The sequence below is a fragment of the Rosa rugosa genome, chromosome 3, assembly GCF_958449725.1.
Source record: "Rosa rugosa chromosome 3, drRosRugo1.1, whole genome shotgun sequence".
Taxonomy (NCBI): Eukaryota; Viridiplantae; Streptophyta; class Magnoliopsida; order Rosales; family Rosaceae; genus Rosa; species Rosa rugosa.
In genome coordinates, this window is record NC_084822.1 from 17201083 (window position 1) to 17251939 (window position 50857).

The window sequence follows — 50857 nt, forward strand, 5'->3', positions numbered from 1 at the left end:
TAATGCTGCTTGTTTTGAATAAATGAAGCAAGGCTACATCAAAAGTAACAACACCAAGTATAGTCAGCAACAACAGACTCTCCTAAAGATCAAAGTGAACTAGGTTCGATATGAGGACAGTGTGGCAGACTTGCTCACTAAGTCATTGCCTAAATTTCATTTTCGAGAAACATGTTGGTAGCATCGTTTGTGGAAGTTATCCGAACTCCCATGACTGTTGTCATTAGGAGGAGAAGCAGACATTAGGGGGAGATGTATTTGTATGGTCTCAAAATGTGAAGCGTGTGTTGTGCTCTTTTTCCCCTTCGACTGAGGTTATTTTTGTCCCACAGAGTTTTTGTTACTCGGCAAGGTTTTTAATGAGGCAACGAGAGGAGCATCATGTTTGGGCGACATAAGGGGGAGTGTTCAAGTAAATCCAGAGTATGTGTCTAGCCCAAACTCTAGGTTACTTGACCTAGTTATAATAGGGTTTTGAATTAAAGATATTCTCGGAGATATTCATAGATATCGGATTAATTGTACGATTATCTTTCCTTGTACAACTATAATTCTAAGTCTTGTAATCCTCTATATAAAGAGGCCCCTATTATCAATGAAAGTACGACTCCATTATCTCCCAATTCAATTTTCCTTAAACATGAATAAATTTTTTGTTGTAGGTTATGTAAATTTATTAGAATTAGGCTACTTTTTCTGCCTTGTTCTTTGGAAGAAAAGTTTGATGAGAGGCTACTTGTTCTCCCTTATTCTTGGTAACATACATTGGGTTCACCCGTGTTAGGACCCACAACCCATTTTCATGGTCAGTGTTGTTCTACAGGCCGTGTATATCTAGTCTTACCATGTGAGCGGAAACCCACATTTAGTTTGACATTATGAGTCTTTTTTTTTTGTTTTTTTTTTTTTCAGGGAGGTTCTAGTTGTTGGACCTCTAAATTTGATATTTGGATCTCTCCTACTTATTAAACCTCCAATTCACTTTTTTGAATACTTAAAACACTAAGTACACCTCCTTAATTTTACCAAAACATCCTTAAACAATTAAATCTGTATCTTCAACAATTTGTTTTTTTTTCTTATCTCTATCAATTCATTCATGATGAATTTTGTGAGTAAGCTGCCTACATTTTTTGTATACTTTCAGTGACAGAATCAGAAAGTGATTTTTGGAGGATCCGAACAAGTAGACAGTTACAAAGATTTTTCTATTAATCCAGATCATAGTTTTTTTTTTTTTTTTTTTTTTTGCAATATGGATGGTTCTAGAAAAGACTTTGATTCTCAAATAAATAATATATTTATACATCGATTAAATTTAATTAAAAACTTGGATCTTAATTTTTTTTTTTTTTTTTGAAGAATATCATGTCGATATATTAATACTCAGGCCAGAAAGGACCATTACATATCCTCCCTCTACCATCTCTGGGTAGATAAAGAGTTTGTGAAAAATCACAGCGATACATAGATTAGGTCTGATAATTTGACGGTACCCATGCTCACTTATTCAAGCAAGCCTACAGACTATGAAAAAACATAGTAAATAAGCAAGCCCAAAAACTTATAGTTACCCTAAAACAAAGGAAATAGTGAAAGTAAACAAAGCTGCTAACATAGAGTTGGGCCAAAGTCAAAACAACCTAGCCCAAATAAGTAGTCTAGCAGCCCCAAGAAAGAAACCAACTCCGGCCCAACAAAGGGTGGCTTGACCCACGCCCAGCCCATCTCCAGCCTCAACTGTGCGATCGCCACAACCCGGAACTTGATGCCGCCGCTGCAAAAACTGACGCCAGCCCCGTCGCTGCCACCTACCGCCAGAACTTGCCGCCTCAACGCCCCGCCGAAAACCTCGCTGCCACAAAACCCTCAGCAAAATCCCAACAAGTCACGCCGAAACAACTGCACCAAAATATTCAATAAAGTTAGTTTAAGGAAATTTCAAATTCAGATTGTTTTGAATTTACTTTTGTATTAAATAATGAGGCAATGTATATAAATTAATTATCTTTACTTAATTGTTTTGGGTAAATTATAAAGTCATATAGGTAATATAATGAATTTAAAAAAAAAATTGAATGTTATATTAATAGGAAAGGTAAGAAGAGTATTTGTTTTTTTTTTTTCCTCTTTTCTCTCTTTATCCTTATTTGTCTTTCCATTTGTCAACAATCTATTGATAATTAAAAAAAGATAGAGGTCCAAATATCAAATTTAGAGGTCTAGCTAGAACCTCCCTTTTTTTAAACTCGGAATCTAAACAATTTCTATTTTCTGAGGATAAATTGGAAATCGACTCTATTTTCTGAGTCTTTCGCGGAGCTACAATGCTCATGTCTCAGAAATTAAAATGTTGATACAGCTTAGAGGAATTAAAACCGTACACTACATACTCCATGAATCAAAGTCATAGTTTTACCTCGATTAAAAGGAGCTTAAAATACTAGCTCATGAATGGTGACACACTTGGTACTTTGTTTCTCAGGTTGACATTCAATTTTTATTACTAATCATGATTGAATATACGAGATCGACATAGGATCGTATCTGACGCCTTCAGCAATCAGCAGCCTAGGCCTGACCACAGAAGTTAGCGCACTGTGCGCTTAGTCGTGGATGGAAAGTTATATAATCATCAATTTAATTAGTTCCTCAGTTTCAGGGTCGTCTAATTACATATAAGTGCCAAGTTGCAACGAACAGAACATTAAACATGCTATATATATAGTTAACAATCAATCGTCAGTTCCTCAATATTAGGGTCGTCTTACTAATCATTAAGTGTGCCAATCCTAAGCTGTTTCTTATGTGTACGTACAGCAAGTGACATTAACTGGCTGTACTTTCTTCACCTTTGCAAGGGTGTTCCCACTTCCCACTGATTTATTACAAGAAAATGACTTGAGAAATTAAAGAGAAGACCAATCCCCTAAGTTGTATTCTGTTTTTCTCATCCAAAAAAAATGACCGATAATTTATTATGTTCTTTTTTCTAGTTTGTAAAAGTATCGCGAATTCTTATAATACTTCTTATTTTACTGAAGTTTGCCTGAGTACTTCTTGCTTAAAAATACTCATGAATGGTGTGACAAACTTGGTACTTTAAGAATTCGCGATAGTTTTACACCATTTTGGATGGAGTTACTCTAACACATTATTAGACAAGTCAGTGGCGGAGCCAGAATTTAATCTCAAGTGGAGCACTCGGATGTTTTAAAAAAAAAAATTAAAACATAAACTCTATACCAAAATTTTAATAATATTAAAATATTAGAATAAGATTCCAGTATATTCATTTTTTTTAAATTACATATTTTATTAATCAAATATTTTTAAATTTTAAAAAAATTTTCATGATGGGATATAAATTATTTTTTACTTTTAAAATTAAAAGGAAGTATAGTGTTACAAACAAATAAAAAGTATGAAATAATAAACACAAACGTTTCAGACCAAAAAAAAAAAAAAAGGAAAAACACTTAAGTCAGTTAATGTTGACAACATGATTGGTCGACATATAAAATGATCAAGTTTAACCGCTGCGCCATATAAGGCGGCAATAACATCAAGAAACTCTTACCAACTTATACGTTGTTAAGTACCGAAATTTAAAAAAAAAATAAAAAGCCTTGTGAGGCACGTGACCCACTGGGCCCCAACGTGGCTCCGCCCCTGAGACAAGTTTGACAATATACTGGAGCTGTTGTTGCATCCGATGTATATGAAGCAATCGATTATTAGGAGCAGATCGACATATAATTAAATTTAATGTATTAATTTATGCGAAAGAACCATTGTTAGATTAAATATAAATATTAGATGACTTCACAAAATGTTATAGATATAATTATATGAACATAAAATAAAGAATTGTAATTTGATAAATGGATCATGAACCACAACCTGAATGATCACTCAATCCAAGCCTAATTCTTCTGCGTTTCTCTCATGTGGTATTCTCTTATGGGACAAGAAAACTATATTACCTATATCAAAGAGTACAGGGACCTAAGCCTTATATAGAGGCTTGGATATTCTGTATCCTCCCATAAAAGAAACATAATCATATTCCAATTAAACCTCTATTAAAACATATCCATTTTGACTGACTAAATTAATAGCCAAGTCATATATTAGATTTCCTACACTTTAATTATTCAGAATCCACATAAATAAAGTCTCTAGGAGTTAGATTCTCAATGATTCTCTAATTGCTTATTCTGCAAATAATAACAAGTTGTTGTACCGAACGTGAACTTAGGATATATAGTCCAAATATTCTTACAAACAAATCTTTTGAATGCCCATCATGTTCATTGCAATTGAAAGTGATAAAGGGGAAATAGAAAATTAGCTTGGACAGATGTTAACCGGCTCCGGGGGGCCTCTGAAGTTCTGTATATGTAATACAGAATAGTATATATACGTGTTTTGCTTTTATGAACGCCAAGGGAAGTAGCCTACGGAGGCCCAACCAAGGTTCGAGTCTCCCTCCTATTTTTTTTCTTTTTTCTTTTTCTTTTTTCAATCAATTAACTGACTTAAGTCAATGTCAATCCTTAGGCCCAAATCGAACCCAGCTTGATCACCCATTCAGTTTTTTTTTTTCCTTTTCAATCACTTATGTTTAACTAGTTTTCATTTCCGAAAATTATGTAGGACTAAGTATTTATATACTTTTGTTTTGTTATTAATTTCATATCTACTTCTATTCAAAATACATGATTTTATATTATTATTTGGCATAATATATATATATATATATAGGCCCGATCAAGAGAGGACGTCTGCACTTTCGCTAAAGTGAGGACGACGGCGCTGCAGCCCAGCTCAGGCCTCGACGGCGGCGCGAATCGGGCCGGATGGAGGCCGGAAGCATCCCAGCCGGCTTCTGGACAGCGATCGAGGTCGGAGGAGGTCGAGGTTGCAGGTTTCTGGGCAGCAACCTCACCTGCAACTGCAACCTCACCTGCAGCGCTGCAACCTCGTCGCCGGAGACTCCACCCGACTACAGACTGGTCCGTCCGACCCCTGGCCTCCCTCCGGCAACTGGCGCCCCACCGTAGTGGCCTGAGTTGGGCTGCAGCGCCGTCATCCGCACTTTAGCGAAAGTGCGGACGTCCTCTCTCGATCCGCTCTATATATATATATATATATATATATATATATATATATACAGTCCGGCTACACTAAGGACGTCCTTAGTTTTTCTTAGGTACGGATTTCCGGTTTTCACCCACTTTCCGATCAAATTTTCACATCTTAACCGTTCAGTTTTTAGGTCCTAATGTATAGATCACCTCTGAAAAATTTCAGCCAAATTGGTGATCATTAAGGCATTCAAAACTGCAAATTACAACAATGTAAACGAACGGTTCCGGTTCGACAGATTCGGTTCGTTCGTGTAAATTGCAGTTTTGGACGCCTTAACGATCACCAAATTGACTGAAATTTTGCAGAGGTGATCCATACATTAGGACCTAAAAACTGAACGGTTAAGATGTGAAAATGTGATCGGAAAGTGGGTGAAAACAGTAAATCCGTTCCATAAGAAAAACTAAGGACATCCTTACCTGAGAAAAATCCTATATATATATATATATATATATATATATATATATAGGAGACTACATTTTAATTCTTCGCCTCAGGCTGTTAGAATCTCAGGACCGGCCCTGAAAGCTAGGACTTTTCTATATATTGATTTTTCAGATATTTGACATAACATACTGTAGTATAAAGTGAAGCTGTCTCTTCTCTACGAATTCTGAGCGAGATTACAATTGAGGCCAGTGCATGGTGGTGAATTTACTGAAGGTTCTGCTTGGATGGTACTGCACATAGCTAAACATTTTCTCCCGGTCATCTGTTAACATCTGATGATCTGAAAGAAGAAAGGAGCAAAATGGCCGGGAATGATAAAGGCAGGGGGTTAATACAGCTGATTTTCTTTCCTCACAGTCCGGCCTCCTCCGTCACGGATGTGACGTATTCATCACCCGCCATGTCATCAACCGTTGACCACGTCATCACAGAAGGTAGCGCATTGCGTGGCAAGTGGCAACAACTCGTATTTTTTCATATAAGGAGAGATGAGTTGGCAACGGTGTGAGAACCGAGAATCAGCAACACAGCAAATTAATTAATTAATTGATCACTAGCAACTAGAGAGCCCATCATTAGAGTAACAATTAACAACCCCATTGTCCCAAACCCAGCAGAGGTGAGGATTAATTAAGGAGGACATTCACCAAACCTACTCAATGTCAACTTTCTTTTTTGTCCTTATTATTTTTTTTTTTATTAACGGAAAAGAAGACCAAGAAGCTTAACAACTTTACACCAAAGAAAAAAATTTACACTATTATAAAAGGAGGAATATCAAGCATACTGGAAAGTCATAAGAGCTAGCTAGCTCCGTGATCTCTCTCTCTCTCGGCGCTCTCTTCATGTGCCGTGATTGAATAATCTCTGCTAGTTTAACAAGCTTCATCGATCTCTACGGCCTTGAGTCTGCCTCTTGAAAATGATTAACCCTGTGGATAGTGTATCAATTGATTTACGGTTAGTTACTTCCTTTAACTATATATTAAGGCCTTACTCTTTAGTATACACACGTGTGTGTTGTTGGATTTGTATTTGCACACGCTGTACTACCTTGAATTAGGTCTATTACAAAGACATGCGTTTTCCCTTATAAAGTGTTGATAGAGGTTCCAAATTTGATTTCAAAGAATAACAACAATATATGTTTTGCGTTACATAGCTTAGCTACAGTTGGATGTCGAGATATTACTCAGCAGGCTATTTCTGCAAAAGAGAAATTTGAAATCATTGATTCTAGTTTTAAATTAATAAGATGAGCGTGTGTGTGTACTGTTTTGTTGTGTTCTTTCAGTATTCTCGATCCGAAATTAGCCAAGGAAGAAGATGGAGAACATAAAAGAAGGACATCAGTGGGCGAAAAGCTCAATGCACGTCATCACAAGGCAAAGCATTGGTGGAATACATTCTTTCTCATATCATCTGCATTTGCCATCTTCAACGATCCTATCTTCTGTTACCTGAATGCCATTGACGATGAAAATAAGTGCATCACTACGGACAACTCTTTGGCCAGAAACTATATTTACTCTCGAACAGTCACAGATGTTTTCTACCTAATCGACTTTCTTATTTCTAAGTGTGGTTGTTGTTGTTGTTGTTGTTGTTGTTGTGGTGGTAGAAGGAAGAGATCATGTCGGTCTTGCTTTCCTAACCTATTATCCACCCTATCTCGCATCTACGTTTTTCTTCCCATTGCGCAGGTACGTATACAAGCACAGCCTTACCATCCTGTCAATTTTTTACCCTTTTACAAGAATCAACAAAATCGTTGGTAATCAAATAGTAAATTCCAGTGACATATTTCAGATCAGGACAGATCGAAATGTTATACTATTTAATATTTGTTACACCACAAATTTTTTTTAATGTTGGCGATGTATATGTGTCCAGATCCTCGTGACCCGCATGAAAGACCACCAAGATCCGAATTCTAGTAACTTTCTTTTTCTCACTTCCCTCCAATATACTTTACGGATTTATTATATCTACGGATCGTTAGAGCGGCGTCCTATCATAGACATAACCCGGGCTGAAAGATGGCTTAGACCTATATTGGGTTTTGTTCCCTTTATCCTTGCTTCACATGTAAGTTCTCATGGAGTCTTAATTAGAGATTCCCATTATATTTATGTTCTTATTTTGTTCTATGTAATCTGATTAATAATTTTGTTGGGGATGCTGTAGCTATTTGGAGCCTTCTGGTACCTTCTTGCTACTCAAAGACAGATTCATTGTTGGGTTTCAACGCGTAATCAAATCAATCCTATTGTCAGTCCCAATAAAACAATCATTTATATAACGAGTTCAAGTTCTATGGGATATGTGGCCTGTAGCGCTCAACATAACCTCACATATCCTACTGGGCATAATATCTCGCTCTGGGATGACTTATGCCCGGTCAAAGACGCTGATCCAAAGATCTTTGATTTTGGTATATATTTGTACGCTCTTCAATCTGATGTGGCCAGTTCATCAAATCATCTCTTAGAAAGGGTGTTCCAATCTTTCTGGTGGGCCTTACGAAATCTGAGGTTAGCATATACACGACTGCACACATCATTTGTTTTTTCAATTTTTTTTTTCAGACAAGATATAGATTGACTCTGTCTTTCGGTTTTCTTTTTTCAGTTCTTTTGGTTCAAACCTAACCAGCAGTATGGATATGTTAGAAATTTTCTTCTCTATTTTGATATCTATAAGTGGCATGGCGCTGTTTTTAGTATATCTCAATGCAAGAGTGCAGGTTTGTGTTGGACATTCTTAATACATATACATTATATTTCAAGTTTACTGAACTGATGAATAATCATAATAAACTATTTTTATGTTATGGAAACACATATACACAGGAGTCCCAAGAAAGATCAAATAAGCTTTTGCTGCAAGAGAAAAAACAATTAATGAAACCAGATATTGATTTGTGGTTATCGAAAAACAACCTCTCTAAGGATATGGAAACAGTTGTGACCAAAAAGAAAAAGAAAAATTTGAAGACATTGATCATGGAAAACATTCACAAACTTGAAGAAAACAGTGATCTTGATGTGCAAAATATCCTCTCTGTTCTTCCAATAAAAGATAAACAAACCATCATGTGCGTTCTTTTCTTAGCCGCACTGAAAAAGGCAAGTATTTCCTCTTCTCTATCTCAACTCACAAAGTGTGTTATAAGTACTTGTAATATGTATTATTTTTTTGTGTGGTTATTCTTACTTAATATATGAAAAATTCTATAGTGCATACATGTATGTCATACTCATATTTACGTATGTAACAATAAATTTGTTGCTATTGTAGTAACGTGAGTTCTTTTTTTTTGAAAAGAACGTGAGTTCTTTTTTGTGTAATCTTAGTTCTATTAGAGGTAATTATTACACCTACATCCTCATTACAAGTTTGTGAACGAATTTGTTTTCAAAATTGTAACTTGGTTCTATAATACGTAAATAATATAAAAGAAATGTGGTAAATACGTTGTTCATGTAGTAAATTTGGTTCAATTAAATTATAATATTATTTCGGTTAGATGTAAAATGAGTGTATGATAGACATCATAATATACATTATATACAACCCCCTTAATATACTTAATTAATATTTGCAGGTGCCAGTGTTTCAAACCATCGATGAAAAGGTGTTAAAAGCAATTTGTCGGCATCTTGTGCCAGTGACCTACGCTGAAGATAGTTATATTGTTCAAGAGGGGAAGCCACTCGGGAAGATGCTCTTATTCACTCAAGGCAGCGCAGTCACTTACTCCCATGGCGGAACTAGCAGTGGTTCTTCAAGCAACAAGTGGCTTAAAAAGGGAGATTTTTATGGCGATGAACTCTTAAATTGGGCGTTCAAATCTCCTTTATATCTTGATTTACCCATCTCGAATAGGAATGTCATCGCACAAGAAAAAGTTGAAGCATTTGCTATTAGAGCCAGCGACTTAAAGAGTATTTTCTTTAAATTCTGGTGGTTTTTTAGCAGAGAGGTAAATGCTTCTCAATTGGAGCAATGGGAGCATCTCGCAGCTTCTTCCATACAGGCAACCTGGCGCAATCGTCAAGCAAGGATCCGTTTGGTAACTTCTTACATACAACCCACAAGCTGGCTTCGTCGTCGTGTGAAGAGTACAAGCCCAACTAATTGGAACAGATTTGTCGTAAATTAGTGCAAAGATTACCTTCCTCCGTTGAAGTCCAATAAATGTTTTCTTATGAATAAGTTAGTTCTCTTGTTTAATAAATCAGTGTAAGTTTAACTATTTGTACAATGAATTCGAGATATTATCATATACCCATTCTATTTTAGTTCTTTATTGGATGTCCATACAACTTATTTTACTGTGTTGGTTGAGTTTTCTTTGTCAGATGATGCGCAAAATTATCAATTAACTTAAAAGGACACGGTAAGAAATAGCCAAATAGTTAATAGTTAATGCTTAAATTTCTCTATATATCACAGCAATATGATGAATGACCGATGACATAAAAATTGAGCTCATGACTCATAAAATTTATGACGCTTAAAAGGAGAAAATATTGGGACAGCTACGTGGACAAAAAACTCCATTCCAGATTCACGTGGGAAATTCCAGGGCGTCACAACCTCAAGCTCAAGGTGTAAATAAATTCTTGGGTTGATGAATTCAACCCTAGTAAATGACCCCCACAAATCGTCCAGGACCACCTAGAAGTTAACATATGCAAGGAGCAATAAGTCCAAAACAAAGTCGAAGAAGGCCCAACTCTAGTGAACAACTCAAAACAAGAGGTCCAAAGACTTTTTATGGAGGTGTTAGGCTCTATAAGACCTGAGTGAGATCAAAGCTAAACCGTAGGCCCAGAAGACCCCCGTCAAGCCGCTATCTCTAGTGGGCACGCTTAAGCTCTGCCAGTTGGTAGTCAGGAGCATACTTGAGGTGGCGTCTAGCGTGAATTTCGAGTTTCTTTTTTGGATTAAATACTGTTTACTCCATATACTTGTAGGGTTTCATCGTTTCAGTCCCTGACCTTCGAATTTCACCTAAAAAGTCCCTGAACTCTCAATTTTCTCCCAATTGGTCCCTGCCGTCAAAATTTTCTGTTAAATTTGCCAAAAATGTCTTTTATGCCCTCACTTTTATTTCTTTTATTTTCTCTCTCTTTTATTTCTTTTTTTCATTTCACCTCTTGAAGGTGTGTGGATTGGAACCATCTTGATGAGGAGATGAATAAAAGGATGCGAGAAAGCCGGAAGAAGAAGAGGTAAAAAGAAAAAAATAATAAAGAAAATAAAAAAATAGAGGAAGAGAATTTTTTTTTTTGAAGTAATTGAGGGTATAATAGACTTTTTTAGGGGAAGATAACGGAGTTTTTGACCGCAGGGACTAATTAGGAGGAAATTGGGAGTTCAATGACTTTTTAGGTGAAATTCAAAGGTCAGGGACTGAAACGATGAAACTCTATAAGTATAGGGAGTAAGCAGTATTTAACCCTAATTATTATTATTATTTTTTTAGCAAAGACTTCTTAGGGGTTTGTTGGATTAGCTTTTTCGGAGACTCAAAAACGATTTTAAATATTAGAAAAATTAGTTATAAATAAAAGAATTTACAAAAAATTGTCTCGGTTGAGTTATAAATGCATTTATAAGAACTAGTTTTGACTTTTGAGAATCATTTACCAAGTACTTCCCCGTATAAAGGAGTGTATATCTACCATAATATCCAATTAAGTATTTTTTTTATTGTTTTTTGTTTATTTTTGAGACAATTTTGCCCTCTCTCTCTTTGTCACTTAGAGAGAGAACTCACGGGACTCCGGTGACCCGTGACCGGAGTAAGGCGTCTAGTTTTATTGCCCCCTAATAATATAGCACATATTTAAGTCCTAGTTTCCGAGCAAAGCCGCGCGATAATCCTTACGTTGACAAAATTAGAAAGCCATTTGGCCCATCTTGGGTCCATGAATGTTGGATGAAAGCATAAAAGGCTCCTTCACTGTTTCTAGAAGCCATAATGGGAAGAAAACTGGTGTGGCACCCTATTGTTGGAGTTGCCCTAAGAGGTTGTTTGCAATTTTATATGGCACATGAGTACTGCAAGAGCATGGAAAATTCATGGACACGATACTGTGTGATCAAGAAGATGGGTTAGGGCAGCATTCTTGAGCAAGAGCGAGTAAAAAAGACCAGAAATTTAAAAAATCGGCAGGTCTGCTGTGGGTTTGTGTCTAAATTTTGACATTTTGGTCTGATCGAAAATGTTCATCTGGTCAGTTATTGACCAAGAAAATAATGCTCAACCACCCTTGGATGTAAATCTAAGGGCATAAAGAATTATTATTAAGTTTAGGTGTTTTGTTTTCCACCCTTGGATGTAAATCTAATGGTTATTGAGCATAAATTCTTTGGTCAACAACTGACCAGATGAACAGTGGTGTTCGTCTGATATACCCTCACCATTCACCTTTCCTCACCTAATACTGTTAATTTATTAATCCTCAATTTGAAAGCAACACCCGAGATCCACAAGCAAAATGACAATAATAGAAACCTGAGTACAATCATAATACTTGACCAGTCCATTGATCTTAAACTTTGAGGACAAATAATGCACCAAATATACCGCACCAAGAAGTCATGTGATCCAACTCTGTTGTCTTATAACAGTACACCATATAGTAGTTATAGTAGTTTTAGTCATTAGGAAAGTGATGGCCACTGCCCATAAGAAAACAGTGAAACTGAAAAGCAAGCTCAGAAGGGAGGGGGCAAAATCCAAGTATCCTAAATCACCTTAGAACCACCACATATATTTGGAACTAAAGGATTCCCAGTTAATTACTACAGATGCAAAGCTTGAAGTATATCCTACTAGCAGTTATTCAATTGTATTGAAGCCTACACCAACATGAAACTCCATTTCCTGCACCTGAAACATGATGTTCAAAGATTCAGTCTCATAACATTTCACAAACTTGAAGAATAAAAATTTAACTTCTTCAAACTAAGTTTGTTCAAGCTTATGGAATAGTGTAATTGGCACGAGAGGGCTGCCTGCTTCTATTTCCTTCCTAGTCTTCAGTTTGTTTATGAAACTAGCCAAAAAAACACATAAGGCAGACCATACGAATACTCTAAAGATGACAATAGACAATAATCAACTCTGCCAATTGCCAACTAATTAGAAGGACAGAGATGCATTTGTAAACTCTATGCCTGCAAAGAATCTATCCAGCTTATTATATAAATATGTTTTTTAAAGCATACTGAGGTATAAGCAGAATAAAGTCATGTCCTTACCTATAATAAAGAGCCGTATTGGCCGCTAATAAAGAAAATTTTTGAGCTCTCTGCTGAAAATTTGAGAGAGCCTCACACAGCCATTTTCATTTCTATCTTCTCATGGGGATTATAACCTATGAGTTCGAAATCAGCTGCCACAAATGAATCTATATTCTTTTTATCAGGGTTGATCTTCAAAATCTGCATTGAAATGGAAGTAGGCAGATGTAAAAAAACATATAAGGGTGGAAATGAGAGAGGAACAAGATCAAATCTGTAACTTATTACACTTACTGGAAGAGGCTTGGGCAGTTTCTGAAGTTGCTCCTGCAGAGGCCTGATATGAGTGCGGTAAACATGAGCATCCCCTAAAACGTGAACGAAATCACCTGGAACAAGATCTGCGCAACACATAATTGTATTAAAGACAAAATTTAAATACAAAACATCAGAATTAAGGTATGAACACCTCCACATAGCCAATGAACACAAAGAGGTCAGCAATTAAGATCCAACCAAATACTAATAAGGAGTTTCCTAGAGAATGCATACCACAGACATGAGCAATCATGCATGTCAGAAGCGAATATGACGCGATGTTAAATGGCACGCCCAGGCCCATGTCAGCAGAACGCTGATACATTTGGCATGATAACTCTCCTTTTGCGACATAGAACTGCAAAGAGAAGATAGAAGAATGTAACAAAACAAAAGGTTTATGATAATGAAAACAAAATTTGTACCATGATTCCATCTCAAGACAAACCTGAGCAAACATGTGACAAGGTGGAAGTGCCATCAATTTCAGATCAGAAGGATTCCAGGCTGAAAGTATAATCCGTCGATCATCAGGATTATTTTTGATCTTGTCAATAACATCTAACAACTGGTCAAATCCTTGGCCAGTGTAGTCAGCATGCATGTCAGTATACCTATTATTCGAAAGAGAATTAGGTGGACTTGAAGTTAGGCTTCATAATATAGATCATTCAACTAATAGGAGTTCACCAACCTGGCACCAAAGTGTCGCCACTGGAACCCATAAACTGGTCCTAAGTCGCCCTCCTCCCTGCCAGTTAAACCAATGCTGAAACAGCAGACACATATGTCATATAAAACTGCACAAACTAAATTACTCATCATAGACACAAACACCCACATGTGGGAAGTCCAATACTTGCCTATCAAGGTAGTCTCTAGATGCATTTCCATCCCATATGCGGATGCCTTTCTCCTGAAGGACCTGAGGATATCAAATAAGCACTACATGTAAGATACTTTGCATAAACTTCTCTCTCACTGGCTGTTTGTGTCACAAATCTTGCTATTTAGAGACTAGCAAGGTGCCTATTTGTCCCATCTTCATGCAAAGTTATAATATAAACAGATGTTTCTTTTCCAAGTGAAACAAGAACATATTTAAAATGCAAGAACTTCAAAATGTCAACCTTTCAGCTGCTCTTAATTCACAATCTATAGGCATATTCCAAGAAATGGTTGACTGAATCGTCCTAATAAGTCATAACTTCTAGCATATTATTGTAGAACAACGCACCGGTTCAGAATGCTCAAATTTGGAAAGATAAATCGAGCTCTCAACAAACTAGCAAAACCACTTGCTCCAACATAGTCCCATTAAAATGATGTAAAGTATATGAAACAAGGAAAACAATATATATGGTTTAAAATGTTCAAAAAAGAGAGTAATACCTTGGCATTGGTTGAACCACTAAGGAACCACAGAAGTTCTTCGACAACCCCTCGCCAAAATACTTTCTATGAACCCAATGATCACATTCTACGTCAATATTATATTGAAATAAAAAGATAATTCCAGTAATGCAACTTTGTGCAGAAAGAAAATGGGTTCAATCCAATTTAGTGAAAAGATGTAACCAATTCATAATAGAAACATAAAACTAGTAGTATAATGTAGGTCAAGAGGGAAACAACAAAGATCTTAAAAGAAACATATGCCATACCTTGGTTGTTAGAAGAGGAAAAGTTCTGCGCAGATTGAACCGCATCTGTGGAGATACAATGAAAATGTGTAAATATACCTTATCAGTATTTAATCAATAGACTGTTAAAAGAAAAGAACTTCCTCTTTTTTCCAGTTTAGTTTGACATTACCTGGCAACCAAATTTTGATAAAGTACCAGTCCCGGTCCTATCATCCTTAGAAGTACCATCTGAGAGTATATCTTGAACCAGATTTAGATACAGGTACTCCTCATGTTTCTCGAAAATCATCTTGGGGAGGAAAGAGAACTTCTTTACCTCACACTTAATGGAATCCGACCTACTATTACAGTTCAGATCATTGTTTTCACAAAGGGATCCAACTTCAGAACTCCTCACACGCACATAAGTCGTGAAGGAATAACGAATGCTATTCTCCACCTTGGGAAAAGATGAATACCATGGCTGAAATACAGTGGAATCAATTGCAGGGATAAAAGTATCACATTCAATGTTGGTCTCTATTTCTGTAATGTGAATTGCATCACAGCCAGGCCCATTGAGAGCTTCCCTGGATACATAAATGTTAATGTGAATAAGAGAAGAAAGAAGAAAACAGTTTTCAATACCAAAGTAAACAACAAAATCACACCTCAATATCTGGCCACCTCCTATGAGAAACACTTTGTCAATTGACAGACAGTAAGGAGAAGCAGCTAACAGCTCCAGAGCAGAGGTCATGCTCCCACATATGACGACATTCTCTGCAGTAGCAATATCAAAACTCCCAGAACGAGTCAGAACAACATTAAGGCGTCCAGGTAGAGGCCGATGCTCAGGGGGAATGCTCTCCCATGTTTTTCTGCCCATTATAATTGCATTCTTTTTTCCGGGATCTGATGTGGTTACAGTGACATCCTTAAAGAACTTGAGATCAGAAGGAAGTCTCCAAGGTAGTTTCCCATCCTTTCCAATACCCATTTCTCGAGTTGCAGCCACAACAACTTGGTAAGTCCTCTGTGGATTCAGCTGGGTGTTTCCATTGCCATTGCCATTTCCATTTGCGGTCACTACTTCACCAGCCATTGTTGAATACAAGGAACGACACAGACTCAAAGGTAGCAACTTCAAACGAGGACCGCACAGCCAATTATTCTGGAAGTGCGGCAAGGCCTACGATAGTAAGATAAATGTCAAAATACGAGTACAAATATATGGATAGGGTAATCAAGACAAAGAAAGAGATTAGTGAGAGTGCATAAAATCTTTTGAAAAGAAAAAGTACACAAAAACGAAACTAAGAATAAAGAATAGCCTATATGTTGATAATCTAAAAAAATTTCAACGAAATTGGGCGTGCAAAGAACTGCCACCAAATCCAATGTATAATTGATCCTATAACCATAGAAAAAGCACCAACAAAATAATGGGTGCTAGTAAGACTACTACCAAAATAATCTGTTCTTTTTAGTTTAAGTTTTTCATCATTACTGTTGGCCCCAAAATCAATTTCCACAAATCGATAGCATCTAAGGATTCTCTACACTAAAATACAATCTAAAGCTTCATCATAATACAGATTACTCACTAACAGTAAAACCTATGTACAATGCAAAAGTCAACAAGACAGCAAATTCCAATCATACCCAAAAACAAAATGCAACAAATGCCCAACAACTATTAATCACGATGAAAAAAAAAGGACATACAAGTAAACCCAGCAGCAGTATCAGAGATGAAGTATAAACAATAAAACCCTCACATAATCACCAAAAAAAAAAAAAATAGAGCTGGAAAAATAGAAATAGAAAGGTGAAATGCGAGAAGCAACTGACCGATCTTAAACGGTGGAGCGAAATTTTGGAGGGATGGGAGGCAAGAGTGGCAGCAAGTTGGGGCTGAAGAATTAGGGTTTTAGAGTGGAGCGAATTGGGGGCAATGTTAGAGGGGAAGAGGCGAGAGTGGAGCAGAAAGGAGAAAAGAAAATAAATAAATAAATAAACCAGGAGCCCAAGGCCGAAACCGCTTTCTTCTTCTCGCTTTCAGTCGTTTTCCCTCTTCTCTCTCTCTCTCTGTGAGAGTCTGGACTGGGGGAGAAAAAGAGAAAAAGGATAAAAAAGAAAAGGTGAGGGGCAAAAAAGGGAAAACGGAAATTAACTGCAACACACTGACATGACATGGAGGCGAAGAAATCCAAAGAAACGGTTGACGCGGAGTTCCGCCAAAGTCCATTGTGGCGGGGTATACAAGCTCAAATGCCCCTGCTTTTCCAGTCTTTATCTCCACTGCCCCAATTTTTTTCTTTTCTTTTTCTCCTTCCTTTTTTTTTTTTTATAATTATTTAAGGATCGACTCGATTTCATCTATTACGATCTACTGATATTAATCTTGAACAAAAGCGATATCTTTGGGTCACATGGGATTTGTTTGAACCCCTTACCTAACGTAATTCTAACTCAATTACTCACTCTCATCATCACTTAAGATTATATATATCAAGGGCTTACGACTTTGTACAATAAAACTGCATTTAGATAATGCTAGTCTCTTGACACATATTATCTACTAATTGTAAAATTAAAATATAATGCTTGCAACCTCCCTTCTTCTTCTTCTTCTTCTTCTTCTTCTTCTTCATAGAGGAGACCTAATTAAGCCAAATTGTGGGGGTTTATGCTATCTCTAAGCTTGGAGCTTGTTGAGATCTCCAAACTTAGAGTTTGTAGAGAATTTATGATCAACCACTTACGTCATTGTTTCGATCTAATCCAACACCTCTTGGAATCGAATTTCTTGGGAGCGATTACGCTAAAAAATTTCTAATTTCTTGGAAGCGATTACTCTCAGAAATTTCTATTATTTTCGTGGTAGCTTTTTCAGCTCCGAAACTAACCATTTTTCCTTGTTCTCTTTTCAGGATGAGTAACCTGAACAAATTGGACTTTGCTCCATTGGGAACAACTGGCTCTGGATATCACAAGTGGGGTCATGATGTATGCCAGCATCTCAAGGCCGAAGGAATCCTGGATACGATTCTTGAGCCTAGCCAGGATGTGTTAACTGTTGAGCAAGCTCAAGCTTTGGAAGCAAATAGAGCAGCGTTGGAGGCAAATAAGGCTAAAGCCATCATCCTAATGACTCGTTATATGGATGATTCACTCCAGTACAAGTATATGAATGAAGAAGACCCCAGAAGGTTGTGGGTCTCACTCGAAGAAAGATTTGGCAATGTCCGTGACTACTTGCTTCCTGATCTAGAAGTGAGATGACATAGCCTCCGCTTCTGTGATTTCAAGACTGTTCTTGACTACAACTCGGAAGCACTTCGCATTAAATCCTTGATGCATGGAATTCTGTGGAAAAGATATTACAGATGCGATGTTGATCGAGAGGACTCTCTCTACCTTCCCCGTCTCTGCTTTGATGGTTGCTAAGAACTATCGAATCGATGTTACTGCATGACGGATTACAAGGTTTCATGAGCTCATTGGAGCTATGAATGTTGCTGAAAAGCATGACAACATCCTTGTGAAAAACTATAATTTGAGGCCCGTGGGAACAGAGCATATTCTGGAGTCCAATTATAGACACTTCCCTAAGGAAGGGCGCCAAGAGCGAAACCCTAAATCTAGGGATATTTCTGGACGTTTTGGTCCATATTCTTGCTCTAATAAGGAAGGTAACCGTCAAAATAGGCGAACACGGAAACGAAGAGATCAACATGGAAAGAGAGAAAGAGGCAACACCTCTGGCCATGTTGGTGACGCCACCAACACTAAGAGTCATCCAAATGACGCTTTCAAAGCGCCTCAATCAATGGAGTCTGAGCACAGAGATGTATGGTTCTCGATGTGGAGCATCCGGTCATTGGGCACACATTTGTAGAGTTCGTGAAGATATTGTCACTGTCTACAAAGCATATTGTGAAGTAAGAGAAGCTCACTATGTGGAACAAGAAGATCAAGAAGGTGATCTAGAGTAAAGGGTTGAAGACTTCAAATTTGGCTAGGATCAATAGATCGCCAATTCTGTTTAAGTCTTTATTTTTTCAAGAGATGTAATAGGCAATTGCCATCTATTTTGTAGTAAATGTCATTGGTTTAGTTTTTCTTTAACTAGGCTCATCCAAAGTGAGTATGATGTCTAGGAAGGTTTTGAGATAAGTGGTACTTAAGTGAGGTTTGCTCCACCGACATCTCTCTACTCACCTGGTCATATTTATTTTGGAGTTACCGAACGAAGTCAAATGACTACCATTGTTTTGCATTAGCTAGTATTTGAATTAGATTCTCTTCATAGTTAAGAAACAATGATGTACTCCGTTGGCTTATGAATAAAATTTCGAGTTCTTTTTATTATGACTCCATTTTGATTATGAGTATATTACTTTGTGACTATGATGGCTGGGCCATGAGGATTATTTCAAGGACATGGAATAGCCCAGACTCCGCTTGCCAAATGGCACCTTGATTACCATCACAAAAACTCTCTACGCTCCTAGGGCAAATCGAACCATACTAAGCTATTTAAGTCAACGGATTCCATGCAAAACGCATGAAGAGAACGGAAAAGAGTTCATTTGCACTACCTCTAATCATTACGAATAAAGACGCATCTTAGAGAAACGTATGTGTCTCACTAGTGGATTTTATGTCACCACTATTCTAGCTATTAAATCCAATAAAGTTATGAGAGAAGATCCCTTGGACTTAGACACATATTGGCTTTGTCACGACAGGATAGGTCATCCTAGTCATAATATGATGATCCGTCTACTAAAGACTTCACAAGGACATCTATTCTTTCGAGAAAAACGAAGTAAGAATCAAAGATTGATTCCCGGACTGAGTGTGACAGCCGCCGCCGCCATCCACTGCAGGCCTACGGCCGCCACCGTCCCCCTTGATGACGTCATAGTAGACGCCACCCATGGCCATGAAGTCATGGATGCCAATTCCCATGGCTATGACGCCATGTATGCCACTTCCCATGGTTATGACGCCATGATGGGTGATGTAGTCATAAATTTTGCTTCGAATAGCACTTCAAACGCTCAGGCCCAACCAAAATCCTCATTGGTTGCTTCCAAGGCCCCTCACTCATTTTTCAAAGCTTGTTCCTTATGCAAATTAGGACCGAGACCGTCCTATGCAAAGGATACGAAAATACTCATTCTGTTCTTATATAGAATCCGAGGGGATTCTGTGGACTGATTCAACTAACTTGCGGACGTTTAAATATTTCATGATGTTGGTTGACAAGCATGTTGGTCACGTGTTGTGTCATTGTCCACTTATCATGCTACTTATACTACACTCCTAGCACATATCATATGACAACGGGCTCACTCCCCAGATCATCTCATTCAGTCAATCAGACTTGACAATGCTAGAGAATTTACATCGAAGATTTTCGATGATTATTGCATATCACTGGGACTGATGTTGGACATCATATTCCCATGTACACACCCAAATAGTTTCGCGGAAACGACTACGATGGTAGTCGGGACATTGGTAATGCGCACCAATCTTCCTATATCCGCTTGGGGTGATGCAATATCGCAGCTATGCTAATTCATCTACCACCCACCGCCGCTCAAACAATCTCTGCGTTACATCTAGTGACTGGGTACAAGTATCTCGTACTTACGCATATTTAAGTGTGTCATTTATATGCCAATTGAGCCACCACAGCACATTATGAGGGGTCCTTACAGACGAATGGGCAACTAAGTTGGATTTGAGACTCCAACAAATCGTCCACCACTTAATGCCCTTGCAAGGCGATCTCCTTACCGCTAGATTTACGGATTGTCACTTTGATGAGACAGTCTTCCCGTCGTTAGGGGGAGATAAGAACACGGATGTTCAGCAGGAACGACAGGAATTGTTGTGATCTGTCCCCACTATGTCTCATCTCAATCCCCGCTAAAGTGACGAGATCACACATATCTGCTGCAAACATATCTGCAAGGATGGACGTCCCTACGAGAGGACGTTGCGCCACCCTACACGAAGGTAGGCATGGCGCCAACGCCATAGAGAGTGGCACTCTAGCGTTAAAGGCCATGGCCCCAGCTAGAATGCATGAGAGGCCCATGAGTTTGAAGGATACTTTGGCATAACTCAATCCTTTGATCATCGACACTCAAAATCCGTCTCATGAGAACCTTCCGGATTATGGTTATTGTTGGGAGACGCCTCAACGTCAAAACCTATTCCTGAGAATATAGAGCTCTCTTTTGATCATCGACACTCAAAATCCATCTCATGAAACCTTCCGGATTATGGTTATCGTTGGGGGACGCGTCAACGTTAGAACATATTCCTGAGAATATAGAGCTCTTAGATAATTACACTAGTGTACATAAGACGCAGGATAGAAACTCCATCATGATTGATAATGTAGTCGTACATTTCATTGCGCATGATTTGTTGAGTCCGGTGATATTGAACCACGCTCTGATGATGAATGAATGCCAACGTAGAGAAATCTGGCCTAAATGGAAAGATGCGATTCATGTTAAGTTGGATTCTCTAATGAAGAGGAAGATTTTTCGAGCCACTGATGCCAACACCTCCTACATAAAACCTGTTGACTAATGGGTATTCGTTAGAAAGCGTAATGAGAAAATGATATAGTAATCTCGCCTTATGGCGCAAGGCTTTTCACAAAACTCTGGAATCGACTACGATGAGACATATTCTCTCGTAATGGATGTCATTACACTCCACTACCCATTCAGTTTAGTAGTTGTAGAATAACATAACATGCAGCTTACGAATGTGGTCACTACGTATCTCTATGGGGATCCAGATAAGGAATATACATGAAGGTTCATGGTGAACTTCATTTACCCAAGTCAAGTGGCTCTAGACCACAGAGAGCGTTTGCAATGAGGTTGAAACGCTCACTAAAGTGACTGCTTGATTGGGAAGGGATAGGGCCGCGCGTTTTCATGACAAGTTCCGGATTCTATCGCGGTTCATGTTGGACATGATCGTCATTAGAAGCCCTTAAAGAGTTAAGGGAAACCACTGAACACTTGAAATCCGAGTTTGAGATGAAAGATCTTGGGAGAACACAATTATGTCTTGGTTTGGAACTTGAGCATCGTGTTGATAGATGCTTAGGCGTTTTGACAAGGTCAAGCCTTCAAGCATACCCATGATCGTCCGTAGTCTTGATCTTGAAAAGGATCCTCTTCGTCCGAAGGATGATGACGAAGATGTGCTAGAGGCAGAAGTGCCCTACTTAAGTACTATAGGCGCATTCTTGTACTTACCCCAATGCACAAGACCGGACATCTCATTTGTAGTGAACTTGTTAGCTAGATATAGTTTTGCGCCAATGCGCCGCCATTGGACTAGTGTAAAAGATATCTTTCGATACTTGAGATGTACGATTGATATGAGCTTGTTCTATCCCTACAGAGAGATGATAGATTTGGACCCATCATACACCAAAAACGCCACCAACACTGGCCTGCGTTCTCTATCCCCATCCCAAAACAACATTAGTGTTTTGGAAGGTTTTGCTGATGCTGGGCACCTCTCTGACCCACACAAAGGTCGTTCCCAAACTGGTTATATGTTTACCATGGGTAAGACCGCGATATCTTGGAGTTCTACAAAACAGAACATTGTCGGTATATCTTCTAACTATCCAGAGATTATTGCTCTTCATGAAGTAGTTAGTGAATTTTTATGGATTGGATCCATAATTACGCATGTTCAGCAAATGAAGTCTAACCTGAAATGAGCCTACGAGCATTTATGAGGATAATGTCGCTTGCATTGAACAAATGAAGCAAGGCTACATCAAAAGCGATGACACAAAGCATAATCAGCAACAAAACATACTCTCCTCAAGATCAAAATGAACTAGGTTTGTCTGAGGACAGTATGGCAGACTTGTTACTAAGTCATCGCCTAATTCCACTTTCGAGAAATACGTTGGTAGCATCGTTTGCGGAAGTTATCCGAACTCTCATGATCATAGTCATCTGGGGGAGAAGCAGACATCAGGGGGAGATGTCCACATGTTGATCTCGAAACGTGAAGGGTGTGTTGTGCTCTTTTTCTCCTTTGACCGAGATTATTTTTGTCCCACTGGGTTTTTGACGAGGTAACGAGAGGAGCACCACGTTTGAGCGACACAAAGGGGAGTGTTCAAGTAAATCCAGAATATGTGTCTGGCCCAAACTCTAGGTTACTTATGCAAGTTGTAATAGGGTTTATGTTAGGGATATTCTCAGAGATATTCGTGGATATCCAATCATTGTATGATTACCTTTCCATGTACAACTCTACTTCTATGCTTGTAATCCTCTATATAAAGAGGCTCCTATTATCAATGAAAGCACAGTAAATTCTTTATATGTTAGATTATATATTCTAGAGTTTTAATTAGTCAAGAGCATATAGGTAGTTCGAAAATTTAACTATTCGACTTAATATAATTCTGCTCCCTAAGAGACCATAATACTTTTATTTTTCTCCTCCTCATTTCGTACTAGCTGTTATTGCAGTTAGACGTTATCACATGTAATTTTCCCTATTTCAATAAAGGCTGACATCTTTTATACAAAAAAAAAAATTATATAATATAATAGTTATAGAATTACTGCTTTGGTTCGGAAACATCTAGTTTTTCAGTTGTTGCAAGTTTGCAACAACAAAACCAGCACCAGTTTGGTGTAGTTTTGGAAATCGATAAGTTAGTACATAAGGATCCATCTTAATTTTGTTGATTTGGGTGGTCTGTATGTTTTGAAGTTCTGCCCTTACAATAATTGATAAAAGTGGTACCACATCGAGAATTAGGTTCAAGTATATGAAAATTTTCATTGAATGTCTAGAATTAGAAGGGAGTCGAAGTCATCTCATAATGAAACAACATATGTCATATAACTAATGAAGTCTCTCTCTTCTTCTTTTTTTTAAATCGGGGGTAAGTAGCAAGACACCCCAGTTACGTTAGCGAATTAGTAATACACTCACCCAATCAGTATTCAGACCGAGATTGACAAAACCCCCCCCCCCCCCCCCAAGAGCTAAATTTCATCCGAAATAGCTTTGCGGAACCCACTTTAGGAGAAACTCTATCAAAAATTGGACAGAATCACTCCAAAAAATGGACTACCCAATCCTGTAGAAACCAAAATTTACACTTCAAACACAACAACCATCTCAACTTCCAAGAGCCTATGTGCTCTCTACAATCACAACAACAAGCCCAAGAACTACTCTAACTACATCGAAGTCCAATTATACACAGAAAGCACAACATTTACCTTCTAAAACTTCAAATAGTTGATTCTCCTTCCTCTGATCGAATTGACGTTGGTGGCCTAATGAGTTTGAACCGCGATGGAAAGAGCTTTCAAACACAGGTGGCGGCGCGGCTCCAGGTGACAGGAGGAGGAAATTCTGATCGGGTTGTGTCGCACGGACTGTCGAAGCTAAAAGGCTTCAATTTGCTCCAATGGATAACGGTTGAAGGAAGATAAGGCCAAAAACCGTGCAAGTACGGGGAGGCACTCCAAATGGACTTTCCAGGTTTTGGGTTCGAGTCAGATCAAGCAGTCGGGTAACCTAAATAGTGTCTAGGTTAGGGTTTCGGAATGAAATAAAAAGTTACCATTGGTAACTAGTTATTTATACTAGGGTTTCTAGATTAGTAACCTAAATTTTTTTTTATCCTAACTTATTCATACTAACTCCTATTTTAGCATGCTTCGTGCGCATGGACTCAATTTAACGTGCCCTAAATCTTTCATCAAGAAAGTTTCCTCAAAGAGTGAATCAAAGAGAAAGTCAACTTTGGAGCCTCCTAAAAGATTGAAATGGAGGGGAAAAGTGAAGATTTTAGTCATTTACCATCCAAATGATCAGTAAACACAAGTCTAGGTACTAGGCATAACAGAGGTCTATGAGAGTATTCCATTAAAGCCAGACTAATCCACAGCCGCAGGTACACAAACTCGAAGGCCCCTCAAACTTGCTGGCCACAAACTGATGGGGGTTAGGACTCGAACGTTAGATATGAGAGTTTTATGCTAAGCCGCTCGACCAACCTTATCACAACTAAGTGGTTAATGATGGCTTAGGCTAGAGAATTAGTTACATATACAGCGTGAGAGACAAGTACATTTGACAAGAAGGTAAGACCTCCGTATGTGTATCTCCTTTGGTTGGTTTGTGTTAGAGTATTCGTTCTTCTAAAAGAGCAACCATTAGTATAGATACTAGTTTAAGATTTAGGCAAACAGTGGGGCAAATGTGTCGTCCTCCTACAAGTTGAAGGTTCCATGGATGTATTCATTCATGAATTTAATCTTTTTTTTTTTTTTTTTATCGGATAAACAACTCAAATGTTACAACTAGTCTTTCATGAGTCGAACTCACAACCTCCCACTTACGAAGAGGAGACTATGCCACTAGATCAAAAGGTACTGAGCAATTTAATCATTTTATATTTTATCATTTAAATCAATTAAATAATTTAATTTATTTCAACTATAAATTTATTCAACTGATTCTAACTTAGAGCATACTCCAGCACCACAATGATTTTGTTCCCTAGTCTCTATCAACTCCATATAATTGCAACATTCTCCCAATCTTAAGAACGCAGACGTTGATTCCGGTTTAACACCATTATCCTCTCTCCAAACTCGATACCAAGTACAGAGGCCATAGAGCCTATTCATTCCCTTAGAAGCCTCCTCGATATGCTATGAACCGGGATTCACTACAAAAGAATTTGCCTACAAAACGAGCTATCCTAATGGTCCTAAATCGGCCTTGCAATAGATTAAACCACTGAAGAAATTCCGGGACCCAAATCTTTCTATGAAATTACGAAATAGGGTGTACGTAGTCAACAAATTGGTGAGATGGTGGTAGCGTCGCTCTTAATTAGTCTCTCAAACTAGTTGTGATATGACTGATGAGGATGAAATAGACTGGTTCTATTCTAAGGGACTGCATTAGGCCCAGGAATTAAAATGGATTGTAAGTTTGACAGTGACTCCAAGATCATGTGAGGCAATTAACCTCCATCAAGATTTCACAACTACTACTCTAGTCACCTAGATTTTAAGATTTGGTATTCCCTTCTTATCCACATACAACGACTTGGAAAACGATGTAAAGAAAAAACTTCATTTATCCTCCGGCGACAACATAATAGGAAAACTGTATTTTTGGTAAAGGTTATTATCACAAATGGTACCTGAACTATACCTCAATCTTATCGATGGTACCTGAACTTCAATTTTGATCACAACCAGTACCCGAACTTTTCGATTTCATTTTAAATGGTACCTAGAGCCACCTCCGGTCACTATTCTGACTAAAAACGGCATTGGAGGCAATCATAGTGATGATTTTTGATGATTTCAAGGGTTGCAATCATATATAGTGATGATTTTTTGGTAATAGACTTGCCTTGAATTTGTTTTTTTTTTAGATTTGGCTTTTTTGGCCGGAATAGTTACCAAAGGTGGCCTTAAGTACCATTTAAAATGAAATCGAAAAGTTCGGGTACTGGTTGTGATCAAAATTGAAGTTCAGGTACCATCGATAAAATAGAAGATAAGTTCAGGTACCATTTGTGATAATAATCCTTTTGGTAATTATGCTACGTTGTAATCGTGTTACAAATCGAGTTATCTTTACGTTATATCATTTCAGGACGTTCTCTAAATGCTCATTGTAATAAGAGCTTTAGTCAATATCCTCCCTTTATATTCGTCAGTTTCATTAATCAAAGCTTAAGAACAACCGCATTAGTCCTTTATTTCAAAAAAAATAAAACATAATTTCATTTAAAGTGGTCTGGTGGTGATTAAATGCCATAGTCGGTGGCAAATGGGGCATTACAGTCAACAACTCAACATAAAAATCCGTTTTGACACCAACAGCCTAACTAAACGAATTATAACCAACCTGTGTGCTACCCCACGACACTTGTCAGCCATCTGAAAGTTGCTTTATGGTAATCAATCATAATTAACAGGTGATTACTTGCAGCTGGTGCAACTGGACCCTCTATGAAAAAGAAAGGACTATATCAAATACGCTCCAATCAATCTGCTACTAGAAATGCCATAAATTTCATCTTCTTATTGAAGGATATAAACATTACACAGATGGTCCAGTGGTTCCACAGATGACAACTCGAGTCCAGTGCGTAAACAAAGGCGGCATATGCCAAATTTCATCTCCAAATACAAAAATTCTGTTGTTACAAAGAAAAACAACCATAAATAAACTCTGGTCCCTTTAACAGGCTGCTGACTACTGAGCTCCCGCAATCAAAGACCCTCAAAGAATCTCATATGATCTTCGAATGTCTCTGCATGCCTGATCTTTGAAACTGATCCATTTTCTTCCACCTGAAAACATGGCAAAAGCTCTGAAATTAAGTTTTTGGAAAGAGGTGCTAGTATCAGTTCGTAGAGGTAGTTTGCAGTCAGAATTCCTTACCCAATATTCTGGAGGGCGCATTTTAAGATTGTAAGTCGAGGCCATGCTCATGCAGTAAGCACCTGCATCATGAACAACCAGACCAGCTCCCTGCAATGGGAAACTCTAGTTCAGAAATCAAGCACCATAATCTAAAAAGGAAAGCTCCAGAATAAAGTACCTGAGAAAATTATTGAAATTTGCTCCCAAACATACAACAGAAATTGAGAGACTAGACTGATTTTCCCTTCAAAAGAAAAACAATACCTTTGGAGGAGTTGGAAGTTCTCTCTCCTTCCCTAAAAAATCTGCAGACTCGCAGACAGGGCCAACCACATCAAAAGTAGAAATCTCAGCTTCATGTGGTGCAGGAGAAACTAGTTCAATATGCTGCAAGCAAATGCCAAAGGATGTCAATTGTGATCCAAACCAAAAAAACCAAAAAAAAGGGCTTGTCTAAAAGACACTATTGAGTGCAACAGTTTATTGTGCGGTTATCATAAATTTTAGTCAAGTTTAGTTGATAAGAAGAACCATATTTTGGAAATCACTGTAGAACTTCTCAATGCATATGCCCCAACTGATGCTTTTGATATATGAGATAAGGCCACCAAAACACAATTTCTGTTGAGTGATATGAAGGATGCCAAAGTGCCAAAGGGGGATGGAAGGGGTTCAAACTCAGCTCTGGATGTGAGGAAAAATGCTCACTGCCACTGGAGCTACTAGTCTTCATACAATAACTCAATGTTTCTTAAAAGGTAAATCTAAAAAAAAGATATATATATATATATATATAGAGGCCGGTTCTGAAGCGGACGTCCGCACTTTGCTAAAGTGCGGACGGCGACGCAGCAGCGGCGTTCCAGGCGGCGACGGCGGCTCAGGGCTTGGCGGACGGAGGCCGGAGGCTTGGCGGACTGGTCTGGGCAGCGTTCGAGGTCGGAGGAGGTCCGAGTTGCAGGTTCTGGGCAGCAACCCGACCTGCAACTGCAGGTTTTCTGAGCATCGCTGCTACGACGTCGCCGGCGACTCCACCGACTGCAGACCTCTCCGCCTGACCCGTGGCGTCCTTCCGGCAACCCCCGCCGCTCCGTCGCGCCCCGAGCAGAGCTGCAGCAGCGCCGTCCGCACTTTAACGAAAGTGCGGACGTCCTCTTTGGAACGCCTCCGTATATATATAATATATATATATTCTAAAAGGTAAACAATTTATGCAATAATAGCACCAGACAGAAACGTAGAGTAATGATGCAAAAGCTGATAACAGTTTTTGGATAAACATCAAACAACTAAATGAAAACTACACAATGCAGATAATATGCTCCAAGATTCTACACATGGCTTACTTTTATCTTTACTGATACTAGGGAATATCTCAAGTGCCCATTGCTAATGAACTTTAATTCAACATTAGTTGAATAAACTTAGAACTTACTTGATAAGCATCATAGAGACTGGGACGAATGAGTTCAGCCATGCTTCCATCGATCACAATAAAGTTTTTGGTGCCATTTGTTTTCACCCCTGTTACTCGGTTGACCAAACAGCAAGAATTTGCAATAAGTGATCTTCCGGGTTCAATGATAAGATTTAGATCTCGTGATAGGACCACCTCCCGGACCTAAACCATCAACATTAATGTTCAGTGAAATTTCATATGGATCAAGATAGTAAGAATTGCTAGTAGTTTTTATTTTTATTTTTATAATTTTATTATTTATTTTTTTTAATTTTTTTTTTAACACACGCAAGGTAGCAAGGCCTCATTACTAATTCAATCAGGATATGCAAAAGAAATTCTACGAGTTCGAAAAGGTTAGAAAAGATCAACATCAAACCTGGCATATTGGTACCACTAAGGATAAAGCTTGGAACAACGAAAGACATTACAGATGACGGGCAACTAATCCCTTATAAGATTACTTAGATCTTAAAAAAGACAAGGATTTACACAGAACATTCTTCATTCTTTTTATAAATGTGTAAGCAACTGCCATACATGGGCTCAACATTCTATAATCAAGGTTGCAAGGTGAACCAAGTGGCGTAAGTGCACACTACAGAAGTGCAGTCAGTCTTTTTCTTTAAACCAAACTAATCTGCCCCCCGTCACACACGCACAGACAAATTGCATAGTTCAATAAGAAAACAGGATTCAAAAAAATGATACTCACAGTATTAATGAGATCTCTGGGTGTTGGAAGAACAGCACCAGTATGATAGTAATCTATCCCAAGACCACCACCAATGTTTAAGTAATTAACATCAAAACCTTGATCTCGGATTTTGTCAAGGTACTCGACCATAAGAACTGCAGCATCTCGAAATATATCCACCTGATAATACAAAGAAAAACAAAAGAACAAAAAATGACAGAGGTTTAGACAAATTAGACATTCAGACAGAATTGCAACTTCTGTCCTTTTTTAAATGAGGTTTATTATTGGCATCTACTTTCGGATATGATTTATGTTACTTTAGTCAATAATTACCTTTTTTTTTTTTTTGAAATATAGTCAATAATTACCTTACACAAGCACGGATTTGTAAACCTTATACTAATTGAAACTTTTTCTAAAGTTATAAGAGTATATGAACACAGAGTCATCATTGTACCTTTGTAATGGTGGATCCAAGATGGCAATGGGCCCCAACAAGTTTTAGCTCATCAGGATGTTTCTTCACCTCATCCAAAAACCATTGCAGCTTCTCATTTCTAATACCAAATTTGGAATTCTTGTTACCAGTGGAAACATAAGGATGAACCTGAGAAAATAACCCATAAATTAAACAGTATATAAATGGTTTGAGGTACAATGTAAAAGACAAACCCCTTTATATGGAGAAGAATAGCATCTAAACAATAGAAGCTGAACAAGTTGGTCATGTAGGGGTGTTTAGGACAGGGTTCTGAAGCATCCACACTTTTAGGCATTTGTATTCCATGTCAAACATGTATCCACATATTTCATAAGAAATAAACAAGAGCCCGGAGTACAAAACCACATCTAACACTAGGCAAGAACAGTGCTTGTTATAGGTATGGTACAGATATGATAATCTTGTTTTTATAAGCTAGCATGAAAAAAGCTACAATTCATGAAAAAAATGATAGACTTCAAATTATGAAAAGCATCATGTCAATAATAATGAAAGCTTCTTGCGTCATTGATATCTAGACTATTTAAATATATAAATAACTTCAATTTCAGGTTAGACCAAAGTGCCTAATTAAAAAAGTATCTCCCGCTTATAAATAAAATTAAAAACCAGCAAAGAACTGTGATTGTAGAGTTAAGACGACGAGGGAAGAACCTTTCTATCATAGATTCAGCACAAGCATTGCAACGGCTAAATAATGGCTTCCAGTTAAAGAAAGGATTTTATGTCATACTCTTGCTCAAGAAAACACTAAGCATTCCAAATGTCCAACATCTCTAAGCAATTAACCAGAATATATTACATTGTGGAAATACCTGAGGGTCTACATCTGGGTTAATTCGAAGTAGAATATTGACCCTATTGCCAGCAATTCTCGCAGCTCTAATAATATTTTCCAAGTCGAACTCACTATCGACATTGATAAAAACACCTTCTTGAGCAGCCAAAACCAAGTCATCCAAAAATTTTCCATTCCCATTGAAAATACACCTGCTCACATAATAAGCATCAATTCAAAGTCACAGTCAAATTAAGAACATTATCAGCCAAAGCAGAGCTAAACATTATCACAAACTAAGGTCCAAAAAGATGCCCACATTGGCATTCTATTGATTACACAAAACAACTGACAAGGTAAAAAGCTACAAAAAATTACACATGGGTGTGTAGGGTTTTACCTAGTTGGGTCAAACCCAGCTCGAAGAGCCAACCTGAGCTCGTTCCCACTGACGAGCACCGCACCACAGCCTAATCCCCTCAAATGCTCCAAAATCTTGAAGTTATTGTTGGCTTTAATGGCATACCCAATAACAGACCTTAAACCCTCCAGGGCCTCCTTATAGGCCTCAACATTTCTGGTGATCTGAGGCTTGCTGTAGAGGTAGAAAGGGCGCTTCTCCACCGAATCCATGACGTCCTGGACCTTGAGGCCCTCACAGTAGAGAAACCCATCAGAGGATTTGGAGAAGCAGTGCTTAAACGGCACCGTTTGAGGGTCCTGGGTTAGGGATTTGGAAGGGTTTTGGGAGAGCACGGCTTTGAGAACGAAGGGTTTAAGGGAGGGTTTGAAGGGTAGAATGGGGTTTTGGGAAAATGGGTTTCGGGGGAGAGAGTGGTTTAGGGGTTTGGAGAAGGAGGATGGAGGGTTGAAGGTAAGCTGCGCAGCCGCCATATTCAAAACTGAAGGAAGTAAGCGACTGTTGAGACTCAGAGCACTCTGCTTTAACTGAGAAAGCTAGAGCAGGCTTTTTAAATAAAAACCATTTATTTAACTTTTTATTAGGATCATTTCTGATACCAGTCAACATCTGCCCGTCTAGCTCAGTTGGTAGAGCGCAAGGCTCTTAACCTTGTGGTCGTGGGTTCGAGCCCCACGGTGGGCGTTCGGTAATTTTTTTTTTCTTCTTGGGATGCTCTGAAGAAGAAAAAAGACCTGAGCTTTCTACCAGATGACGATACGTGTCCAAATTTACATCTAAATGGCCTACAATAAATTTAGGTCTCTATTTTTATTTGAGTTTATCTTGCCACGTTATTGGTTTTGTTTCCCCCTGCTATTTCCCTCTTTTGCTCTTGGTCATTCCTAATAGACGACTGAAAGAGGTAAATTCAATGGATACGTGTAGGGAGATCTAATCAAAAGTTCATAACTTTAGTTTTGAGTCTTCTATCTCACTTTCCCCCACATACCATTGCGACAGGTAATTAAGTGTAATACCATTTGATTTTGAGTTTTCTTTTCATAATTCTCTTTTTCATATTGGGTGTTTTAGAGTTTATGAATTTTGTATTTGCTATTGACCAAGAGGAATTGATTGCTTCATTAATATAGGAAAAGAAAAAAAAAACTCAAAATGCAATTTTCATTCAAGTTTCCATCTATTCTTGTATCTAGCGTCTTTGATATATTGATCGATATAAAACCATAACAAAGTTTCAAGGCAATGTTATTAATTCTTGTATCTATAGTTGCGTTAGCTTTGGCTTAAAAAAAATGTCTTGCTTAGTGAAGTGAAAAGTATGAGACACTAGGGGACAATTGGTTTACTGTATTAGTTCTGTTCTCTGAATTGGTTGTGCTTTTTTAATTTAGTAATTGTAAATTGCAGATTGATGTCGTTACTGTACATGGATGGTATTGGTTGCAAATGGATAATTCATTAGGTGCAACAGATATTAATGTAGAGAATTCTGATTTGGAATTGGATTGGAAACCTAGAAAAGGAATGGAGTTTGATTCTGAACAAGCAGCTTATGACTTCTACAATAGATATGCAGGCGGAAAAGAGGGGTCTAGCTAGTATTGGATTTAGTATTAGAAGGGCGAGTCATGGTAAGAATAAAAGAACAAAAGAACTCACTTCAAGAGTATTTGTTTGCTGTAAGGAAGGTATTCGATCCAAAGATAAGAGGGATTGAATGACTAGAAAACCCTGATCGAACAAAGACAAGAACATGTTGTCATGCTGAACTTTGTATTAAATTGAATAAAGGGAACATTAATAAGTTTTTTGTTAAACATTTTGTTGAAGAGCACAATCATCCTCTTGTGGTCAAAGAATGTTCCCACATGCTACCTTCGCAATAGAAAGTATAAGACTCTCAAGGCATTGACATAGACGTACTTAGCACACGATTCTGGAATTGGTGTCACTTGTATCAGTTTATGGGTAAGCAAGCAGATTAAAGAGATGTTGTTGGGTATACAAAACAAGCTGTAAAAAACTTCCTTCGATAAAAGAGATAGAGAAGCTTGGAGTATGAAGAAATTAAATATATTATGAAATATTTTTCAGACCAAACATTGGAAAATCCTTCCATTCTACCCTTCATTCCACCAAGAAACTACATGACATTGGAAATGCGTTGCAAGTATGAGCCTCAGTAGTACTTATGATCATCATTAAAGATGTATCCTCCACTCATTTCTTAACTGAATTCAAAAAGTTCACAAACTAACACAAATTGGTTTCGTTGTATCCAAGATCATTTCCTCTCTGGAGTACTCTCTAGAAAATGGCTACAGAATATTGAAATGTCCACTCTTCCAATTCCTGTTCATTGTAAGCCATCAGCGATTGACCTAGAAAAGCATGAATCAATCCAAAATACAGATCCCCAAATTCGAGGGATGAAAAACAAGCCCAGATAAAGGGGATAAAATCAACCAAAAATAATCAAACAAATGGAAGGATCTCGAATCTCAAACTTGAAATCGCCCAAACCAAAACCAATCGAAGCATTGACAGTGAACTTGTTGCAGCTAAAGATTGTGCGACGGTCTAAGCAGCAATTTTGGGTCGTGAGAGTGAAGAACAGAAGAAAGAGATAAGTTAAAGGAAAGGAAAAGAGAAGAGAAATAAAAAGAGGAGTCGTCATCTAGTAGAAAGCTTAGGAAGCTCAGGTGATTAGCTTGCTCCAAAGAGGATCATCTCCCGTTGGTTTTGAACCTCCTTACTTTTAAGTTAGCAGTCAACACTCTCTCCTACTCTTGAAGCAGTAAGCTTAATGAAATTTTGCGGCACCTTTTGTTTTCAAGGTGGTCTGTCCTCCGTTAATAGTTTATGTAGCCTAAATTTAACAGTGATCGGTTAATTTTCTTATTATTATTATTTTTTTTACCTATGATTGCACTTACAATCCAAGTTATGCAAACGAGACTGTCACACAAGAAGTTGCCTCTTTGGAAACATTTACATTTCCATAAGGTAATGGAAGTCTAGTTGAGCCTATTAAGTTGGTCTTTGGGTTCTTAAATGACAATCAGAATGTTAGTTTCGCTTACTCTGGCTGTATTTCAGGGGTAATGGGCATGAGTTCATCCCCGCAATCATTAGTACGTCAACTAGGAAGTTTCATCAGCCACTGCTACTCTTAGTTCTTTGGCTTTTACCTATTGTACCCTATTGTCCATCAACAGTTGATTAAGGTTTGGAGAGGATGTTGTTAAACAAAATTCTCGAACTGTTAGAACAACTTTTATTTGTTAAACAAAACTGGGTGTGCCATTACTATGTAAAGTTGCTAGATATTCGTGTTGGGGACGCCGCTTGTAGTTTCCACTAGACACCTTTTCTCTTAAACAAGATGGTATTGGCAGTTGTTTGATAGACTACAAACAGTGGATGTGCTCATTTCATCAAGAACATTAAATGTCGTGATTAGTGAATTCGAAAATGATCTTCTTCACTCCAGCCTTCAAAGATGATGCAGCCCGTGATGGGAATCAACTCACAACCTCAAACTCCAACTTCCAATTATGTCACCAGAACAAAACCAATATGATGAATAAAGAAAACAAGATAAAATCTAAACCTTGTTAATTCTCAAGGTGAGAATAGCCAAGGATTTAGAGTACCTATACCTCGTTGATTCCTACGGAATGGCCGAGTTGATAGAGCTAGTTGAGAGAAAGTTCTCAATTTTATTGATATTCAGAAAAACCGACCACTACAACCAAATAAGGGGTTTAAATAGTTTGCAAACCCTAAACCAACTAGTAATTGATAAAATCCAAAAAGAGCTAGGAAAAGGAAAATAATATAGAAAATGTAGCTTTGTTAGGCTACTGCCACCAACAACTATCATGTTACATCATCCTCCCCCAGGTTGAAAAGAATTCGCCCTCGAATTCAACTCTTCATCTGCTGAACTATCCCCATGATATGGAATGAGATGTTTGACATTAAAAGTATCTGATGTATGAATATGACTTGGAAGCTTCAACTTGTATGCATTAGGATTAAGCTTCTCAATAATCTCCACAGGACCAATCTTCCTTGAAGCTAATTTATTATAATCACCAACAGAAAATCGATCTTTGGTGAGGATTGCCCATACAAAATCACCAACGTCAAACTCTAGGTGTCGTCTTTTCTTGTCTGCAGCCCCTTGTATTTAGCATTCGACTCCCTCAAATTGTTCCTTGTCAACTCATGTATGTCCAGCAATCGTGTCATAAAGTCTTCTGCTTTGGTGCTAACTTTCTGAGAATCGAGTACGGGAGATAATTCATCTGGGGACCTAGGATCATAACCATAATTAATATAGAATAGGATGAGTAATGTACTTCGGTTAACTGATCTATTATAAGCAAACTACGCTTGACACAACCTCTGATCCCAAGACTTCCAGTTCTTTCCTACCAAACTCCTTAGCAAATTCCCTAAAGAATGGTTGACAACCTCAGTCTGCTCATCTGTTTGAGGGTGATAAGCGCTGCTAAAGTTCAATTTGGTGCCAGCTAACTTCCATAAACACATCCAAAAATGGCTAAGAAACCTGGTGTCTCTGTCAGACACAATTGAAGTAGGAAACCTATGCAACCTATACACCTCTCTAAAGAGTAACTGAGCCACGCTCACAACATCAGTAGTCTTCTTACAAGGGATGAAGTGAGCCATTTTAGAGGTCAACCACCACATAAATAGAATCCGCACCTCGCTGCGTTTGTGGAAGACCTAACACAAAGTCCATGCTAATATCAACCCAAGGTTGTTCAGGGATAGGCAATGACATATATAAACCAGCATTAGTAGCTTGACCCTAAGAAATCTGGCAAATGTAACAACCTTCCATATATTTAGCAACCCCCCCTACGGATTGTAGGCCAATAATATGAAGCCAAGACTAATTGTATACTCTTGTCGCGCCTCACATGCCCTTCAGTGTGCAACTCCCTTATGATTTTAGGACGCAAGCTACAATCTGGAATACACAATTGGTTACCTTTGAAGAGAAACCCTTCATGTAAAGAGTAATCACCCCTAGTACCTGTTTCCACCTCTTTTACAATAGCAGAGAAATAAGGATCAGTGGCCAAAAGATCTTTAATAGATTCAAAACCCATCACCTGAGTTTTCATCATGGTAAGGAGGCTAGTTCCTGCTCAAAGCATCCGCAACTTTGTTCAAAGTTCATGATTTGTGCTTCAGCGAAAAGGTGAACTGTTGAAGATACCCATTTGGCATGCCTAGAAGAAAGCTTATATTGAGCATTGATATGCTTGAGAGCATCATGATCAGAGAATAACACAAATTCATTATAAGCTAAATAGGAACTCCAATGCTTCAAACCTTCACCACTGCATAAAACTCCACATCATATGTGTTATAGTTAAGTTTAGCTCCCCCAAGCTTCTCACTATAAAAAGCCACGGGTCTTCCTACCTGACTCAATACCGCCCCAATACCCACCTTAGAAGCATCACAATGGAGTTCAAATGGTTTGCTAAAATCTGGAAGTATAAGAACTGGAGCCGTAGTTAATTTCTGCTTAATCAGCTTAAATGTTGTAGTTGCTTCATCACTCCAACTAAACCTCCCTTCCCTCATGCAATTTGTAATAGGAGCCATGATTGTGCTAAAGTTAGGAATAGATCTCCAGTAAAAAGAGACCAATCCATGAAAGCTCCGAACCTCATGCAAATTTGTAGGTATAGGCCAGTTTTTTTTTATGGCTTCTACCTTCGACTGATCAACACTAATTCCTTCTTTTGACACAACAAATCCCAAAAATAAAATGTTGTCAGTCATGAACAAGCACTTCTTTAGGCCTGCATAGAACTTCTCCCTCCTTAAAACTTCCAATACTGCTCTTAAATGCTCCGTATGCAACTCTGGTGTAGCACTATAAATAAGTATGTCATCAAAGTACACCACAAGGAACTTACCAATGAAGGGGCGCAGCATCTGATTTATAGCTCTCATGAAAGTACTTGGGGGCATTAGAAAGCCCAAAAGGTATCACCAACCCCTCATACAATCCTTCACGAGTTTTAAAGACCGTCTTCCACTCATCACCCTCTTTGATCCTAATCTGATGATACCCACTCTTAAGATCAAGTTTACTGAACACTTTAGCCCCGCTCAACTGATCAAGTAAATCATCCAAACGAGGAATAGGAAACCGAAAGCGTACCGTAATCTTGTTGATGACCCTACTGTCGACGCACATACGCCATAAACCATCCTTCTTTGGAGTGAGCAAAGTAGGCACTGCACAAGGACTCAAGCTTTCCCTAATATGGCCCTTCTCAAGCAGCTCTTCTACCAATGAAAGGGCGCAGCATCTGATTTATAGCTCTCATGAAAGTACTTGGGGGCATTAGAAAGCCCAAAAGGTATCACCAACCCCTCATACAATCCTTCACGAGTTTTAAAGACCGTCTTCCACTCATCACCCTCTTTGATCCTAATCTGATGATACCCACTCTTAAGATCAAGTTTACTGAACACTTTAGCCCCGCTCAACTGATCAAGTAAATCATCCAAACGAGGAATAGGAAACCGAAAGCGTACCGTAATCTTGTTGATGACCCTACTGTCGACGCACATACGCCATAAACCATCCTTCTTTGGAGTGAGCAAAGTAAGCACTGCACAAGGACTCAAGCTTTCCCTAATATGGCCCTTCTCAAGCAGCTCTTCTACCTGTCTTCTCAACTCCTTATGCTCTATAGGACTCAACCTATAATGAGGCCTGTTAGGTAAGGAGGCACCCGGTATTAAGTCGATTTGGTGCTGAATATCTCTAGCAGGTGGTAACCCCGTAGGCATCTCTTCAGGAAAGACATCTTGAAACTCCTTGAGCACCTCTTGAACCGGCTCAGGCACACTAGCTTCTTCTTCTTTAGAATCTCTTCCCAGCAACAAGTACATCATTCCAGTTTCTTTTACCTCTTCCACAAATTTATTCATGGACAACAGATTAGTCACATTTTTCCCTTGGGGTTTAAGACCTTGTTCTCTAGTGGGCACTAATGTAATCTTAATGTTATTAAACATAAAGCTATAAGTATTCTTCCTGCCATCATGCATGACACCCTTGTCAAACTGCCAAGGCCTCCCAAACAACATATGGCAAGCATCCATAGCCACAACATTGCACCACACTTTATCCTTGTAGTTAGTGCCAATAGAGAAAGAAACATAAACACGCTTAGAAACTGTTACCTCATTACCTTTTTGAAGCCTAGATAGCTTGTATGGTTGAGGATGAGTTTGAGTTTCCAAACCTAATTTAGCTAAAGCCTCCTCTGATATCACATTCTCACAACTACCAGAGTCAATAATCATCATGCACACCTTTCCCCCAACAGTACAGGTAGACTGAAAAATATTGGCACGAAGCCAACCATCTCCCTCCACCCCGCGTGGTGTTAGGCAAGCTCTGCGCACTACTAATAATGGACCATCATCCCCATACACAACTTCCTCACCCACAAGATCTTCATATGATTCATCATAACCCGCATCTCCCTCAATTGGAGTGAACTCATACTGAGAATTGTCATTCTCTATGAACAACCCTTTATTCACCTTACCATCCTTCTTACAGTCACTCATTCTGTGTCCTGGCTCCCCACAATTAAAGCACTTCATCCCAGGCCTTCCCCCTTATGAAGACATGGCCTTAGCAGGTTGTCCACCATTACCAGGTCTGGGTGGAACATGAGACGCTACCACTTTTGGTGGAGCACTTGAGCTGGCCCCGTTTCAAGCATTAGTTTCATTTGCAAACCCCATATTGCCTCTAGTTGTCCTCCTACTAGGGGTGGGTTCGGTTCCGATCGGTTCGGTTTTAGGCCGAAACCGAAAACCGAACCGAATTGTCGGTTCGGTTTGTGTATTTTTCGGTTCGGTTTGTGTATTTTTTGGTTCGGTTCGGTTTTTTTTTCGGTTTTTTTTTTCTTTCAATAAAACAGTTTTTTTTTTTCAATAAAACAATTTTTTTTTTTGGCAAGACAATAATCTTGCTTCGTAGTTCATAATCAAATTTCAAAGCTTCATTATATGAAATGGTTGGCTTAATGGCTTTGGTTCTTGTTTCGAATTCGATCAACTAGGTCAAACTTAGTTACTCTTATAAACCTATATTTATATATCATACACTCCAAAGAGAAACCTCTATAAATTCAAAGAAAATAAATAAACCGACCGTTGGATGCAATTATTACAATAAATTATGCGTGTGGTTAAAAATTTAGCAAATTTCACAATAGTTTCGAACCCAATCGGATTGGTCAACCGTAGTCACTTGTATGTTTTCTTTGTTGACCAATAAAGTGACGACCGCGAAACTTGCTTATTTTTTTACATCATGTTTGTAAATATTTCATTGATGGATGTGCGTTGACATAAGATAAAAATTTCAATTTTAATTACCAATACATTGGCCTATACCAATTTGTCTCCTAAAGTAGTATGATATATTGTATTTAAATTATTGAGGTTCATTCTAAAGCAACCATGAAGAGAAAAATGAATTTGGAGAAACCAACCACTCGATGGAGAGATTGTAATGTTTTATGGTGGTTGTAAAAAATCCGACCAATTTGGTTCTCGTTTCGAATTCGATCAACTAGGTCAAACTTAGTTACTCTTATAAACCTATATTTATATATCATACACTCCAAAGAGAAACCTCTATAAATTCAAAGAAAATAAATAAACCGACCGTTGGATGCAATTATTACAATAAATTATGCGTGTGGTTAAAAATTTAGCAAATTTCACAATAGTTTCGAACCCAATCGGATTGGTCAACCGTAGTCACTTGTATGTTTTCTTTGTTGACCAATAAAGTGACGACCGCGAAACTTGCTTATTTTTTTACATCATGTTTGTAAATATTTCATTGATGGATGTGCGTTGACATAAGATAAAAATTTCAATTTTAATTACCAATACATTGGCCTATACCAATTTGTCTCCTAAAGTAGTATGATATATTGTATTTAAATTATTGAGGTTCATTCTAAAGCAACCATGAAGAGAAAAATGAATTTGGAGAAACCAACCACTCGATGGAGAGATTGTAATGTTTTATGGTGGTTGTAAAAAATCCGACCAATTTGGTTCTCGTTTCGAATTCGATCAACTAGGTCAAACTTAGTTACTCTTATAAACCTATATTTATATATCATACACTCCAAAGAGAAACCTCTATAAATTCAAAGAAAATAAAAAAACCGACCGTACCGTTGGATGCGATTATTACAATAAATTATGCGTGTGGTTAAAAATTTAGCAAATTTCACAATAGTTTCGAACCCGATCGGATTGGTCAACCGTAGTCACTTATATGTTTTCTTGGTTGACCAATGAAGTGACGACCGCGAAACGTGCTTATTTTTTTACATCATGTTTGTAAATATTTCATTGATGGATGTGCGTTGACATAAGATAAAAATTTCAATTTTAATTACCAATACATTGGCCTATACCAATTTGTCTCCTAAAATAGTATGACTTATATATTGTATTTAAATTATTGAGGTTCATTCTAAAGCAACCATGAAGAGAAAAATGAATTTGGAGAAACCAACCACTCGATGGAGAGATTGTAATGTTTTATGGTGGTTGTAAAAAATATGGCCAATTTGGTTCTCGTTTCGAATTCGATCAACTAGGTCAAACTTAGTTATTCTTATAAACCTATATTTATATATCATACACTCCAAAGAGAAACCTCTATAAATTCAAAGAAAATAAAAAAACTGACCGTTGGATGCGATGATTACAATAAATTATGCGTGTGGTAAAAAATTTAGCAAATTTCACAATAGTTTCGAACCCGATCGGATTGGTAAACCGTGGTCATAAAATTTCACAATATTTCGGTTCGGTTCGGTTCGGTTTAGGTTCGGTTCGGTTCGGTTTTCACCTAGCCGAAACCGAAAACCGAACCGAACATAATCGGTTCGGCTCGGTTTTTTTGTTTCGGTTCGGTTTTTTTCGGCTACGGTTCGGTTTTCGGTGCGGTTTTTTTCGGTTTTCGGTTTCGTTTGGCCACCCCTATCTCCTACCCATATGCTTCTCTAACTGAATGGCCATAGCATGTTGAGGACATCTTGAAACTGAGGCCGCAAACCCCCAATATACCTAGCAACCAACTGCTCATCAGTCTCAGACACGTCGTTATGGGCCACCAATTGATAAAACTTAGTTGAGTAATCAGTAACATTACGTAAACCCTGCCGCATGTTTTGAAGTTGTTGATAGATTAATCGGGTATGATTGGGAGGTAGGAAAACAGCCCACATGTGCTTCTTCATCTTGTCCCAAGAAGTAATCTTCTTCTTTCCCTGTCGCACACGCTGCTTCTTCAACTATCGCCACCATGCAGATGCATGTCCCCTAAGCCTTGTAGCAATCAAGGAAACTCTCTTCTTCTCAGGCACTTCTTTGAGTTCAAAGATTTCCTCTACAACACCTAACCAATATAAGAACTCTTCTGGTTGAATACCTCCATAGAACTCAGGAATTTCAGTCCTCATTCTGGCTTCCCAACGTCCAGAATCATGCTTCTCTTCCTTTTCACTATCACTAGAAGAATCAGACGAGTCATCACCCATGCTGACCTCCTCATCTTCTCCTACCTCATCTTCAGATTCTTTGTTCTTTTCTTTCCTTTTGACATAGACAGAGGAGCTATCTGCTTGGACAATTGATCAATCTGATGTTTGGCCTGTTGCTCAAATTGATGCTGCCACTTTGCCATGTCCTCTCTAGTGTAAACATTAGATAGATCATCCAACTTGTTTCCTCTGCCCCTTCCGCCAACCTTAGCACCTCTCCTAGCAGGCATGATTGTTGGAATGGATCGACTGAAGCTCTGGTACCAACTGATGTAGCCCGTGATGGGAATCAACTCACAACCTCAAACCCCAACTTCCAATTATGTCACCAGAACAAAACCAATATGATGAATAAAGAAAACGAGATAAAATCTAAACCTTGTTGATTCTCAAGGTGAGAATAGCTAAGGATTTAGAGTGCCTATACCTCGTTGATTCCTATGGAATGGTCGAGTTGATAGAGCTAGTTGAGAGAAAATTCTCAATTTTATTGATATTCAGAAAAACAGACCACTACAACCAAATAAGGGGTTTAAATAGTGTTAATGTCTAAAGTTTAGCGGTAGCTAAACCTTGGTTAACGCTGTTCCGATGGGCGGACCGCTACTTGCGATATGATCGATACTCCCGTTACCTGTCAAGTAAAATACAAAGAGGCGTCAAAGGGAGACCGCGATGGGCGGTCTTCTCTTCTCCGATGCCTAAGTTAGTCAATGTATTTATATATGTTGACAACGTAACAGTAGGTAAGTAGTAAATGCGTAATTAATGAGGAGAGAGGAGAGAACCTTTTATAGGTTGGAAAGAGGCTGACCTCTTCCTTGTTTTCGATGTGGGACTGATATACTTCAGTTCCCAGCTTCTGGAGCTTCTGATGCTATCTTGGTGCGGTGCGTGGCGGCGCGTCAGCAGTGATCTGGGGGTGAGCCGGGGCTCAGGCGGTAGCCTGCTTGGCTGTGTTTCCGTAGGTCACACCGTTGGTGGTGGTTGGTACCGTTAGCGGTAGCATGAGCGTGGCTCATTCTAGTTAATTATGTTTGGCAAATGCTCATGTAAGTACAAATAGTTTGCAAACCCTAAACGAACTAGTAATTGATAAAATTCAAAAAGAGCTAGGAAAAGGAAAATAAATAAAGAAAATAATATAGAAAACGTAGCTCTGTTAGGCTACTGCCACCAGCAACTATCATGTTGCATAACATAGCTCTATTAGGCTACCGCCACCCGCAACTATCATGTTGCATCAAAAGATTTCACAAATCTCAAATATTTGAACTTTATTACACATTTATTCCAATCGTTAGATAACAAGCAAGGCTGACATTTCATTTGGGGAAAATTTTGATTTCTTTGTACAACCAAAGAATCTATACATTTTCAACACTGGGGAGAAGTATTTTTGCACGGTAATTAAACCTATTACAAGATCAAAAGAACCGTTATTAGGCCAGCATGCATGCGAAATATGGCAAGCAAGCATAAGCAGCAAGCAAGCAACGTGTGCTTACGGGATGTGAATGTTTATATACTTGTTGCTATTTACTTAATAGCCTCGTTGCGCACCAAACAAACGAGTGAGAAAGAGAGTGGCTAAGTAGAGAGGGCTACTTGGTGCCATCACAAGGGAAAAAGTTTATGGTAAAACTCTACCTCTGTGACAATTTTGGTATCAGAGAGTGCAGGAGTGAATACTGGCTTTGTATATGATCTTCATTTGCACCACTTCCGGTTTGCTTCTATGGACTGCTCACAAGATATATAGTGTTGTGATATTTGAATGCATGTAGGTAGATACTGGATAAATCTACTGTAAATCTCAGCTAATACATGTAATGAATGAATTGAACCATCTGTGGATGTATGCAACTAAAGCTATATATCATTACTACAATAAGTTAATCAGACGACGGTGGTTTTGTGTTGTGTGATGACCAGCCTCACTGTGGTCTAAACGAGTGTTGTGTGATTGAAAAATCACACAACGGTGAATTCACCGTTGTGCAATATCCATTTCCTCAACAGATATTTAGTTATGTTGTGCGAATTCTGCACAGGCATGTGCCTGGCATGGCATGCACGGGGATGCCTCGGCACATTCAGACAACAGAAAAAGAAACTTTGTTGTTGTCTGAGATTCATAACACACAACAAATATAACTCATTCTTTGTTATTTGAGGTTCATAACACACAACAGATATTACTCATTCTTTATTGTCTGAGATTAATAACACACAACAGATATAACTCATTCTTTGTTGTCTGAGATTAATAACACACAACTGTTGGGGACATCATTGAGTATGAAAGTGTATGCAAATTTATGGATGATGTGCCCTACTCCCAAGTATAGGAGGTCAAGTTTTAGTAAAGGGAAAAAGTAAGAGTATCGTACCTAAGGGATTGAGTAACTCTACCCTAGCTAGATCACCGCGAAAATAAAACCTAGAAAACACATTTAAGTCTACCTTTTTACAAATTCACAACCTTAGCCCTTTGGAAGCTAAAGATCATCAATAATGATATTTACAATGGTAAAATGGTGAATCGGCTTTTGAATTGATTTTAATTTGGATAAAGGAAATTAAGTTGTACAAAAATAAAATAAACAAATAAAAATGAGACTAAATCAATGAGAAGAATAGAGACTTAGGCATCACACCTATCCTTACCCATGCACAAAATGTAACCCATATTTGATGTAATAACATGCTTTGACAAACTTCCCCTTAGTGCTTTGGTGAAACTACCAAGAAACCAACTAATCATGCAATTCAACAAACTTTGGTGAAGCTAAGTTAAATTACACAACCTTAGTCCAATTTATATTTCATTAAAACACAAGTGGGCTATGAATCGCAAGCCTAACACCCCCTTAGAGTAATTAAACTCACGATACATGCATTAAGTTTAGAGTAAGAAATTCAAGCAACTTAACAATTCCCGTAAGAATCATTAAGCCACCACCTAAAGGCTACACATGCTCACAGATTCAAGAAGTGGTCAAGTTCAAGTTTCCGATTCATTAGTTTCCTAAACATGCTTTCTAGGTGACTAAGCAAGTAAACACATTTAGTAAGCATTAAAGTTTAGAAGCCCATAGATTCAAAACATGCATAAACATCAAAACACATGGAAATTTACATTATTTGCACATAAGTGCCCTAGCCTCAAATCCAACTACTCACAACACATGTTATTACAAATACAAGCCATGAACATCAAATTAAAGAGAGAAGGAAAGAAAAAGAGAAGAACTACCCAACCTTCTACCTAGCTCTCAAAGATGTCAAATGATGAGAGAATTGCTTCAAGGTATGGGATTTTCGGTTTTACAACCCAAAACACCATACACATCCACAAAACTCAAGAACAAAGAAGAACAAAGGCTTGGATGTGTGAAAGCAAGTGTTGTGATTGATTTAGAGTGTGTAGTAACTTCGGTTTTGGTGAAACTCAAGTGCCTACACACCTATTTCTCACACAAACTCAAAGAACTATATACAAGCTATGAAAAACTAACCTAAAACTAGAGAAAAGAGAGATTTTGATGCTCCAAAATGAGGGAGCCAAGGGGATGCACGGTTTTGGGGAGAGAGAATGGGCTATTTAAAGGCCAAGGCAATTCAAATCAAGGGTGGAGATCAAAAGGAATGAAGGGCTAGATGTGATTGACAAATGTGTAAGCACAAAATGTGGATCTAGTTTTTAACTCCACATAGAAATGACCTAGAAAGCCTATAGATATTTTGGTGGAGGAGAAAAAGTAAGGGTAGAAGGGTCATTGTGTAGGAGAACAAGGTAATAAATGGGAGACAAAAGTGTAAGGTGTAAGAATTGGACCACTTGTCATCTTTCAACTTTTGAATTTCAAAATAACTTAGACCTAAAGTCTTCCTACCTAAAGTCTTTAACCCTAATCAGCTCTTTCCTGTCCTCCACACATGTTTTTGGCCGGCCAACTTGGCCGGAAATGTCCGGAATTCAGCGTTGACCACCATTGACCCATTTTTTGTCTGTTTGCGCACTTTCTTCTCCTTTCTTCCTTCAATTGAATCTCCACCGAGAGTTTGGAATTGGCCTTTAACTTCTTCATACCAAATGTTACTCCATGAGTGTAGATTATCCAGGTAAAATTTCAGAGCTTAGTTTGCCGTGGTTTGGCCGGAAATGCTGCCGGAATCCGTACAGGTTTGGTTTTGCAGTTTTCGTCTTTTAGTCAGAAATTTGTGCTGATCTTTTGAAGGCCTTCCACTCCGAACTAGCTCTTGCACTCTTCATACGAAATGATCCTTAGGATGTCTAGAATGGATCTAAAAAGTTTCAACTCATTCGGAGGTCATTTGGTCAATCTTACGCTCCTCCTTCCTTGCCTAGCTCGGTTTCTCCTGGCCGGAGTAGGAAAATGTGCTAAAGTTGAGTTTTTAGGGCATTTCCAAGCTTTTCCATTATTTCCTAGCATGATAAGGAAAACATAATAAATATATATAAATAAACACAAAGGTTAAGCAAAAGTGCAAGATTAGGGGAATAATTACTAGGTAATTATGGACCTAACAACAACCAAAGTGAAATTATCTCCCTTGTCTGTTGATTCACTCAGACAACAGAGATGATTTTATTTCTGTTGTGTGTTATGAATCTCACACAACAGAATTTTGTTTTCTTTTGTTGTTGGTTATTAGTTCACACAACAACTATATTTGGTTAGCTGTGGTGTGAATATTGTAATCAAATTGGGTAACAACCAGTGACTGTTGTAGGAGAATCCTCAATTTTGAACTCTTTCACAGTCATACAACACATTGTTTTGTATTGTATTGTATGACTAAACCTTCAACAACAACAAGAATATCAATATAAATGTTTGTCTAGAATAATGCTCAATATATTACCATATAAACAGTACTCTAATCCATATCATTCAAGTACTATTATTCAAGCATTCATACATTCAAATAACTAGATAATGCACTAAACAAGAGCATTCCTAGTTAGCTACACAATAATAAAAAAACATTCCTATTCTCTATAGTTCTCAGCCTTCAACTGCTTTTGGCTTCAACTAAACCTGGAATGTCTCACTCTCGCAATTGGCCTGCAAGATGCAAACTTGTTTAGTGATTTGATGAAATTTGACAATGTCTGCATCAGGCACAACATGATTTAATGGTTGCAGAAGAAAGATAATACAAAACTGCATGGGAATGTGAAGAAGGAGCAGTGAAACAAGAAAACAAAAATGCAGGAAATTAATAGCAAAGAACAGAGAGTGCAAGTGTAACCAAAGCCAGCAAAGTCCAGAAATCACAATATAAATACATTGATTTCCACCATTACCACATAAGTACATGACTCATGACTCTAGATACAAAATGGACATGTTCTTTCTCTCAAGGACAACAAAAACGACATTTAGCTTAGCTTAGAAAGATAATACATAGCTTAGCTTTGAAAGATAATACATAGCCGATTCAACTTTTTCTTGTTTTCACTTTGCTAACAGACCCTCCCAAAATAGAAATAGTGCGAGAAAGGTAATAAAAATTAAAGTAAAATGCAAGGCAAGATAGCAAAGTGATAATTTCATCAATGAGTAAGAGCAAAGTACCTCTAGGATATCTTTGAGTTTGCTCCCATCTACTCTCAGATCCAAAGATGAGTCACGATGCATTGCAGACATGTCAGGAGTCATGCACATATTATCGCAACGTAAAGACTCGCCAACACTTACTCAACTTACAAATGGGTTTAATGAAACACATGTAGAAAGCCTATACATACTTAAAGCTGAATAAACAATAAAAGAAGTTGCCACTGCCACAAAATACAAGGTATAGGCCAAACAATCAGTCAAAAGTGTTGCCATATACCTTAATACGAAAGGAACTTTCAGTTTGGGTGGAATAGTATCACCAAAAAGGGTAGCTTCTTCAGCTATCTTCAACAAAACTCTACGCACAATGTAACAGAAATAATCTTCTCAAAGATCTGTAAAACAAATACAATCCCTCATCAAATCTAGATCAGCAATGGTAATGTCGCGCTATGGGATATTTTCACTGATGCTCTTTCTTTGTAGGAGACACATTTGCCACAACTTCAATAACATCTAAGAAATAAGGCAACAGTGTAACAAGGATTTAGAAAACCACACATCTAAAAGACTAAAACATATTGTACAAGTAGCTACTTAGCCACAAGCACCTTGCTGTTAACATGGGGGCCCAACGTATCAATTGGGATAAATTCAAATTTTGTTTTAGAATTTCTCATTTAAAGTCATTTCATTGCTAACTTCATCAACCTCAGAGCTCCCTTTGAAACATAATAGACCTTCCCTAGTTGAAACTTTTCAAAAAACTTCCTTGCAGCTTCATTAAACATTGTAGCTTGAATTTCAGTTCTCTTCACCAGATTGAACAAAGTGAGAATCACTAAGCCACATATATAACTGAGGAGCATTGGAACATGTAAACAGAATCTAATGAGTCTTTTGCTTACATCTTCGTCTGTTAACTCCACATTGAAGACACGACCTTAGTTGAAACTTTTCAAAAAACTTCCTTGCAGCTTCATTAAACATTGTAGCTTGAATTTCAGTTCCCTACACCAGATTGAACAAAGTGAGAATCACTAAGCCACATATATAACTGAGGAGCATTGGAACAAGTAAACAAAATCTAAGGAGTCTTTTGCTTACATCTTTGTCTGTTAACTCCACATTGAAGACACGGCCTTGACCTCTAGCATTCGTGTAAGTACGCATGGTTCCCTTGTTAAGGAATACGGAAGCTAGTAAATGTTGAATGGTGGATCTAGAAAGTAAACTAGAACTTGAAGAGAATAGTCATCTGTTGTATACAAAGAAATTACCAAGTAGCCAAACAATATCAAAAATAAACCATCCAGCCAATGCTATAACTCTCTGTACAATGTTTGCAGAAATGTTGTTCATATTTCTAGTAACAAGCACGATAAGATATTCAATATTAGAGAATTTTTTTGCCACAGAAAGGTTATTGGAGAACCTAAGCCTTGAACATTTTCAACAAATGTCACGATGAAAATAAGTACATGGAATTACTAAATAATTAACCACCATGGAAATAAAGATGAAAAAGACACACAAAAATCTCTAATGGCATTGGACATTAACCATTGCTATAATAATGGAGCGTGTTTAAAATATTCAGAAAAAATGTCCTCTATTAGTTACCTATCTTGAGAGAAGATAAAATATTATAACATAGCTGGTGAAGAGCAATGAGCATAGTACCATGTGAAATAAATAGATTGAGATAATTTACCTCAAATCTTTCGAGGCTTGTGTAAGGCTTTTGGTCAAAGTCTCAACTTCTTTTAGCAGACCACTAAGCAATAATTATCAACTTTAACATCTGAAACCCAATACTTCAGAAGAAATAAACCGAGAGACAAAGAAGTGATCACTTATTGGGCATGTTTGGAATGTCATTAACAGTGTAATCAAGAAGACGAATGAGGCCCAGGTTCTGAATACTCCTAGAGATAACATAAGAACTCAGATGTGAGTTGAACATCGCCTTTAGCCTCATCTTTCCATCACTAGCAGTAAAACTACACCAACCAAATTATAATTAATCAGATTCTACTTTTCTTAGGATTTAGGCTCCATAGAACAATCTACTATAAAGAACTGAATTTGCTGAGAAAACCAAAACAAGAAGCAAATGCAAACAAACCAAATTCATGGTGTTGTTGCCAGAACCAAATGCCATTGCTAGACAGTGCAAATTAGGTAGCACCATGGCAACAACAGCTCACATATCTGATTTGAAACAAGACATACCTGCTCAATTCAAAAGAATAATTCTTAACATTTGCAATCATTGCAATCTTTGATACCCATCGAATAATTGTTTATCAAACTTTGATATATCAAAAGCTTCGAGTAAATGTTAAGATTGCAATCTTTGCAATCCTAACACATGTTAACATTGACAATACCTACCTACAAGTCTTAAAACTTTGATTAACAATTACTCAATTTCTACACTAAAAAGCACCTTGATAGAAAGTTAAAGCTTACATCAATGGTTTGCTATTTGAGATGGGCGGCAATGAGCTATTCCTGGGTCTGAGCAGTCATGCCATATATGCACAATTGTAGAGAGAGAGAGCTAGTGAGAGATTGCGTCGTCTTGCTGAAAACTCCAAAATCCCAAAGTCTACTTTGCAGGGCCTAGATCAAAATGGAACGAACACAAATCTAAGCTCAACAACAACAACATCACATCGAAAACATCATATCAAAACACAAAAACCACAAATCAAATAGAATCGATTCCAGTAATAGATCCACTGCCAAATTGAAATAAGGATTGATAATCGCATAGGGTTGGATTAAAGCCTTGATAAAGTGGAATCTGAAGCACAAGTTGCGAGATAGATTCTGCTGAAGCTGCCATTTATGCATTTCAGGTGAAAAATTAAGAGCCCTAATTTGAAAATTTGGGAGATTCAAAAAATTGAAACCCTAGGTTTTGGGAGCGGTGGAAATTGGAATGGTTTTAGCAGGGGCTAGGCAGTTGGGTGGAATTGGCTGGCGGTGGTGGTGGCCTACTTCAGCATGACAACGAGGGTTGTGTTCTTTAGTCGTTTTTCTTCTTTCACCGCTCTCTCTGATCACTTACCCACACTGACAAGGACCTGCATCTCTCGTAACAGCTTGCGGGGCTTCGACACATGCTCCCATGGAGAGGTGGTGGTTTGCTTCGACAGGGCGGCGAGGGATGGGGTGCGAGCAATTGCGCGCAAGTTAACAAGGAAGTTGGGGTAGGCGGACCTAGGAGCGGAGGAGGCGGTGAGAGAAGGCTTGGCAAGCGACGACATCTTCCTGGAGAGGAAGGTGGCGAAGGTGTGAGGGAAAGGATAGAGGGGAAGAGATAAGAGAGTATTGAGAGAGAGGGCGAGAGAGAGAGAGTCGGGGAAGATAGAGAAAAGTTTATTGAAACGTGGTCATGGGCAAGCTAGTGACTTTTTTTTTTTTTT

The 50857-nt window shown here is 38.1% G+C and overlaps 2 protein-coding genes, 1 long non-coding RNA gene and 1 other non-coding gene across 4 annotated transcripts; 2 read left to right on the forward strand and 2 right to left on the reverse strand.

Annotated features, from left to right (window-relative positions):
- The first annotated feature begins 6917 nt into the window (after positions 1-6917).
- On the forward strand, positions 6918-8061 carry LOC133736611 (uncharacterized). The gene is made up of 3 exons (XR_009859621.1): positions 6918-7307; positions 7498-7692; positions 7792-8061. It is a non-coding gene; the product is annotated as an uncharacterized LOC133736611 (long non-coding RNA).
- A 4056-nt stretch (positions 8062-12117) lies between these two features.
- Positions 12118-16911, reverse strand: LOC133739563 (bifunctional dihydrofolate reductase-thymidylate synthase-like). The gene is made up of 12 exons (XM_062167343.1): positions 16662-16911; positions 15479-15999; positions 14998-15397; positions 14847-14891; positions 14575-14640; positions 14046-14107; positions 13877-13951; positions 13631-13796; positions 13417-13540; positions 13159-13265; positions 12883-13065; positions 12118-12511 (listed from the first exon to the last, which is right to left on the reverse strand). The coding sequence occupies exons 2-11, from the start codon at positions 15910-15912 to the stop codon at positions 12955-12957; spliced, it is 1590 nt and encodes a 529-aa protein (XP_062023327.1). The 5' UTR covers positions 15913-15999; positions 16662-16911; the 3' UTR covers positions 12118-12511; positions 12883-12954.
- Positions 16912-26940: 10029 nt separating this feature from the next.
- Positions 26941-35869, reverse strand: LOC133737339 (diaminopimelate decarboxylase 1, chloroplastic-like). Its single transcript, XM_062164916.1, has 9 exons — positions 35651-35869; positions 31145-31701; positions 30782-30956; positions 29922-30071; positions 29480-29641; positions 28741-28926; positions 27570-27692; positions 27324-27413; positions 26941-27232 (listed from the first exon to the last, which is right to left on the reverse strand). The coding sequence occupies exons 1-9, from the start codon at positions 35867-35869 to the stop codon at positions 27152-27154; spliced, it is 1743 nt and encodes a 580-aa protein (XP_062020900.1). The 3' UTR covers positions 26941-27151.
- TRNAK-CUU (transfer RNA lysine (anticodon CUU)) lies at positions 31777-31849 on the forward strand. Its single transcript has one exon. It is a non-coding gene; the product is annotated as a tRNA-Lys (tRNA).
- Positions 35870-50857: the final 14988 nt, after the last annotated feature.

What these genes read in the sequence shown, in the direction of transcription:
- LOC133737339 (XM_062164916.1), bottom strand. Translation starts at nt 35,869, where the DNA reads ATGGCTCACTTCATCCCTTGTAAGAAGACTACTGATGTTGTGAGCGTG. An exon ending in AACTTCCAACTCCTCCAAAG is followed by an intron (nt 27,414 to 27,569) that starts GTATTGTTTTTC and finishes TTCCCATTGCAG; the next exon opens with GGAGCTGGTCTGGTTGTTCA. An exon ending in TGCGCCCTCCAGAATATTGG is followed by an intron (nt 27,233 to 27,323) that starts GTAAGGAATTCT and finishes CCATGTTTTCAG; the next exon opens with GTGGAAGAAAATGGATCAGT.
- LOC133739563 (XM_062167343.1), bottom strand. Translation starts at nt 15,912, where the DNA reads ATGGCTGGTGAAGTAGTGACCGCAAATGGAAATGGCAATGGCAATGGA. An exon ending in TGGCGACACTTTGGTGCCAG is followed by an intron (nt 13,797 to 13,876) that starts GTTGGTGAACTC and finishes TTCGAATAATAG; the next exon opens with GTATACTGACATGCATGCTG. An exon ending in CATGATTGCTCATGTCTGTG is followed by an intron (nt 13,266 to 13,416) that starts GTATGCATTCTC and finishes TGTGTTGCGCAG; the next exon opens with ATCTTGTTCCAGGTGATTTC.